The 54,602-nt window shown below is 37.3% G+C and overlaps 1 protein-coding gene across 6 annotated transcripts; it reads right to left on the bottom strand.

Annotated features, from left to right (window-relative positions):
* Positions 1-1,504: 1,504 nt before the first annotated feature.
* LOC137945693 (uncharacterized) lies at positions 1,505-31,814 on the bottom strand. Of its 6 annotated transcripts, none has more exons than XM_068791670.1 (10): positions 31,408-31,638; positions 27,745-28,425; positions 27,579-27,656; positions 14,221-14,464; positions 11,554-11,715; positions 11,042-11,141; positions 10,471-10,609; positions 9,919-10,230; positions 9,469-9,676; positions 1,505-1,591 (listed from the first exon to the last, which is right to left on the bottom strand). In XM_068791670.1, the coding sequence occupies exons 1-9, from the start codon at positions 31,573-31,575 to the stop codon at positions 9,476-9,478; spliced, it is 2,085 nt and encodes a 694-aa protein (XP_068647771.1). In that variant the 5' UTR covers positions 31,576-31,638; the 3' UTR covers positions 1,505-1,591; positions 9,469-9,475. The 6 variants fall into 6 exon arrangements, with proteins under 6 accessions (XP_068647771.1, XP_068647773.1, XP_068647774.1 ...); XM_068791672.1 differs by lacking the exons at positions 1,505-1,591; positions 31,408-31,638 and adding exons at positions 31,207-31,294; positions 31,664-31,756 and having other exon boundaries at positions 9,306-9,676; XM_068791673.1 differs by lacking the exon at positions 1,505-1,591 and adding an exon at positions 31,207-31,294 and having other exon boundaries at positions 9,306-9,676; positions 31,408-31,426.
* Positions 31,815-54,602: the final 22,788 nt, after the last annotated feature.

Here is a 54,602-nt window from a genome sequence, read left to right as displayed (position 1 = left end):
AAATAAATTATTTTATATGGCTTTAAAAGTATTAACCCACATTACCCTCTATCAAAGTCTTTTATAATAAAGTATTCTGTTTATTTATTTATTTATGTAAGATAATGTAGATAATGTAGATATTTATTTATAAATTAAAAAATAACCATATTTGTTTAGGCATTTTATTTATTTATTTCTTATAATTAATTAAACTAATAATTTTATTTTTTGTAATTATATTATTAATTTGTACCACACTAAAAACTATTTTATGTTATTATTAAAATATTATATTTACTTATTTATTATATTCATTACTGTTAATACTATCTTAAATTAGTGATTTAAGAGTGATAATAAAGATATTGTTAAAGTAAAAATTTGATCTAGTATCCTGACATTATAAAACTATACATTTTTGTTTAAGTATTTTATTTATTATAATTAAATAAACTAATAATTTTATTTTTTTATAATTATTATTAACTTATACTTATGTTATTAATAAAATACTATATTTATTTATTTTGTTATATTCATTACTATTAATACTATATGCAATTAGTGATTAAAGAGTGATAATTAAGATATTGATAAAGTAAGAATTTGATAAAGTAAGATATTGACTCAAATTATTATTACTCGATCAACGTATTATTTGGTGGACAACTTTCGGATAGACTCTCTGATGATTATTTCATGTGACCTTATTAAAGATTTCATTATTTGGTACGTGTTATTTGGGCCCATGCCCACTTTAGCTGTTGCTATTATATCTTTTTGACAGAGACATTATTATTAAAGGACTTCTTGGTTGCTGATTGTTGTCAGCATTGGTTATTCTGATGGAAAAAACACATGGTGGCCCCAACATATTATCTTCTAGTGATCCCCATTACCCTCTTATTATTTGTTAAAATCACTTCTAAGCAATGCCTATAGACCCACTACTTACAGAGGATAGGAGTGAACCCAACATCTAACGTGAGTCAAGTCTATTATTCACCCGAGAGTTTTTTTTTTTTGTGCTTCGCTGAGAAAGTGGGTAGACTTTGTGCCCCATAGTTTGGTTTTTTTTTCTGCATTTGAAATTGAGAGGGAAAATTCACACACTACGAACACCTGATGTTTTGTCATCGATGTTCCCTTATCGGAATTCACCAGCCAAAAACTAGTGCCTGGGAAATTCTACTAATAATTGCTCTTGTAAAATTTAGGACTCCTTCATAATGATCTCGAGCCAAAGAGGGAGAGGAGAAGGAGGAGGGGAAGGAGCAGAAGGAGGAGAAGAAGAGAAGAAGAGAGAAATGAGAGAGAGTTTATAGATCAACTTCCAAGAGAAGGGAGAGGAGAGTTTGGACGAATTTGAGAAGAAAGAAGAGAACTTTATGCTCTACTTCTTAGCCAAGGGCCTCTATTTATAGTTTTTTTACAATGCCCTTAGGGCTACATCATTATTAAAGAAGAGACATAAATATATAAGTAATTACATCTTCAAGCCATCTTTATAAGAAGTCTTCTTATTTACCAACATGCCACCTCTTGGATGTGTGAGCTTTCTTCCTTGGACGTGTGGGCTTGAGCCCACCTTCTAACACTCTCCCTCAAGCTGGAGGAGAAAAGACATCATAAATACCTAGCTTGCCACATTTAAAAGATAGGATATTAGACGTAACTAGTTTATTAAGAATAATCGCTACTTGCTCTTGTGATGAAACATGTTTGAGGGAGATTATACTCGCTTGAAATTTCTCCAGTATAAAGTTGCAGTCCACCTCAATAACTGTTTGGTTATCATAATATTGACCCATAAAACCTCCTTTATAAAATTTTAATTCGGTAAGAAGGGATCTGATCCATAATAGTGCATTGACTATTTGAGCCATAGCCCCATATTCTGCCTCTACGCTAGATCTCAAAACCACATTTTACTGCTTGCATTTCCATGTAACCAGGTTCCCTCCAACAAGAGTATAATATCCAGAAGTGGACTTCCTGTCATCAAGTGATTTTGTCCAATCTGTGTCTAAGAAACCTTCTATGTTGAGGGGGCCATTTTATGTGGACTTCCTGTCATCAGGTGATTTTGTCCAATCCGTGTTTGAGAAACCTTCTATGTTGAGGGGGCCATTTTTCTTATACAACAATCCTCTTCCTGGGGCTCCTTTTAAGTATCGTGAATATTGAAGGGGGAGAACAAGATGAAGACTATGAGCAAGATGTGAACAAGAACACAATGAATCAAAGCAAGACAATCAAAATTTCTTTTTTAAGAACACAAGTTTCTTGACCAAGATTATTTGAAAAATGAAGTTACATACATCAGTTTGAGAGGGAGTGTTAAAAGACACCCATATGTGTAAGGGTAGCACGACTAGTAAATAAAGAGAACTTCTATAGAGATGACATAGAATTGTAATTATGCAAGCTAGTGCATGTCATCTTATATATTTTTTCTTTTGATTCATGTAGTCGTAAGGGCATTGTAGTCATTATAAGCACTTCTCCACAACTATAAATACAACTTCAAGGCATGAAGTAGAGCATGCAAGCCTCTTCCTCTTGGCTCAAATTCATCCATACACCTACCTCTCTCTCTCTCTCTCTCTCTCTCTCTCTCTCTCTCTCTCTCTCTCTTTTCCTATTCCTTCTCTGCCTTGGTTTCTTCTCTCCTCTCTCCCAAGAGCTAGAGTTCCTCTCTCCCAAGAGGTAGAGCTCCCTAGAATAATCATCTTCCACCACTAAGGTGAGATACTCTCCGTTTAGGCTTAAGGTTCGAGTAGGTCCAAATAAATCCATGTGGATTATTTGAAAAGGTCGAGAGGTTGAAACTATGTTCTTTGATTTGAAAGAGCTTTCGTGTTGCTCTCCAACTTGGCAAGCATTACAAGGTTTCTCTCCTACAAATTTTTGATCTGGTAATCCTCTCACTAGGATCTTCTTAGCTAATTTGATTAAGGAATCTATTCCTATGTGTCCTAGCCTCTAATGTCATAAGCAAGATTCATCAATTTTTCCATCCAAACAGATGGTATATCAACTATGTTCACAACATAGAGGTTTCTATTTCTATGTCCCTGCGGAACTAGTTCATCATTTTTTTTCTTTACTAAACATTTGTCCTTTTCAAATGAAACATTGTTACCTTTATCACAAAATTGACTAATGCTAAGTAAGTCATGCATCAACCCATCTACATAATAAACATTGGATACGAAAAAGGTTGAGGTACTGATTTTAGCAATTCCTTTGATCATACCTTTGCTATTATATCCAAATGTTACTTGGCCACTATGTATTTTAAGTTCTATAAACTTGTTCTTATCACTGGTCATGTGCCTGCATTACCCACTATCCAAAATCCATACATTTTTTGGTGCCTTGGCTTGAAGACAAACCTAAATTACAAGAAATTTAACCCTTAGAGATCCATTTTGTTAGAAGATGGGCTCAAGCCCACACTACCAATGAAGGCCCACGCATTTAAGTTAGTTAGAAGATGGACTTAAGCCCATAAGACCAAGGAAGACCCACACATCTAAGAGAAGTGGAAGATGGACTCAAGACCCACAGACCAAGGAAAAGACCCACATGCCCACAATTGATGGCATTATGGTAAATAAAGAGCCATCTCATAAAGGTGACACTGATATAATTAGTTTAATTTTTAGGGGCATAATTGTAATATTATAAATTTATTAATCTATAAATTAAGCATCAGTGGAAGGGTTAGGATACAAGTCCATAACCTTTTTTCCTCTCGGTTTCTCCCAATGAGTCCCTCTCACTTTTTCTCCATGAACTAAATCCATGGAATTCTAAAAATCAATATGGTATCAGATTATTGATTTTCAGGACTCGTAGTATGGTTTTTTTTCAGAATTTCTATCTTGCTGTCTTGGTTGACCTTTCAGAGTTGGCCAACCCTAAACCCATATTAACTTTTTTACTTCTTCCAATTACCAGTATTTTTTTTATATTAGATTCTAATAGCGACCTTCTTGAGACTTTCTTCTCACAACAACCATCATGTCGTTGGGCAAGATGTTGACCATCTTCAAATGGTGCGCCCATCACCATTGCTCTTAAAGGTTCTGCAACCTGTGTCCCTGGGGCTTTACTGTATTAATGCATAATAAAATGCAATCATTAAATAATATAATATCTAATTCAATTAATGAGTATATTAATATATTTTAATTATACATTAAATTACTTATTCGTGTAATAATAATGCATGTTTTACCTAATTTGGGGTTTAAGGATTATGTTTTAATTAAGTATATTGTTAGGGTTTAAGGATTATCTTGTTTTTTTATATTTTTTCTCATGTTGGGGCACTATCACTGGAAACTGTTTTCCAGTGCACATGAAGTCGTCTACACTAACACCAATTTCGAAGATGAATTTCATGTAGATGAATGAAATAAATTTGAATCAGGAGATGAAGATGAACTTCAAATTTCTATTTTGTTGACTAAAAATAGAGGTTTTGGTTGAAAGGTTTCAATCAAGTTTCTCTTCCCTTATCTAAATTCTTCCAAGCTCTCTTAGCCTAAAGGCTCTCTCCCTTTTCTCTCTTTCTCCCTTCTTTACCCAAATTCCTCTTCTTCTCTTCTTCTCTTCTTCTCTCCCTCACTAACTTTGCTCGAGGTTCTAATCATGGGGTCTTGAATACAATAGAAATATCTCAAGAACTCTAGCACTATAAGAGGACAATCACCAAATTTTTATTCTAAGTTACACTAGAACATTGGAGTTTAGCGCTTAAATGTTTTTCTAAACCATGTTTAACCAATGCATATAACTAATTTAATCATGCTTAAACACCCTACTTGGGCAACTTGGATCATATAGAATGTAGTGTGTTAGAGCTTATATAGCATGATCGAACATGTGGTCTAACATGATCAATCATACAATATGTTGCTAGTTGAGCCTATAAAGCATAACAGATCTTACCCTATTTCATGATCAATCATACAAAACATTGTAGTACTAGGTCTATCAAGTATGATCAATCAATCAAATTGGGTTGATAGATCTCAATTTTGCCCCCTCTTGAGAAGCCAACATCTTTTTACAACTTTGTTAGGATAAGATGAACACAAAGACGTTAGGTACTTCTAAAGAATAACTTGTGCAAGAGACTCACGATGAGAAACACTTCATTAAGGTGTAAATTTTCTAAATGAGCATTACTCACTCGAGCGAACCATAAGTAAACTAGGACACCAGATAGTATATCAAACTAACCTAGCAAGAATTATGATCAGTTCATGAAGACATATTATACATAGTAACACTTACAACACGTGAACCCACTAAAGCTACTTTATATCTAACCAATATTAATTAATCATACTCTACAAGAATATAGCTAAAATATAGACAAAAATATAGAAAACTGAATTGGCTTACTGTTGCCAAGGGTAGAACCCCTTCAATGAAGACAGACACCCTTCGATTGAGGACTGGTAGCCTAAGTGGACTTTAAATAGTTCGTCAAAATGCCTTTGGGTGCCTCACGCTAATAAAAAAGGTTTGTATTAGATGAAGATGATTACAAGGCTTTTGGAGCTCTCAATTTATAGATAGGAGAGAGTAACTAATTCTATAAATTCTCTTATGTGGGACTTTTTGACCTAGGTTGACCCACATCCATATTTTGATGATAATAAGATTAAGCCATAATTTTACTAACATTTGCAACCCAAACATTTCATATGCACTTCCTTCAAGGTCAAGTTCTATACAAAAAATTAACAAATTCAATACAAGACCTTGAGCTACATGATGTATCAAGTCATCTTGAAGAAACACTCACATGTGAAGATTGAATATTTGAATACTATAGTAAGTCTATAAAGCATGACCGATCATACCCTGTTGCATTATCGATCATATAGAACACTGCATTACTAGGTCTATCAAGCATTATCAATCAATCAAATTGGGTTGATTGATCTTAAATCACCCCCTCTTGAGAAGCCACCTGAGCCAACATTTTCTTACAACTTTTTTAGGATAAGATCATATTAGGTACTTCTAATGAATAACTTGTGGAAAAGACTCACTATTATAAACACTTCATTGAGGTGTAAATTCTCTAAATGAGCATTACTCGCTCAAGTGAACAATAAGTTACTTAACTAGGACACTGGATAGTATGTCAAACTAACCTTGCAGGAATTATAATAAGTTCATGAAGACATATTTTACTTAGTAACACTTACCACACGTGAACCCACTAAAGCTACTTTATATCTAACTAATATAATTAAATATAATCTACGATACTATAGCTAAAATATAGACTAAGTGATAGAAAAATGAATTGGCGTACTGTTGCCAAGGGTAGAGCCCCTTCGATGAAGATAGACACCCTTTGATCGAGGACTAGCAGCCTAAGTGACCTTTAAATAGTTGGTCAATATGCCTTGGGTGCGTCAGGCTAATGAAAGAGGTTTGTATTGATTGAAGATGATTACAAGGCTTTTGAAGCTCTCAATTTATAGATGGGAGAGAAACAAATTCTATAAATTCTCCTATGTAGGACTTGTTAACCTAGGTTGACTCTCATCCATATTTTGATAATAATAAGAATTAATCATAATTTTATTAATATTTGCAAGCTAAGCATTCCAGATGCACTTCCTTCAAGATCAAGGTCTATACAAAAAATCAACAAATTCAATACAAGACCTTCAACTACACGATGTATCAAGTCATATTGAAGAAGCAACTAATTTGAAGATAGAACACTTGAAGACTAGAGTCAAAAGTCATTTAAAAATATCTCAAGAAATCTAGCAATATATGAGTACGATCACATAATTTTGATTCAAAGGTATACTAGAGCATTGGAGCTTACCGAATAAATGTTTTTCAAAACCATATTTAACCTATGGTTAAAAATATGTTTTTTTTTGTGGCTAAAAATCTGTTTCTTGTAGTGGTTTACAACACTAATTACCTAATGCACTCTCTTTACACAGCTCAGACTATAATTTTTCTTAGTGGGTTCAGAAAAGCTAAGAAGCACCAAACCATGGATGCCAAAAACACAATCAGAATAGTGTTTCTTAATGTTAATACTAGGAAAACTCAACTTGGGCAGCAACCCTCCTTCCTAGTTAGAACATTGCTTTAAAACTCTATTTGGAACCCCTAGAAAATGAAATAAAAAGAAAAGAAAAGATCAAATTTTCCTTTTCACTAACCATTTTGGGAACAATAATGGTCAAATTTTCGTTTTCTTTTCTTTTCCACAAACCCTAAGGGAATCCACTTTTGCAAGTGGTGAAGACATTTTCCTATATCCAATTTAGTGTTTCCTAATGTTATCCTAGGAAAACTCAAACTTGGAAAGCACCCCACTTTCCTAATTAGAATATCACACTAAGAAAAGTTCTATTTTAAAGGGAATCCACTTTCTCAAGTGGTGAAGACATGTTTTTAATGACGAAAGGGAAGAGACCTGTTTCTTTCTTCTCCTCTAGCTAGTGCAGAGTGAGTGAGTTCCTTCTAAAAAGGTTGAACCCAAAATTCTTGCGGGATTCAAAAACAAAAGTAAAGAAAAGTGGACAATCCTGAATTCAGGCAGTAAGCTTGAGCCAATCTAGAAATCTTACCACGATATGATTATAACATCACATTCCATAGAGGAATTAGTTCTAGGAATTTTAAGATGGATACCAACATCATATCCACATCCAATACAATAGTTAAGAGAAGATTTAGGCAAATTTCCTTGCAAGATGAAAATCTGGAGGAAGGTGTAAACAACAAATCAAGTTCAATATCCGAATGCAGAAAAAGAAGAGAGTGGCAATCTTGCAAAAAGCTAGGCCATGCTAAAAATTGATAGTAAATTGAAGGAGAGAAGTCAAAGTCTACATAAAAAAGAAAAACAGAGAAATTTTAGAAAAAAAAAAACTACTAACAGAAATTGCTTTAAGAAGTGACAATAATCCAATGGACTTGTCCGGTTTAGTCTGCTTCAAATTTATTGAAGGATTGTACAAATAAACCAGGACCCCACCGGGTCCATATGGCAAACCCAAACCTGATCCAATTTATAAATAAACCTGGTTCAGGGGCTTCTTTTTCAAATAACACAGGTGGGATTTGAGTCAAGTAAATCAATCAAATTCTGACAAGGTTAAATTTTTGCATCCCATACCTCCTAATACTTGATCCAACCCCTTGTTAGTAAGGTAAAGGGCTTCATGCCAATCCAACCACAGCTCACTGATGGTAAACTACTCGGTGCTTACTAATGCTTTATTATCACTACCCTTTCTAAGAATACTAGAGATTTTATTCCTATTTGGAAATTCTTCCGCCGTAGTATTTCCGAAAACATATTTTTGACTGAAAATTTTACAACTGAAAAAAAAAAAAGATTTTCAAGTCAAGGTTATGGGAGAAAGCAAGAGACGCTGAGAACCATGACTTCAGAAAATCATTGGCTCTTTTCATCCTCAAATCAGGGATCTCCACTTATTGACACTTCCAATTACCAACATGGTCTGTCCCCCCATTTGGCAGTCTCTCACTGATCTCAGTCTTTCTAAAGAAAATCTATTGCTCGCTTGTATGCATTGATCAATAGACTCGAAACATCCAAGTAACCTGATGAAACAGTACAAGCATCACAACGCAGATTTGAGAGCCGACCAATCTCATCTCAAGAAAAAGGGAGACCAATCAGCCTCAACTTAAAAGAGTCTTATGTTGTAAAACGAAAGGAACACCAAGGATAAAGAAAAAATGTTGCTCACCTCATGGCATATAAACTTTACCAATCAATAAGGGTATAATCAATTCATCAATTCAATCAATATGAAATGTTCGTCATTCCAAATACTCTTATTCAAACTCCGATTTATAGCTCACTGTCCTTTCTCCCCTTACTGGGAAAGCCCCAGCAACTCTCTTTCTCTCTCTCCAATTGAATCTCCCTGATTCACCCGTTTTTGTTACTACAATCTCAGCATTAGTTTCAGTTGAGTTAAACTAGACCTCCCATGTCATGTGAAGAAATCAAAGTCTACCTGTCCTCTGACAAAAAAAAGCTTCTCAGTAGACGGCACAAAATTGCCATGGGAAAAAGTTCCTATCTTCTTCAACACCATGTAAATCAGTTCTCAACCCAGTCTATGGCGGTGGGAAGAATGACACCAACTTCTGGTAAATGGTCTCAATGCAACTATATTGAAGGAGACTTTATGTTATTCTCACCTAGGCCACCATGCTGAATGTACTATTGCTCTTTGGCAAATGCTAGTATTTCATATGGACAACCTAAGTGTGAAAGGCGTCATCAAAATCAACATGACCTCAATTTTTTATGATTTGACCAGCATATTGCTATCAGTGAGGGAGGGAAAGACAGAGAGAGGGTTGCCATTTTCGAAACATCGAATTTTATTCATCAACAATTTCAACAACATAAAGAGTTCCTCAAAGAAAGCAGCAAACCTCTTGGTTACTTCATGAACATTGCAATAGCCGAATTGATAGGAGTATCATGTGCTGGCAAGTCATGGTGGATTAAGGAATGAGGTCCACTCCAGCCAGATTTGGGATCACTGGGAAAAAGCATACCGCATAGGCGCAAAATTGCAGGGTTTTCATAGTGGAGAGGGCTGCTAATAATTTGGGCCTGATTATGCTGCTTTGATGATTCCTACAATCAAAAGACGACTTTTCAGTCAACAGTGAAGGGCAATGGAACTTGATATTCAAGGAACACGAGGTAAGACAATTTATATGTATGCACTTTCAATACCTGGACATTTCAAACAGCATAAACAGATGAAATTGCAACGACACACAAAGATAAAGAAAAAATAACAACACCAAATGGCAAAACAAGATTGAACATGAAAATGTATGCCAAGCATGCCAAAACTGAAGCATGATATATACCTCATGCTTCTGCGCACCCTCTTCGAGATCACACATAGCTGCTTCATTACATACAGGAATCTCATCTTTTATGTCTACACCCTGGGAATGTTGACCAACATGGCCAGAAGGTTTATCTTCCCATTCATCCTTTTGAGTCTCACCCTCGTTTTCATTCATCCCTTGCTTCTCCTGTAGGAAACTGTCCTGATGAGTCTCCAACTTATATTCATGTCCATGGTCCTCAGTATCAGTTTCCAAATCATGGTCGACTGGAGTTTCCAAATTTCTCAACACATTTTCACTGCATGGACTACGTGAAGTAGACATTTCCTGTGACAGGGAATAAGGGGTAGAAGAAGAATATGTCACCAAAACAAACTTGTGAAAAGAGACACCGCCCTCACCCAAACATATAGAACTATAAAAAAAAACTCAGATGTGTCCCATTAGGCATGTTACAGCATTGTGTCATCCAACTCTTCTAAAAACATCGAAATAAAACAATTAATTCCAGCTTAGACAGGCACATCAGAATATCAAACCTTGGGAAATCAAAAAGGCATACTCTACCTCCAGCTTAAATTCTGGAGATGGTTTCACATCTCCTTTTTCAGTGATCTGATTTTGCACCATTTGAGCAAATCTCTCACGTTTGCGACGCCTTACAACACAGACAGCACATAGGCAATCACTTTTATGGAGGTCAATTCTGCATAAATGAGAGTTCAAAATAAATTTTTTGAAAGAGAACACAGAAAAATAAAATAGACAAAGGAGTTCAACAGTAGAAAAAACTGCTAAAAACTCTTCCAATTCACCCACCCCCCGAAACATTTTTAAAGGCATGATAAACATATCAAGGGGAAAAGGATCAAAATTTGCAGGAAATCATAACATGTTTGAAGTCAGCATGTATTTCTTTTGTAGGCAGACAAACCAACTACCACAAGAGAGGAACATGTAACTGATCCGAATTTTAAGTTTTAAACTGGTAAGGATACCACCTGTTGACAAAACCTTGGTCCTCCCCCCTTATCAAAGTGAAAGAATCTGGACCACAATAGCCCAATGCTCTTTCAAATAACCCATGAAGATCAGAAGTGCAAAAAGTATATATATACACAGAAAACTATGTACATACCCATGACGTCCCCTTTTTTTCTGTTTTAGGTAGACACCTTTCGGAAGTGGCTTTTCCTGACTGGAAGATGCAAGACCCTTCATCTGGATGTTTCCAGCACCTGATTAAAATTATATTCATTAAAATATCTTCATTTGCCATTCAAATTTTTTTACAATGATCTTCATAACTATAGATTTTGATTAGGATAAACAAACACCAACTAAAAGTGGATCAAGGTGTTGCCTCAATGGCCATATGTGGTGGTTTCTAGTGTGAGGTCTTAGGTTTCAAGTCTCACCAGAGTATGGTGTTCAACCAACATTCAGAAAAGATATAAACCATCAACTCTTCCAGACAACACAGAACAGCAAATACCCCAAAAATCTTGACAAGAAAAAACCTGGATTTCAGCTGGTTAGCAACCTAAGCAGCAAGCATAAGAAGGCATAAAGTTTCTATACTTGCTAAACATGAGTTCAAATGCTATGTCAGTAACAAGATCCTACTAATAAAACTTCATTTTTCCTTACCGTTTGGCCTTCCACTTAGACTTGGACTTCCGCCAATTTCCAGCTCGGATTTCTTTGTATTTGTCTTTCTTCCAAATGGTTCCACAAAAGCATTGCCCCTTCCATGATCATCGTCATGATGCAGACTCTCCAATGTTCCAGAATCATGGTCTGAAGTTGCATCTTTAATTCAAGCAACCCACTCATGTTAATAGCAATTCAAATCTTATGGAACACAACATTCATCAAACAACCATTGAGATCATTCCATACAATGCATATCAGTGATGAGTTTGTTGAAAACAAAAGCAAGCATGAGGAGTGCCCAAGTCAGGATTTTACAAAACTTATTTGACAGAGAAACAAGTCAAGGAGAGTTTGAGAAAAAAAAGAAACTGGAAATGAGTGTCCATCAAAAAAATAAATAAACAAAATAAAATAAAATAAGTCCTCAAAAGAGAGAGATCCTTAAAGGAGCACTTGTCTGGTGTACTATGGACCATTGACCACCAAAAATGGAACAGTTTCGTTTGAGTATACAGGACCTATTTTATGGGGACTTTCGAATAATGAATTATGGGGACAATCTTTGAGATTTTATTTTTTTTAAATTGCAGATCTTCAAAGAAATGACCCTTTGGAATGATAGAGCAAACTACTTGAATGACCATCTTGAAGATATTTGTACTAATAAATCTGAAAAGGAATTAGGAATGCAGAAAAGGAAGCTAAACTTTTGCAGAATGACAGCCATTACAACAACAGTGCATGGGCAATGCATAAATAAGTGATCAAGAGACTCATCAATTTGAAACCAAAATTTCCAACTTGTTCCTGGACTAGCTGACCTTTATGATGTAGCAGATCTATTGTGAGGATTTTAACCTTTGACACACACCACATAAAATACTTGATTTTAGGCTGGGCTGGATACCTCCAAACCAATGCTGAAGGATGGCTTTGCACATAATAGGAGCAAAAAAATGTGCATGAAACAATGATACAGTGTACCTTCCAGTACTACGAAACTTGCAGATGATTGAATAAAATAGCTAGCAACCTAAATACTTCATCTATATCATTATGCGTTAAGTTCCTCCCAGAATGCAAGTCCCATGACCCATTTTTAAAAGAATTCTCACCCAAAATCTGCAGGTCATGAACTAATATAAACAAAAGGGGGAAAACATCAGGTAAAGAGACCTTTCCAATCCCCTCATCTTCCCCAAATTTAACTTGATTGCCCAGCCTAACATGAAATTAAATACCTTGAGCAAAGCCATGTGAGAAAATATAGAATAAGAGGGATTGAGAGAGGAAGAAGAGAAGAGCGAAAGTGAGAGGAGATGGCAGCAAGAGCGAGTTCAATGTCTCATGATTAGGGTTCTGGTTGACCCTATTCTTCTTTTATAGCTTAAAACATGTATAAGGACAATAATGCCCCTACTCGCTCAAACTCACTTACACCCTTATAACTCCTACATCACACCTAATTACATGAAACTTGACCTACATAAACTATCAAACATACTGAATAAGATAAGAACTATTCCTATGAGGTGAAGACCGTGAGAAATTACTAAACTACCCTTCTACACTTTTCAACATTCCCCCTCAAGCTGTAGCATAAATATACATGAGCTCCAGCTTGTTACAAAAGTTTCCAAATTCTTTTTTTGCTAATGCATTGGTGAAAATATCAGCAATTTGATCATTGGACCGAATACAAGGAGTGGCCACTTCTTTCTTCATAACAAAGTGACAATCCACTTCTATGTGCTTCACTCTTTCATGAAAAACTGGGTTTCCAATAATGAAAATAGTTGCTTGATTGTCATTGTACATAGTCATAGACCCATTGCTTAGTAGATTCAATTCCATACAACTGATTCCACCCACATTAGTCCACTGATTGTATGAGTCATAGCTATATACTCAGCTTAGACACTAAAGGGGGCCACCATTTTTTGTTTCTTCTCAAATTTATTAGGTTTCCACCTAAGAACACACAATAGCCAATAGCTGATTTTTTGTCCAATTTAGACCCAGCATAGTCGACATCTGGGTACACTATCTTAAGATGATCATTCGTCTTAAAAAACAGCCCTTTTCTGGGAGAACCTTTTATATATCTTAGTATTCTTTGAGCCGCTTCAAGATAATGATTTAGATCTTTTCTTATTTTTATTATTTTTAGGCATTATTTTAAATACAATGAAGCAAATAATATCCTCGTAAATGATGTGACTTTTCTAAAGAAGAAAAAGTTAGATACAGCCATGGTTGGTGGACTAGAGCTCAACGTATAGAAGAATAAAGAGAGATTTAGAGTTCAATAAGAGGAGCTCGAGTTATGTGTTGAGCCCTCTACAATCCATTTTATTTATATTGACAAGTTTAGTACACAAGGACCTAAAACACCCTCATAGATGATAGAGAATAAAGAGCTGTAAAACACTAAGTAATTACAGGCTATGCCACTTCATAAACTTAATTCTTCTTCAACAGTAGAAATATCCAATTTCAGACCAAAAGCAAGCATCCTACTATAATGTCTGAGGAGAACCAGTTTTGATCAGGTCAGGCTGGTAGGTGAATAGCCAACTCAGTACCCAGACTATTTATGGAACTTGGCATCAACATGCTTTAAAGACTGAATGTTCAGATCTCAAGTCATAAAGCACTCACCATTACTCCTCTTTGTAGTGTCGCTATGCAACCCAGCTGCGATCCAGTGCTTTGCAAAGTTTTTCTTCACACGTTTCATAAGGTCCAAAATATAGTCACCTTTATTATTATAGCGGTGACAATTGTCCCAAATAATCTGAACATCTTTATAAACATCATCGGAGTTCCTATACTTGTTGCCATGTTCAATATTATGGCATATTGTCCCAAAGTCCATCGGAGTCTCTATGATATCAAAATAGTCCTGGCAGCAGAAAACAGAATCAAATGCATTACGAAAAGAAGAAAAAGAACATACAACAAGTAATATACAAATAACAATGGCCACACTAAAGTTCAAGACAAGTAGATGACTAAAAACAAGAAACTATTAATTGAAAAGGCTTTCTAATTAGAGCTTTTAATCAAAATAGAAATTTTTTATTTGAGTTATGCTTCCACAAAATCAGCAAGCTGCTTATCCAATAAAACTTCTAATTTCAGAATGGTTGAAATAGGAAAATGCAGTTTGGAAAGACTTTCAATTCTTGAAACTTGAGTTTAAATATTTTTTCTTTCTTCATTCGTGATAAAATTATTTGGATGCCTGCGAATGGAAAGTTTTCGGTCTCATCTGCATTCCATCACATCAAGGGCTGGACTGAAGGTTTGGTTGAGCACGAGGTGTCAATAGCTTGGCCACCTATCCGCTCCCAACAAGATCCGATTCTTCCTTTGGAGCGCCTGCTGAAATAAGATCCTCACTTTTAACAATCTCCATAGGAGGGGAAACCATCTACTCCTCCATTGCACTTCAAAGGAGGCAGGCCCCATGCTTAGAGATACAATTCACAATCTAACTGCCTCATCACATCAGTTTGCTTGTTTTTTTTTTTTTTTTTTTTTTGAGAATGGATGATTATATTAACGAAGGAACCAAAATCAAAATACAAAATCAAAGGAGCAGACCCCTAACAACAAGAAATTGGAGGGTTACTCCTTGTTTAGCAAGTACATCAGTTATCGAATTGGCAGATCTCGGAATGTGAGTCCAAATACAACTAAAGTGAGAAACAATATCCATAATCTCTAGGAAATTGGAGGGTTACTCCTTGTTTAGCAAGTACATCAGTTATCGAATTGGCAGATCTCGGAATGTGAGTCCAAATACAACTAAAGTGAGAAACAATATCCATAATCTCTAGGAAAACATCCCAATGGCGCCAGGAGGGCGAAGGCACAATCACACCAATAGATTACCACCTTGGAATCTCCTTTACGGTGAAGAGGCCCCCCACACTTGTTGCTAAAGACACGAAGCCCGTTAAGGAGACCATGTAGCTCAGCCGTCGTCGAATCCAAAATCCCCGAGGGGAGGAAAATAACTGATTACCAGAGGAATCAGAGGTAACTCCCCCAAAGCCGGCAATCCAGGGATTACGAAGAGCCATCAAAATTAAGCTTGAGGAGTTTGAGTCTAGGCGGTCTATTTCTTGACAATAGGGGGCTTTGATCGAGCATGTAATCGAGTCAAATAGTTCCAATTATCCTGAATAGTAGAGCCCATGAATGGGGAAGAAACCTTCTTAGTAAGCAGCCAAGAGGAAATGTGCCCAGAGATATGATCAGCAACTCTCACTGGGATATCATTCTGGTTGTTTTTATTGTTTAAAAGCTAATGTATCAACCTAATCCATTACTCGTTTTCTTCCACGTATATACTCTACCCAAGGAAAGCAGCACTGTCAATAAATTAGAAAGAAGTATAGGAAGTATAGCTTACACAGCATACACTCCATTTGGTGCAGGTCAACGAGACCCTCCAACAGTAAAGCTTACTCATTTCCTCCTTGCTATTGGCCCCACCAGTGGCATTCTTGTTATTTGGAATCCTAGTTTGGTTGAAATTCTTGATTCTCACCAAGTTGAGCAGCTGATCGCTATCAAAATCAAATCTAAAAAAGACAGCTTCATCTGGTTCGTAGCTTCGGTTTACAATCCTCACAGACATGCTCACAGAGCAGATTTCTTGGTGGAGCTCAATTCCACTGTCACTTGATAGACTATGCCTTGGCTTATTGGTGGAGATTTCAATATTACCAGATAAAATAAGGAGAAAACCTCTAATGCAAGTCAGTCCCCTCCTGCTATGAGAGCTTTTTCCGATTAATTGACAACCAAAGTTTAATTGATCTCCCTCTTTCTGGTGCCTATTATCAGGACTAAAGGGCAAAGGATCCCAATCTTATCCAAGCTTGACAGGTTTTTAGCGTCTCAAGAGTGGGTAGACCACTTCTCATCAAGTTCAGACAGAATTCTGCCAAGGCCTATTTCCGATCACTCTCCTCCTCTAATCGAAAGCAACCCTGATTCATTGGGTCCTCACCCCTTGCGGTCTGAATCGGTATGGCTAGAAGACAGATTTCCCTGCGGCACTTCTTTGGTGGTCTGAATTGAATTGTATGGGAAGTGCAGGCAGGGGTTTATGGAAAAATTAAAAGGCCTTAAAGCAAAGATCAGAAACTGAGTGCAGAAGAAATTTCTGAAAAAATCCTAACAAGCAAGCCAAGTTGCTCGAGTGTATTAGATCCTTGATCAAGCAGAAGAATCAAGGGCTCTCTCTGATCTGTCTTCTGTCCAGAGATGCTCCGAAGGAAAAATATGATCACTTTGTGTTCCAAGGAAGGTTATACTGGAAGCAGCATGCAAAGTATAAATGGCTGAGAAATTGACACCAACACTAAATTCTTCCACACAATGGCTTCAGCTTATAGGAGGCAAAACAAAAATTCCGCTGTGATGGTTCAAGGGCTTCTTAGCTCAAAAAGAGAGGAAATGACCAAAGAATTCCCAACTTCTTTTTAAAAATTTCTACAAAGATGAGGCTATCAGCAGGCCAAAACATCCAACTCAAATTTATCTCAGCCAGCACACAAAGTGATCTAGAAGGCCCTTTTCAATTGAGGAAGTTGAAAAGGCCCTTAAAACCATGCCAGTTGAAAATCCCCGGGGTCCTAATGGCTTCAGTTCTGAGTTCTACCTCAATAGCTGGAATTTCATAAATGAAGACATAATGACCATGTTTGCAGACTTTTATGGAAACGGCATTCCCTCTAAGGGGATGGGACCTACTTCATTGCTCTCTCCCAAAGAAAGAAGGGGCAGAAAGCCCAACTGATTACAGACCTATCACTCTAAAACTCCAGCCCTGTAAACTGATTGCAAGAGTGCTCTCAAAAAGGTTAAAGAAAGCTCTCGCACATATCATCAATGAATTCCTAAGTGCCTTCATTGGAGGTAGGCAGATCCTTGACCCATCTTTCATAGCTCATGAGCTTGTTGATGAATACAAACAAGAGGAAAAGAGGATGTCACCCTCAAAATCCACACAGGAAAGAGCTTTGATCAGGTTAATTGAGCACTTCTCAATTTCTTACTTGGTAAGATGGGGTTGGGACAACGGTGGAGGAGATGGATCAAAAGTAACATATCTTCACTTATCTTCACAAACCTTAATAATCATACTGTCATGGGATTCTTCAAGGATCTCAAGGCTTAAGGCATGGGGATGCTCTATCCCCTTTGCTTTTCAACATAGTTAGTGAAGCTTTGAACTCCTGTCAAGCAGCCCAGTGAAATAATAGTATTTCTTGTTTCAGCTTTAACAATAGCTCCCTCAAAATGCCCCTATTGCAATTCAGTGATGACACCATCTGTTTGTTGTGATGATTCAATGGAGCAAATTCTCAGCTTCAAAGTTCTCTTATTCCTCTATGAGTCGGTATGAGGGCAGAAAGTAAACTGGGCCAAATCAGGATTGTATGGTGTGAATGTTCACCAAGATTGGCTTGAAAGGTTGGCACATATTCTTGGGTGCAAGATGCTGGAATTCACTTCTACCTACTTTGGCCTGCCTTTCTTCCATAGTCAGTCAAATGCAGTCTTGTGGAACCCATTCTAGTAAGAATTGCAAAGTGACTGGCCTCTTAGAAAGGTAGGTTGCTGTCTCTTGGGGGCAGTGCTAACCTCACAAAATTTACTTTCGCTGGGATCCCTGCTTATTTTTTATCCCTTATCCCATGTGCGGCAAGTGTAATTGACAAAATTGAAGCAATCACCATAAATTCCTGTAATGGGGATCTTTGGAGAAATTCAGTTTCCCTCTAGTAAAATGGGAGGAAGTCTGAGAAGAAGAAAGACGGGGGCCTGGGCATCAAGAAGCCAAAAGCCATGCACGAGGCTTTCCACTCTTTAAGTGGTTGTGGAGATTTGCAAGCCAGAAGAACTCTCTATGGAGACAGCTTCTTAACTGTAAGGGTTTAGTCCTGATTGCTGGTTCCCTACAGACTCCCCTTCATACAAATCATCAAACATTTGAAAAGCAATTATCAAGTGCAAGCATCTGTTCCTGAGGCATATTACATTCCATGTTAGATATTGCTCCAATATCCATTTCTGGTCTGATATGTTGGGATCCAATGCTCTTCAAAACTATTTCTCCCCCTCTCCAACCTGGCCAAGAACAAAGAAATATACAATTCAAGCATTCAGAAGTATTTCCCACGGCAACATAATTGGGACCTCCATTTTAGGAGAGCTCTAAACAATGAAGAAACTAGTGATGTCTCTCCGCTGCTTAAATTGCTGGAGGCAGCCAACTCCAGGTGGAAGGCGATGACAAGCCAATATGTTCATTAATGACAGATGGTTAGTTCTCTGCTTCCTCTCTCTACAACCAGCTCCTGGGTCCCTCAGACTGCCAAGAGGAAAATAAAATTTCCCTTGTCTGGGGGCTAATTGGTCCTCCTAAAGCTCTTCACTTCCTGTGGACTGCAACTTATAAGAAAATCCTCACCTATGACAAGCTTCAAAAAAGGGGGTGCTCAATAATTGACTCGCTTTGCAAGCTGTGTGAGCAAGTTGAGAAATCAGTAGACCAGCTCGTACTCCACTCTCTGGAAATAGTTATTTCAGCAGTTCCTTGGTTTGATCAGAAATGAAAGAAATAACAGAATCTTCAACAACAAGCAGAGCTCCATTGGCAGTATTATTGAATCTATCTTTCAGACCTCTGTCATCTGGATTAAGACATTCAAAGGTCTACCTCCCCTCCCTCTTTCAATTATCAGAGACCACTGGAGATGCTTTCTTCATTCAGCCCCATACTCTGCAAGCAGGCTGGACCCCTTCTCTCAGCCTCTTAAAGCTCAATTTTGACAGGTGTTCTCTAGGCAACCCCAGGCTTGCAGGTACTGGGGGAGTAATAAAAAACCAGGATCGCTCTCTGTAGCTATCCTTCTTAGGTTCCACTTCCCCCATGTGATTATGCTGAAGCAAAGATTTGTGCTTTGCCGAGTCGATATTTGGAAGCCTCCCCCCACCGGTTATTACAAGTTCAACTTTGATGGTAGCGCTTTTGGGAATTCGGGGTTGGCTGGCTTTGGGGGGGGGGGGGGGGGGGGGGGGGGGGGAGATTTCTGATCTTGGAGGAATAGCTATAATGTCAAACTCTGGTCCTCTCGGCGTTGCAGACTCGACCACTGCTGAGCTCTCTTGCCTCCTCCATGGGCTTCGCATCTACCAAGATCGCTTCAGAGGTCCACTTATCGTGGAGAGTGACTCCAAAGTCGTCATTGGCTAGTGCTCAACCACCTCCTTCCCCCCGTGGCGTCACTGGCTGCTTTTTCTTGATAATATGGACATTGTTTCCACTACCTCTTGTACTTGGTCCCATGTTCTTAGATCAGCCAATTCGGCTGCTGATTTGTGTGTTAAATTGGGTCGCTCCCTACAATCTCTTGTTGTTAGGGGAGACCTCCCTTGATGTATTCTTTTGCTTTTCTTCATAATAAAATTATCACCGTGTAAAAAAAAAAGATTTGTACTTTGCTCCAAGGCATCAAGCTCTTCCATCAATATTTCTCTAGCCCGATGCTCATAGAAGGGGACTCAACAAATGTTATTAGCTCAATGGCGAGAACTCCCCACTCCTCGGCATTTTCTATATGTTTTCGAGGAAATTAAATATTTTTGTAACTCCCTTGATGTGTCCTGGCAAAACATTCTGCGCTGCCAATAGTGTAGTTGACGGAACTCCACTAGATTCTATTTCTTATTGTCAACACGAGTTGGGATACAGAGCATATACTCAGTAGAACGGAGGGGTTCCACAATGCAAAGGAGTGATGGAGCTATCACAAAGACAGGCGACGAGAGGATGGAAAACTTTCCGGGCTCTCTCGCCGCCAAGGGGAGAGCGATGATGGTGCTCTCCACCAGTTTACAACAACGAAGGATAGCTAACCTCCCATTTGCTCAAACGAACTCCATACGGTTTCTTTTGTGGGGGTACAACGGCAGCACAGTAGGGGCACAACGGCCGACGAAAGGAATGCGACGGAGGAGAATGGATTGGGGAAGAAAGCTCAGAATCGAAGGGCAAATGGAAGGAGAGGCAGATGTCTTCGAAGATTCCCTAAATTTCGGAAGCACGGAAATAGCATTGGAGCCAATGTCAGATAAGTATGGGACTTGTATTCGAATCACGATTAGAAATGGGACGAGAAGATCTTTTATCTCGATTCCGTTGACTGCTGTCTCAGAATTTCTCCGATGCTTCAACGATGTTACAAGACGCTGGAGTGATTTCTTTCTCCTTCTTGGTGTTCAAAAAAAATGGATTACAAGAGTGTAAGATTATCCAGAATAGAGGAAGCCTCATCATGGCCCGGATTTACCTCCCAAAGAGTATCGGTCCCTCCTTCAGCTAGGTGGCTCTGCACAGTAACATCAGGCACTACTGCGTCGACCCCAAAACACTCTCCCACAGCCCCTCTTAGAAAATGTGACCAACATCATCCCCCCCCCCCTTCTTTTACTCCTTCACTACGAGCCGAAACTATTTGATGTCGACCATCATTGTGGAGGTTCTATCCGATGAGCGGGAAGGAGAAGACGTTGCCTTGTGACTCCACGATCATCTCCCAATCGAATACTGGCCTAAAGCCTCTTTGCTCAGTCCCTAAATGGCTTCTCTATCTTCACTCTCGTGAGGATGCAGAGGCCGCACTCTTTGTCCTTACTCTGGAACACGATTGGATTGTCTCGATCTCAGAATTGACTGATACCCCTCTCTGCGGTCCCCTTTGGCAATAGATCTTGATTTGGGCTTTGCCGACAAACTTATGATCGAACGGTGCTCTCAGCCGAATCGCGCACTCTTTTGGAAGGCCAATCAAATGGGTTTGAGGACATGACTGCTCATTTTTCGGGAGATTCTAGAAATTGCCTCACTCTTCTCTTGTATTTGGTCTCACATTCCGAGATCTACAAATTCAGCAGTAGATGTGCTTGCCAAGCAGGGAGCAACCCTTCAATCTCTTGTTGTTAGGGATTTGCTCCCTCATCTTTTGTAATTTTCTCTGTTAATATATACATCATTTTCAAAAAGAAAAAAAGAAAAAAAGAGAACTCGACAGGAAGAAGAAGGCTTGGTATGGCCATGGCCTTTGTCGTACCGACCTCTCTGTGGACGGATCCCCTTTTCCTAAAGCTGGTTTTTGGGACGGATTTCATCTAGATTAGAGTATCTTTCGGGGGAGCTGAGTACGGAGGGTTCATCGGAGAGACCTCACCGACGGGGAAGCTCTTCCTCCTAGACCTCTAGCTCACTTTGGACCAAGTTATTTCTCAGCCAAGTCAACTCGCCAACCCATCATCTCCAGGACTGCGTCGGACTTGTCAACTTCCCTACCAAACTCGTTTTCATATTCGAATTTCTTGAACCTGACAAGCTTTGCACGCTTAGTCTTCACAACAGCTTTTCCAACTACTAAGGGCATCCTCTTTTCCAAGTCATTTCCCGAAATACCACCCACATCAGAAAAAGTCTATGAACCTACCGCCTACCCTTTTGTCAGACCCCTCTTTTCAACCACATTCCTCATGCAACACCCACACCCACTCATCCCCATTTCAAAAATCCTTCGCACGGCTCCCAACTTCGTCTACCACACAAACTGAACCCTCCCTATTTCTACACGGAGGCCTCAATAAGGGGGAAAGGTCTCTTCCCCTTTCTGCAACTGCTTTTCCAGCTACTGGACCTTGCACCCGAGGCCGTCCTCTCTACCAGCCCATATGCTGAAGCTACACTTTTTCCAAAGAACCCAGCATGGCCCCCATTGTCGCCAACATGCACGATGGTGGTTTTGGAAACGGGGAAGGGTCTCATTCCCCTATTTTGGTTTCTGCATCTCTCAACACCTGGCAGGCACAACCCTCAAAAAATCTCTACGCACTCTCTCCGAAATCAAGCCACGGCCAAACCCAGTTCCCCAAACAAGCTCGGATTTTCCCATCTCACGGAAGAAATGGTTTCTCCGCCAGCCTCCCCACCCCAATCATTGATTGAGGCTGAAAGATATGAACACTCCGATTCGGAGTCCACAACTGAAGCCATGCCCTTTTCTCATAATGTTTTGCCCCCTAATCTAGCCACCTACCAACGAAGAAGACGCTGCCAGAATAGTCAAACACTGCACGACGAATCCAGTACTGATGCCCCACAGCCACCCGAGGCAAACCTTAGTCGAATCCCCATCCCTCCCAGAAATGAAAGGCCGTCCCGCCTTGTGGAGGAGCTTCAAGCCGAGCGACACAGATACAATGATGAAAGATGGCAAAATATAATGAACATAGCACATCTCATGGGAGTAATTTACTGCGGTCAGCTGCCAGAGGACAGCAACGCTCTGGGAGTCTAGAAACGGGGTAACAAATGATCTTAATCTCATGGAAGTTAGAGGAGTTGGTTTTGATCAGAAGCGAGGGGTAATCTCCCGTTTCCTCTCTCAACTTAAACCTATTGTGCTACAAGAGACACTGTGTCAGGAGATGATTGATCATCTTGCAAGGGAGTTATGGTGTTGTTCATCAATGAATGAGTGGTTGTTGACGCCATCGCCACTCCAATGGCATCCACTCCACTGGTTTTGATGCTCTCGATGTTAAGGAGGGTTGATTTTCCTTGGGCATTTGCCTTCGGGATCGCGCTTCTGGTAGGCTCTGATGCTTGGATGAAGTATATGGTCCCATGAGATATCAGGAGAGATGCCAATTTTGGAATGAGCTCTCGGAGCTTGATCAAATGTGGGCTTCACACTGGCTATATGTGGGGGATTTTAATGCTATTCGCTTTTGTAACGAGAAGAAGCCTCCGGCTTCCAGCATCACCTCCTCCATGTGGGGTTTTGCGTACTTCATCGGTGGTTGTGGTTTGGAAGAGATCCCCTATCAAGAAAGACCTTTACTTGATCAAATAGTCAGCAACATCCGATCTCATCTAAGCTGGACAGTTTTCTTGCTTACCCGGACTGGTTGCAATTATATGAAAATGTTTCCAGAAGGGTGCTTAATAAGGTGGGGTCTAATCATAGGTCCCATTTTGCTCTCAACTTCTTTTGGTAGATGGGGACCCTCCCCTTTCCGTTTTGAGAATTCGTGGCTCCTCAATCAAAATTTTGATCCTCTTATAAATGGATGGTGGTTAGATTGCCAAACCAAAGGTAGATCAGAGTGGGTCTTTCCTCTAAAGCTCTAGTTTCTTAAAGGAAAACTCAAGAAGTGGGCCTCGAGCCGTCGTGCCTCACTAGGTGCCGAGAAGGCCTCTCTTCACTCACGGATCGCCGATTTGGATTCGACTGAAGAGCAAAGATATCTACCCCCCTCGGAATTTTCTTCTCGCATTTCTCTCACTACCGACTTGAATTTAATTTCACAACAAGAAAGAATTCGGTGGAAACAAATAGCAAGATTCAAATGGATGAAAGAAGGAGATACAAATACACAGTGTTTCCATGCCCTCACCTTGTCGAGGAGGAGATCCAACCCAATTACCTCTTCTTTTTTTTGAAAAAGATGTATTAATAAAACAGAAGAAAATTACAAAGTTTGAGGGAGCATTTCCCTTACAACCAGCAATTACCTCTTTATGTATCAATAATGAGGTAACGTCATGTTGGTTCAATTACTAAAGTGATGATTCAGATTTTCACAAACCTGTATTCAGAGGAATGCTACAATAGATCTAAAATTCAGCACTTTCACTTCACTCGCTTCTCTCCAACAGTTGCGTCCCTCTTGGAGTCTCCTTTCTCCACTGGTGAAGTCGAGTAGGCGGTTTTAGGCATGGCAAATGATAAGGCCTTGAGTCCTGATGGTTTCAATGGGGATTTCTTCAAAAGGTTTTGGCCAAGTATTAAGGAGGATATTACGGCCATGGTCCATGGCTTCTATGAGAAGGGCATCACATTTCGTATTATTGGGGCTTCTTTTATCACGTTGGTTCCAAAATAGAGCTATGTCGAGAAACCAGAGGATTTTTGGCCTATCAATCTCATCACCAATACATACAAGATTATTGCCAGAATTCTGGCACATCGGCTCAAGGCTTTCCTTCCGATTGTCATCTACCGAGGGCAAGGCGTTTTCCTCAAGGAGAGGAATATTCTTGACTCCACTATGGCAGCTCATGAACTCATCGGCCACTTTAGCTGCTCCAATGATCCAAGAATTGCCCTCAAGCTTGATTTGAAAAAGGCTTTTGACCAAGTTAACTGGCTCTTATTGGACGAGCTGATGGATCGCATGAGTTTTGGCGAGAAATGAAAATTTTGGATCAGGAGTTGTGTGGACTCAGCCACCTATTTGCTCGTCTTCAATGGCACGGTATGTGGCTACTTCAAAGGAACAAGAGGGCTTAGACAGGGAGACCCTCTATCCCTGGTCCTTTTTAACATCGTGGCAGAGTTCCTATCCTCTATTTTCTATTCACTCATGGAGCTTGGTTGGCTGACCCCTACTAGCCACTTACCGGCTTTTAATTTTCCCATCCTCTAGTATGCGGACAACACTAACATCTTTGGGATTGGCAACATGGAAAGAGCTAGAAGGATCAAACCGGTGTTGGGCCTTTTTGAACTGGCATCTGGGCAGAAAGTTAATTGGGGAAAAACTTCTTTGATGGGTTCCAACATTGACTTCGAGCTGCTCTCTGATATAGCGAGTCTATTTGGATGTTCGGCCTCCAACATTACAACCACATACCTCGGGCTTCCTCGATTTAACAGGTGCTTCAATAGGGGCCTTTGGACTTCGGTGGTTGAAAAGCTTGAAGTTCGCCTCGCCATTTGGAAAGGTCGGTTTCTCAACAAGGCAAGTAGTCTTACCCTCCTAAAATCTTGTATTGTCGGCATTCCGAATTACTTCCTCTCCTTCTTGCCCTACCCCGCCTCCATTTGTAAAGCCATGGACAAAATCAAAAGAAGGTTCCTTTGGAGGGGCTAATGCGATACTTTTAAATACCATCTAGTCAGTTGGGATGAAGTTTGTATCCCCAAGTATTTAGGGGGGTTTGAATATCTGAAAATCTAAGGACATGAACCAAGCTTTGCTTTTGAAATGGTGGTTGCCAAACTCGGTTACTTCTCACCTTGGTGGATTTTGGAAGGTAACAAAAGATGCCTATCGCCGATTGGGAGATCCCTCTACCTTCTTCTTTTGACCTTCTCCTCAACCATCAAATTCTATGTGGGTAATGGGCGGTCTTAAAAATTTTGGGGAGACTAATGAGCAGGGAATGAACCTTTTTAGAGTTCTTTTGGCAATTTTTCGCCTATCTTTGCGTCAAGAAATTTCGGTGGCAAAGGCTTTTCAAGGTAGTGGTTGGAACCTCCATCCCTAGAGGGGTATGTCTGACACTGAGGCTTTGGATGTGTGTCGGCAGCTGGACCTTTTCAGTTGTGTTCTCTTACACAAGATAAGCTAATTTGGTGTCCTGATAAGAGTGGTGTCTTCTCTATGGTCTTTGCTTACTACTACATAAGAGGGTGACACCCCCACCGGGTTGAACACGAGGTAAATTTTATGTGGCACCTATGCACCCCACCCAAAATAAAATTCTTTATGTGGAGTGCATGCCTCAATAAGATCCTCACGATGGATATCCTTAAACGGAGAGGCCACCCCTATTGATCTCCTTTGTCCTTTTTGCAATTCGGAGGAGGAATCAACTAGCCATATCCTCCTGCAATGTTCTTTCTCGTGGCTCGTGCGGACCCCTCCATACTTTTCAAGGTTGGAATAAAGTTTTGTTTGCCTACGAATCTAATTACTACCAGTAGAATGCTTCTTGGTATTGCTCTTCCTGGGAAAGGAAAGTTGATTGTCTCTGTCTGTACTGCCTTAATTCTGTGGGGTCATTGGAATGAACAAAATCGCAAATGCTTCAATGCTAAGTTTGAATCCTCGGAGAGAGTTTTTGATTGTATCTCGGGGCACATCTTCTCTTGGCTGCTTACCAAATTTTGTATTTAGTTTTGGTTCCTTTGTTAATATATTCTTCCTTTCTCAAAAAAAAAAAAAAGTGCATTTGACAAGCTGGCTAAGGAAGGAGTGCCTCTCCCTTCTCTTGTTGTGGGGAACTCCTCTCCTCTTGATCCCCAAGGGTGATCCTTTCTGTATTATCTCATTTTTTAAGCTCTTAGCAATAAAGTCATTCACAATCCCCCCCCCTCCCCCCCCCCCCCCCCCCACCCACCAAAAAAAAAAAAAAAAAAAAAACTGGAGCAATTGTCTGTATCATGAGCAGAAATACTTAACTTACCGGCCTGATTCTCAATGTGATACCACTTTAATCAACGAGCTTTCATTGGTAAATGTTACAGACTCAACTTGATTCATTATTCCTTCCTACCATAAGCTCAACCTCAAAACCTTTTTTTGTTTTCTTTTCCTTAATTTTGATTACACATGCACATTACACCCAATAGCCTAGGTGAGACTTGAATCCAAGAGCTGACAATATAAACTCCCAATGTGGTCATTGCACCAAAGGCCCAATCCACTGCTCTGCCCCAAAATATCTAGCTACTTACCTATGAAAGCCAAAAGTGCTCTTCATGAATTGTCCAACTGAATCAGCTAATTAATAAGAAACTAAATGCTTTTCTAAAGCTAACTATTCCGTTGAAAATATTCAAACTTCCAAAAAGTCAAAGATTTTTAATATACTTTCTCTAATACCCACCATAACTGTATCCACCTGTTTGATACATTTTTTTTATAACAATAAGAAAGGGAATTTCATTAAGAAAACTCCTGAAGGAGGGAAGGATACAAGTACAATACAAACAAAATGAAACAAAAAACAAAATCAGCTTCCCTGAGAGAAGAGCTGGGCCCAAGTCAAAGAGGACAAAAGAGTTTCCTACAGTGAGTTTGATGTATAGCTTCAATATATTGATCATGTCATGCACATTACAAAAGGCTGTGAATCTACCACCAATCAAAAGATAAATGCATAATATCAGAATGCTTACAGGTATTCTCAGTGCAACAGGATTCACGGGAACATTGAATGGCTCTGCAGCCTCCATTTTCATGATCTTTTTAATCACCTACAGAATACATGCAAGAAACTTACTTTGGCACAAATTAAGGGCATCAAGAAATAGAAATCAAATCTTGATGAATTTTACAACTTACAGTGAGAGCTGTATTCAGTTCTTTCTCATTGTACTGATAGTTGTGATGAGGTAATTTTGGTTCCTTCATGTGAGAATCTGTGTTTTCATTGTCAAATGGCATGTGCACCCTGTCATCCTGCACATGAGAACTCAATCCCCCGGAAGCTTTAATTTTCACTGTGGATAGTCTCCTCAAAGAGCTTCCTGAAGCAATAACAGGCCTTTCAGGTTGCAAATTAGATCCCATTTCCTTTTTCTCCACAACTTCCCCGTGTCTGTCGGTAGCCACCTGCTGGCTACTCTTATCAGTGTCACTTAGTGTTTGAGTATCTGAACATGTTCGCTGAGACTCCTTTGATGACTTCAGCTTAACTTTTACACGCCCATGTCCCGACTGCAGCACATTCTTGTCTCTATATCCTTGACAATCTGTATCATTGTTTGCTTTATCATGCCAATGTGAGGGTGTATCAGCCTCTAATGTAGTATCTAGTTGATCATCATAGTCTGAACCCAAATCATCTTCTGTATTTGAACTAATAAAGTTTGAGGCTGGATGGTTGGCTACAACAGTCAGTTTTTTCTTCTTTCCTTTTTTGTCGCCTGCTCTTGACCCCCGTCGGCGTTTCATGGCAGCTATTGTGTATCCAGGAAGCGAACTTACCTCTCCTGTTGCAGCTTTGGCATGTAGATTTGACACCTATAAGTTTAATTCCACTCAATTACTTCAGTTCTATCTTCACTCTGAAGTCAACCATAACCATGAAAATAACAATGAGAAAAGTTGTCTCTCATTATAACAAAAAATGGAAGCAAGAAAATAAAATCTGTTGAGAAACATTAGATTGGCCTCAACAAATTATGGCCATTTCATTAGAAGCCACTAATATTCTCCATCTTACATGTTTTAGCATGACCAACAAGATGTTGATGTTGTTTTCCACGTGCACACACACACACACACTTGTACCATGACCAAAAAGGTACTAACATATTTGCTTTGTGATTAAGAGGGCTTCCATCCTTTTCTCCTTTAATCAGTACTTAGAGCAGTTAGGGAGGTAGTTGGCCCCAACTTGGTCGATTAATTGAATGATGAGACCTCCTTTTGCTCTCTCTTGTTACCATAGATAACAAGTTTTGATAGATTTCATCTTTTCCATCCTCTCACCTATCAAATATTTTTTACATGAGACCTAGTACAGAAATGGTGGATACAATGTCCAAAATATCAAGAAAAATCTGCCAATGACGCCATGAGGGGAAAGATGAGGTGGAGCACCATCCAATTACAATCTTGGAGTCTCCCTCCACAATAAGGGGACCACTGAAAAACTCGCAAGTCGTGAAGGAGACCAGAGAGCTCAGTAGTGGTCAAGTCAGAAATTCCGAGAGGACCAATAAAATACTTGTTGATGGGTAAAAAAGTCCACCAGTCTATGATTTGGTCAATGAACAATCTTATGCTTCTTAGTTAGGAAGAGATCTCCCAAATTTGGCTAGTAATTTTGGGATGGACTGACATCCAACATCAACAACCATTTTGAAACATAAGAACCAAAAAACATAAAAGCACGAAAATTTAATATGACATGGAGCTACTGGCTTCTCGATGAATTTTGTGGTCAACTAAATCAACCTATCCCAGGTCATAACTGCATGGCACAATATTCATGCATTGCTAGAGAAATCTAAGCAGCACAATAGAACAGAATGCCTTAGAAAACTAATTTACAACTCTATAGAAAGATTTCTTTGCTGAAACTTAGAGCAAAAGAAAAAAATCAACATTCTATAATTTTTCTTTTCATTGTGCCTTCTTACTTGTTTTTGACAAGAAAGAAACCAGCCTGTGAATTAAAATTAAGGCGAGTGAAGTTTGTTGTAGTTAGGAGAAGCCAATGGAAAGAAAAACCTTGAGCTATCTGCATCTTCTCAACCTAGCAATCTTTCTCCTTTTTCTATTTGTGATACTCTCTTTCCCTAAAAGGTGATCATTCTACAAAAACTTCATCTTGTCATTTGATCACAAATTTATAAAAAGGTGCTTTCATTGAGCCTCCCTTGAACTAGGATCTATTGCAAATCCCAAGGAAGAACTTGTTTCTCTCAAAACTGTTTTGAAAGAACCATTGAAGAAATAAAAAACGTTTGAAAATCCAAAAAAATGAACCAAATGAATTACAGAAAGGCCCAAACCTTCTGATGCAATTCTCTCCAAACAGCAGCAACACTCTCTGATCTTTCATACCAATTTTTATGGTAGTTGTAGCAGAGAATGAATCCCACTTAACTATTCACCAGTCCATCACTGACCTACCAACAGCCTTGGTTTTAGAAATTATCCAGAAATTATCCAACTCATTGACCCCAAAGAACTTGGTAATATTTCTTGTGTGTCTATCGCTCTTAACATTGTTTATTGTTTGAAATACTTATTTTAAAATTGTTAAGATTGGACCTAGTCCTATCACAAAAATGACTAGCCACTTACGATGTGTATTGCCCAATATTATAAAACAACAAAATCTCAAATCATTTTTGGATGCAGAAATTTACCTTGCTAACATTCTTTTCACGCAAACAAGACAGAATAGACAGATTGGCCCGAGACATAGATCATATGAATTGGGTACAAACAAATGAACAAACAGGCTTGGGCTCAAACCTAAATCGATTAGTTCCATCCCATACGACTGGACACGTAGGAGGCCTATTGTCCACTTTTATAAACCAATAAAATCCCAAGTCATTCTCAAATGTGGGTTGCACCAACCCACCAAGGATAGGAGTTCTACCATGAGAGATGTGGTTTGCCTTCATGCCCATATTCTCAGTGAAGGATCTTGGAAGGAGATCTATATAGAGAAAGAATTCAAGAGTAAGACCCTCACGGGATGTTATAGTGTTAATGTTCTATATGCTCATACTGAAGTTGTTCATTCTGTACTTCTCCTTCCAACTGCCAAACTTATTTTTACAAGAAGTGCATAATTCTGCTGCTAGGATGTGAAACATGGAAGAAGTGTTTTAATCAGGTCTTCACACAGCTTCTCTCTGGCTGTGGCTGACGTGGAGTTTTGGGTTGCCGGTGGGACTGAAGGCTTCTCCCTGAGCTGGAGGGGCTCAGAAAGGCATTACACTGTTGCTTGAACTATCAGGTTCTGTGCACCACAATTCAAAATTTTGACTATGGGAGCATAAAGGCCCTGTTATGATATGGAACATTACAGCAATAGAACAATTGAACACGACATTATCTCCTACAGCGGTCCTTTTAAAATCAAAGCGTAATAAAATACAACCAGAATATGCTAGCGGTAATTTCCATAGTTGTTCAAAAGCTGTATCAGTGCTCCTTTATGGCAAAGCTTGTCGTGTCGTATCAGCTTTCATATCATTCCTCCTTGCTAGCAGACGCAGTATGAGAACGTAACACAGACAAGAAAAAGTGGTCATGGTCATGGACGTTTCCTAATACCTCGATTTAGTTGAGAAGGAAATCCCTTGGGAAGCCAGCTCTACCAACTGACTGCCGCATCACAAATAACTCCGTCAACACCAATAAACTTCAGGTTCAAATTGAAGTGCGTTAGAGTCCAAACAAGTGAAGCACAAGTAGATTCCTTCAAAAGCACAAACCTATATCGTGTTCAGCAACTCGATGCAACTTTGACCATACCTTCAATTTTTTGGAGTTCAAAACCCAATTTCCCAAAATCGTGATGATGGGCACGAAGAAACGGAGCAAGCATCTCTTCTTCAAGTAAAGGAAATTCGAAGAGAAACCCTCCCAACAACAAATCTGGATAAGTGTCTCGAAAAGAGACTTGAATAATGGTTTTAACATATTACAGATACAGTCCACGTTTCGGGAGGAAAATTTCCAATACAAAGAAGTAAAAGCTGAAGAGAGCACAGAGAAATTTAATATGTACCTCTGAACGGATCGGAAGAACGCTGAAGTAGATCGCCCTCGAATAAAATTTTGTTGCGCCGTTGAGAACCGCAACAGAGGTGCTTGTCCTATAACCGTCGAGACCCCAGATACCGATGGCTCGGCCCGGCCCCAAAGCTTTTGTTCTGGGATGGTGAGGAGGCTAAGGCTTCCATCTAGAATTCCCTCGCATGAGACCACTAGGCTGCAGCCTAAGTCTCAACTTAGACTAACATTTTTACGAGTTAATGTCATTTTAGAAGTTTCTTATGATAATTTGAAGATTATTTATTTATCTACAATAGAACATGTGTGTCAAATTGTTAGAATTTAGGGGTATTTTTGTCTTTTTATAAGTGTACATGTAGCCTCATTAGGTTATATGACTCTTATTAAGTGATATGGTGTAATTGGATCTATTTTATTTTAGTTAGTTGCTAGTTTAATTATTTTTTTATATAAAAGAGTTCTGGTGGGGCAGTTTAGTCATCTTATGTAAATTTTACTTAAGTCACTTAATATATAAGGTTAGGGGTTGACTTTTGACCCTTAACAAGGTGTTGCTTCTAATGCCACTCTTTCTCCTCTTTCCGTATTCCTTTTCTCCTTTCTAAACTTCCTTCTTGTATAACTTAACATAATATCAAAAGCAGTAGATCCAAAAGAGAATTCAAGTTCCATTTTTTACCTTTTTTGGTACATGTGAGTTCTTAAAGGAAATGATTTCTCTCTTTTTTATTCTAATTGGCATTCAAGGTCAGTTTTTTCTCGCTTTTTGTGCCATTTGGTTCAAGGTTGATTTTTTCAACAAGCCTATTGGTTTTTTATATGTTGTATAAACAATTAATTTTGTGTTGTGCCCTATTTTTGGGATCGTACCTGTGTTGTATTGTGTCAATTATGTGATGTGTCGAATTTTTGACTTTGTAATTGCTTGTGTTGGGTTTTCTAGTGTTGATTATGTGTTATGCCCAATTTTAGGGCTTGTAATTGCTTTATTGCTAGGGTTATATTGTTGATTATGTGTCTTGTCCAATTTCTAGGCTTGTGACTGTAGTTATTTTGGGTTGCTATGTTTGTGCAAACATTCAAAAGATGGTTGATTTACTAATTTCTTGGTGATCTTGTGTTAGTCACTGCAATTTAACTATTGTACTATGCTAGTGGGACGTGTTTAAGTATTTGGTGATTGGTTTTGAGTGTCGGTGCATTGAGATTTTTGCCTAAGGTTTCCTCACATATACTATTTAAATATTATTAGTTATCTATGCTATTGTTCTTGATTATTGGTTGTTAATGATTAATGTTTGTGAAAACTTGATTAATGGCTAAACAAGGTGAAGTTACCTTTGTTAGAGAAAAAAAAATGTCTAAGAGTAAGGATCTATGTTAATCCATATTACATCAGTCAAATTCAATAGTTCAAACTAGGTGTATTGGTCCAATTATGTTTGAATATACCTTGGGGCTAAAAAGAAGCTTAAATACCTTAAGGATAGACTAGGTTGCTTGTTTTTTTTGCATAGTTTAGGACTAGAATACGATGCCATTCAAACTCAATCATAGGCAAACACGAATATACCTACTTTTGTAAAGACTTTCTCTAGAGTTCTATGGTTGAAGGTGCGGTTACTACCAGTGACAAAATGTTTTAAATCGGCTGAGGCATTCACGATGAATTCTATCCCCAGACAAAATAGAATAGAAAGTTTAAGAGAACACGAGACCATAGGGATGACATTGAACAGAGCTAGTTCGCGAGCGGCTCAAACTCTGCTCGATTTATCTAGATCTCAAACCGAGTTCGAGATCCAAATCGGGCTCGTTTAAGTTAACGAGTCGAGCTCGAGGGAACCATGATTCCGTTCAGAAGCTCGCAAACTGACTCATTAACTTAACAAGGGCCCAAGCAATGAAGCGACTTCATCGGGTTTAATTTTTTGGAATTAGGATAGTCAAGATTTTACAACAGCGAGTTCGCGAGCGAGTGAATATCGGGATTTGAGGCTCGGGAAGATCGGAAGAAAATAGACTAATGGAGAGAAAAATTGGAGTGCAATCTGCTCCTTTAGGTAAGTTTTGGTATTTTATTCGATTTCATCTTCTTATTCTTTGTTGTTCCTCTCTGATTTCTTCCTCTTTGATTTCTTTCTCCAATCTTCTTTCTCGCCGACGGAAATGACGAAACAAAGATAAGTTCTTTTATTCTTTATCTTCTATTTTTTTTGGTCGTGAACCAAATAGTGATTTTTTTTCATTTTTATATGCTCTGGATATGTTATATTCCATTATTTTTCTTCAATCTCGTATTAAAACTGCTATGGATGAACGCCTCATGTTGTGTAAGGAGCTTCTTCCTACTCATTTCTTGAAGGTAATGGCTCTTATCGTTCAGTTCATTTTTTTGTTTTTCAGCTCTTACCATTTTGTTGATTTTTCTGTTTTTCCATTGTATTGTTTTTTTGTGTATACGCCCGTTTCATAGTACTTATCTAACTTGATTCAATCAATTCGTCGAGATGCCCAACCCGCTTACTAAGAGGGTGACGTATAGTTGTAAATGTTTGAATTTGGGTTTGCATATATTGGTCGTGGGGTCAGATAGTGTTTCATTTATTTTAGCCAATACTTGATTTTCTTTTCTGTTGTTCTTTTTTTTCTTCAATACAAGACTAACTATTTGGTATGATTGTTTTGCACATATAGAATGATTGTCAAGTAACTCAGTTATTAGTAATTGATGTAGCAGCAACAATGGGGCTAGTCAGGAGGGCACTCATAGGAGATAAACTTACCAATATGTAAACAATGTGCATGATGGGTTAAATGCACACTCCTTAACATAGTCTGATATTTAAACAATGTGCATGATGGGTTAAATGCACACTCCTTAACATAGTCTGATATTTAAACAATGTGCATGATGGGTTAAATGCACAATATTGATTGATTAAGTTTTCATTTTTCTCATCCCTACCACTAGCTACTCCTCTGTACTGACATTTGGTATCAGTTTCATGAACTTCCCATTGAGTCCCTGAGTTTGTATGTGTGTAAATGCAATGATAGGATGTGCACTGTAGCTAAAGTTTTTATTAGGTAATAATGAACCCTAGAGTACTCCACCATAAATACTCTTTTCATATTGGTATCTGAACTTAATTTATGCATTATGAGTTATCCCATTTCTGAAATTCTTTATGGTCTTAGTATTTAATTACTTTATTTTTTTAATGTCTTTTCTTGGAATGTCTTGGTCCCATGGAGAGGAGGTGTTGTGGCCACTGATTTAATAATTGCATTTTTTTGGGTAAGTACCCAGTTTGTCAATAAGTTGGTTTATTGGAAGAAAGGCAGGCAACTTGGTCGGATTTTTTTGTTTTGGTGGTGGTGTTTTAGCCTTGGAGATATCGTGGCGGAAGACAAAAGTTTTAATTTGCTTGAATTTGTTGGTTGAAGCTTCAAAGCTGAATTACCACTCACATTACCACTCACTTGAAGGTACTGTTGACTAACTTTTTAAATGGATCCTCATTTTAGTGATCAAAAATCAAGATTTAGGATAATGTGCACTTTGGAATTTAAAGTAAAAAGAATAACTAGAAGTTTTTAGTATTGATCGGTTTTTTTGTATCTATCCGGTTCAATTGGGGCTTAAGCCCAATTTGCATGGAACTACTAATGTTATTTGGTTTTATATTTTTTGTTTGATTTGCTTTTTTTTTATGTTTTTAATTTGTAATTTCTTTTGTAGAAATAAGAATGCCAACACCTTATGCTCAATTGACATAAGTAGTTAACACTAGTTCTAGTGTGCTCATAGATAATGACTCAACTGCACCAGAGTCATATCCCTCTAGAAGTACTAATGTAACATAAGTGAGCCTAGATGAAGGTACCACCCTAAATGAGGAAGAAGGTGACTCAATCCATAGTTCAAAAAGATAAAAAAGGTCTCATGTGTGGTTGGAATTCAAAGAAGTCTCACTTATAACTGGTGCAAAAAAGGCCTAATGTGTTCATTGTAAAACCAATTTGAGTATTATTAGTAGTGGAGTGACTATACATATGAGTCAACATTTGAAACTTTATCCTAGTAGAAAAGTGGCAATGAGAAAACAAAAACCCATACACTTTCAACTAGTGGGGTCTAATATTGATCAAAGCTCATCTGGACTTCCTTTTATGGATTTTGGAGGCAAATATGATCAAGTTAAAATGAGAGTACTCATTGCTCATTGGATTCTTATGTGTGAACATCCATTCATGATAGTAGAAGAGGATGAATTTAATTTTGTAATGAAGATGGCAAATGTGAATTATGAAAAAAAATCTTCTAAGACCATTAAGGAATGTATGGAGGTGTACAGGGCAGAGAAAAAGAAATTGAAAATTGTAGAAGTTCGGATCCCATGAGAAGGACTTTAGGTTAACGTGGAAGAAGAAGGAGAAAAGAGAGAGAGGAGAGAGGAAGGAGAAGGACGTGAGAGAGGAGAGTTTGGATTAAGGGAAGAAGAGAATGCGTCAAGGGAGAAGAGAGGGTCGCTGAACGATTTCTGAAAGAGAGGAGAAAGGCTTGAATGCCTTACCTCTTAGCCAAAGCTCTTATTTATAGTGTTACAATGCCTTACCTCATAGCCAAAACACTTATTTATAGTGTTACAATGACCTTAGGGCTACAACTCAATAGATCAAAAGGCATAATCAAACAACGTATTTACATCTTTATGCCATCCTTATGGAACTTATCATAAATTCCCACTTTTCCACTTCATTGACATGTGGGCTTCTAGCCTTAAGCTTGTGGGCTTGAGCACATCTTCCAACAGTCTCCCTCAAGCTGGAGGAGAAAATGCATCATAAATTTGCCACATATATAAGATAGAATTTTGGATGTAACCGGTTTGGTGAGGATATCAGCTACTTGCTCTTGAGATGAAACATATTTAAGAGAAATTATTCCTGCTTGAAACTTTTCCCGTATAAAATGACAATCTACCTCAATATGTTTAGTTCTTTCATGGAAGACTAGATTTGACGTAATGTGAATAGCTGCTTGATTATTACAATGTAGGCCCATGGAACTTCCTTTATAAAATCCCAATTCGGTAAGAAGAGTCTTTATCCATAAAAGTTCACTTACAGTGTTGGCCATAGCTCAGTATTCTACTTTAGCACTAGATCTTGCAACCATGTTTTGCTTTTTGCTTTTCCATGTGACCAAGTTCCCCCCAACAAGTTATTTTTTACGAGTTAATGTCATTTTATAAGTTTCTTATGACAATTTGAAGATTGTTTATTTATCTAAAATAGAACATGTGCGTCAAATTGTTAGAATTTAGGGGTATTTTTGTCTTTTTATATGTGTACATGTAACCTCATTAATTTATATGACTCTTATTAAGTGATATGGTGTAATTGGATCTATTTTATTGTAGTTATTTGCTAGTTTAATTAGATTTTTATATAAAAGAGTTCTGGCAGAACAATTTAGTCTTCTTATGTAAATTTTACTTAAGTCACTTAATATATAAGGTTAGGGGTTGACTTTTGACCCTTAACAAGGTGTTGCTTCTAATGCAACTCTTTCTCCTCTTTCCGTATTCCTTTTCTCCTTTCTAAACTTCCGTCTTGTATAATTTAACATAATATCAAAGCAGTAGATCCAAAAGAGAATTCAAGTTCCATGTTTTACCTTTTTTGGTACATATGAGTTCTTAAAGGAAATGATTTCTCTCTTTTTTTATTCTAATCAGCATTCAAGGTCAGCTTTTTTCGCTTTTTGTGCCATTTGGTTCAAGGTCGGTTTTTTGGCCAAGCCTATTGGTTCAAGGTTTGATATGTTGTACAAGAAATTAATTTTATGTTGTGCCCAACTTTTGGGTCGTAACTACCTGTGTTGTATTGCTAGTGTCAATTATGTGATGTGTCCAATTTTTGGGTTTGTAATTGCCTTATTGCTAGGGTTATATTGTTGATTATGTGTTTTGCCCAATTTCTAGGCCTATGATTGTAGTTGTTTTGGGTTGCTATTTTTGTGCAAACATTCTAAAGATAGATGATTTACTAATTTCTTGGTGATCTTGTGTTAGGTAGTGCATTTTTACTATTGTACTATGCTAGTAGGACATGTTTAAGTATTTGGTGATTGGTTTTGAGTGTCGGTGCACTGAGATTTTTGCCTAGGGTTACATATTGCTCGCATATACTATTTAAAAATTATTAGTTATCTATGCTATTGTTCTTGATTATTGGTTGTTAGTGATTAATGTTTGTGAAAACTTGATTAATGGCTAAATGAGGTGAACTTACCTTTGTTAGAGAATAAAAAATGTCTAAGAGTATGGATCTCTGTTAATCCATATTACATCAATCAAATTCAATAGTTCAAACTAGGTGTGTTGGTCCAATTATGTTTGGATATACCTTGGGGCTAAAAGGAAGCTTAAATACCTTAAGGATAGACTAGGTTGCTTGTTTTTTGCATAGTTTAGGACTAGAATATGATGCCATTCAAACTCAATCATAGCAAACACTAATATACCTACTTTTTAAAAGACTTTCTCTAGAGTTCTATGGTTGAAGGAGTGGTTACTACCAGTGACAAAGGTTTTAAATCAGCTAATGCATCCAGAATGAATTCTATCCCCACACAAAATAGAATAGAAAGTGGAAGAGAACACGAGACCGGAGGGGTGGTTTCAAACCGAGCTGGTTTGTGAGTGGCTCGAACTCGGCTCGGGTTCATTTAAGTTAACGAGCTGAGCTCGAGCGAACCATGGTTCAGTTCAAAAGCTCGTTAACTTAACGAGGGCCCGAGTGACGGAGCGACTTCATCGGGTTTCATTTTTTGGAATCGGGATTCGGCAACAACGAATTTGCAAGTGAGTGTAAATGGGGATTTGGAGCTCGAAAAGATTGGAAGAAAATCGACCGCTGGTGAGAAAATCGGAGTGCAATCTTCTCCTTTAGGTAAGTTTTGGTATTTTATTCAATTTCATCTTCTTATTCTTTGTTGTTCCTCTCCAATTTCTTCTTCTTTGATTTCTTCCTCTCTGATCTTCTTCCTCTTTGATTTCTTCCTCCGAACTTCCTTCTCGCCCACGGAAGTGACAAAACAGAGGTAAGTTCTTTTATTCTTTATCTTTTAGTTTTTTTTTTGTTGTCGATGGTACAATGATTTTTTTTCATTTTTATCTGCTCTGGATATGTTGTATTCCATTATTTTTCTTCAATCTCACATTAAAACTGCTATGGATGAATGCTTCATGTTGTGTCAGGATATTCTTCCTACTCATTTCCCAGAGGTAATGACTCTTACTGTTCTGTTCATTTTTTTGTTTTCTAGCTCTTACTGTTTTGTTAATTTTTTTTGTTTTTCCATTGTATTGTTTTGTTTGTGTATACACCTGTTTCACAATACTTATCTAACTTGATTCAATCAATTTGTCGAGATGCCCAACTCTGCTTACTAAGAGGGCGACGTATAGCTGTAAATGTTTGAATTTGGGCTTGCATATATTGGTCGTGGGGTCAGATAGTGTTTCATTTATTTTTGCCAATACTTGATTTTGTTTTTTGTTGTTCTCTTTTTTCTTCAATACAAGACTAACTGTTTGGTATGACTGTTTTGCACATATAGAATGTTTTTCAAGTAACTCAGTTATTAGTAATTGATGTAGCAGCAACAATGGGGCCAGTTAGGAGGGCATTCATAGGAGATGAACTTACCGATATGTAAATAGTGTGCATGATGGGTTAACTGCACAATATTGATTGATTAAGTTTTCATTTTTCTCATCCTTGCCACTAGTTGCTTCTCTGTGCTCACATTTGGTATCAGTTTCATGAACTTCCCATTAAGCCCTTGAGTCTGTATGTGTGTAAATGCAATGATAGGATGTGCACTGTAGCTAAAATTTTTATCAGGTAATAATAAACCCTAGAATACTCTACCATAAATACTCTTTTTAGATTGGTTTCTGAACTTAATTTATGCATTATGAGTTATCCCATTTCTGAAATTCTTTATGGTCTTAGCATTTAATTGCTTTATTTTTTGAATGTCTTGGTCCCCATGGAGAGGAGGTGTAGTGGCCATTGATTTATTAATTGTATTTTATTTTGGTAAGTACCCAGTTTGTCAATAAGTTGGTTTATTGAAAGAAAGGCAAGCAACTTGATCAGATTTTTTTGTTTTGGTGGAAGTGTTTTAGCCTTGGAGATATCGTGGCTGAAGGCAGAAGTTCTAGTTTGCTTGAATTCACTGGTTGAAGCTTCGAAGCTGAATTACCAGTCACATTACCACTCAATTGAAGGTACTGCTAACTAACTTTTTAAAAGGATCCTCATTTTAGTGATCAAGAATCAAGATTTAGGATAATGTGCACTTTGGAATTTAAAGTAGAAAAAATAACTGGCAGTTTTCAATACCGATCATTTTTTTGTATCTATCCGGTTCCATTGGGGCTTAAACCCAATTTACATGGAACTACTAATGTTATTTGGATTTATATTTTTTGTTTGGTTTGTTTTTTTATTTATGATTTTAATTTGTAATTTATTTTGTAGAAATAAGAATGTCAACACCTTATGCTCGATTGACATGAATAGTTAACACTAGTTCTACTGTGGCCATAGATAGTGACTCAACTTCACCGGAGTCAGATCCTCTTGAAGTACTAATGTTACATAAGTAAGCTTAGATGAAGGTACACAAAATGAGGAAGAAGGTGACTCAATCCATAGTTCAAAAGACAAAAAGGTCTCATGTGTGGTTGGAATTGAAAGAAGTCTCACTTATAACTGGTACAAAAAAGACTCAATGTGTTCATTGTAAAACCAATTTGAGTATTATTAGTAGTGGTATAACCACTCATATGATTCGACATTTGAAACATTGTCCTAGTAGAAAAGTGGCAATGTGAAAACAAAAAACCATAAACTTTCAACTAGTGGGGTCTAATGTTGATTAGAGTTCATCTAGACTTCCTTTTATGGATTTTGGAGGCAAATATTGTCAAGCTAAAATGAAAGTACTCATTGCTCATTGGATTCTTATGCATGAACATCCATTCATGATAGTTGAAGAGGATAGATTTAATTTTGTAATGAAGATGGCAAATGTGAATTATGAAAAAAAATCTCGTAAGACCATTAAGAAAGAGTGTATGGAGGTGTACAAGGTAGAGAAAAAGAAATTGAAAATTTTGTTAAAAGATATTAACAAGATTAGTCTTACCATGGATCTTTGGAAGTCCCAAAATCAAAAGATTGAATACATGGTTATTACTGGGCATTTTATTGTCAGTAATTGGAAGCTACAAAAATGAGTTTCGAATTTTGTGCATGTTTCTCGTCCTCCTCGTGGTGTTGACATAGCAGATGCTATTTAAAAGTGTTTGAAATATTGAGAAATAAAAAATAAAGTATTTAATATCTCAGTTGATAATGCTACATATAATGATATTTTTCTGAGTATTGAAAGATGATTTTTCAAGAAAAAATAAATTGGTTTGTAGTGAATTTTTTTTTCATGTGCGTTGTTGTGTTCATATTCTGAACTTATTAGTCCAAGATGGTCTTGTTTAGATTAAGGATATCATTGAGAATGTGCGTGAGAGTGTCAAATTCATAAATTTGTTTGAGGCTTGACTTCACACTTTTTCTGAAATTGTACAACAACTACAACTAGGTGAAAGAGGTAGGTTAATGATTGTCCAACTCATTGGAACTCCACTTATGACATGTTTCCTTCTGTATTAAAATTCAGAGACAATTTTCCTAGATTTCAAAATAGAGAACCAACTTATTATTGTTTGCCAAGTCTTGATGAATGAGAAAAGGTAGAAATGGTGTGTGGGATTCTAGAAGTTTTTAATGTAGTCACTAATATAATTTATGAGATTGACTACCCTACTTTTAATTTGTACCATAGTGAGGTATATAGGGTAAAAGAAGTCTTATTTTTTCACTAGGACAATGGTTCGTAGAATGAAAGAGAAATTTGAGAAGTATTGGGGTGAATGCAGTTTGTTGATGGTTGTTGCTTCACTTTTGGATCCAAGGGTCAAATTAAGGTTTATCGAAATGTGTTTTCCAGAGATATATTATGAGGAGGAGGCTAGGATGAATATTAACTTAGTTTGATGGACATTATATGAGATTTATGATGAATATGTACTCATATATAATGTGGAGATTATTAATGAAGGAATTGCTTCAAGTATTAGCTCTATGGGTGTTTCTGCAAATTGTAGGTCACACTCTTCTTCAAGTTCAGGTTGGTCAAAGTTAATGACTTATGTGAAACAAGTGGAAGTAGTGAATTCACCAAGGTTAGAATGTGAAAAATATCTTGAAGAAGGTGTGTATATTTGTGAGGAAACATCACAATATGATTTTGATGTTTTAGAATGGTGGGAAATGGATAATTTAAAATTTCGGGTATTATCTAAGATGGCAAAAGACATCCTTATAATTTTCATATCCACAGTAACTTCAGAGTCTACTTTTAGTGTTGGTGGTAGAGTAATAGACCCATATCGTTCTTGATTTGAGATAGTGATTGGGTTCGGGCTCTTCACGGTGCTAAGAAAAATCAAAAGCTGAACTATTTTTGAATAATTATTTATTTTGATATTTTTAGTATATTTTTATTTATTTATTAGATTTTTTTTTATGATTACAACCTAAGAAAAATATTGTGGAGATAATGCTACCAGTTGATTTTTTATCTTTTTCTCATCTTGGGTAATTTTAATATATTTCAATACATTAAGTAATTTGTAGTGGAAGAGTTTTTTTTATCAGACAATAATAAGTTTATAATTTTATTTTTGTCATAGGTGAAGATTTTGCTCATGCGAACGGGGACTTTGTATATTGTTTCCTTAACACATAGAGAAAGAGCTAGAGTTTATAAATTTATACTAGATGTATAGTTTTTATTTGGGTGATTGCAAATTGAAATTGATATTTCAATGATGTTTTGTGTTTGACTATTGAATAAAGTTTATGAATAATTATGCAGCTTTTATGAATAATTTTATGCATAGTGTGTAGATAAATTTATGCAGGGTTAATGTACAGAGGTTATGCCCAATTTTGGGTAGAGGTCATGCCCAATTTTGGGTAGAGGTCATGCCCAATTTTATGAAAAATGTATACATGATTTTATATACGCTTTATTTGACATGTATTTTATGCAAAGTTTTAAATGTAGGTTGGAGCTTGAACTTGGCTCGAGCTTGAGCTCGAACTCGGTTAAAATTATTAGGCTTGAGATTGATTACAATTTTAGGCTCGAGGCTGGGATCGGCTCGAACTCGAGTTCAAAATATTTAAATCAAGCCCAAATCGAACAAAGGCAGGTTCGGTCTTAGCTCGATTCTGTTGAATTTATAGAAAAGTGAAATACTTCTTTGATGTCAATAACTTGTTGTAATCAGAGTACATGAACCTCTATTTATAATAGAGGAAGGTAGTAGAGTCCGATTACAATAAAACTACCCTTGTCCCAATTACACCCAAATTCTAACACTTAAAGATAAGTCCTACCATAATTAAATAAATCAATATAGATAAAAAACAAACATAACTGAAACTAAAACTCTTCTTTGACATGACCATAAGATAAGATACTTTTGTGATTCCTTCTTGATCTTCCAACTGATGTGATAAGGATGCCAGCTCATGGTAATCATTGTGGGTCCTACTTCTTATGGGCTTGGACCCATCTTGTGGGCCTTCCTTGGTCGTGTGGCCCATCTTATAATAATCTTAGATATGTAGGCCTTCCTTTGTCGTGTGGGCTCGAGCTTATCTTCCAACACTCCCCCTCAAGCTAGGGGTGAGAGAACAACATGAACTCTCAGCTTGCTGCAAATGATGTATAAAATATTTTTGCATAAAATGACACATCTTCCAATATGCCTTCATCTTCCAAAATTCCCCCTCATGCTATTGCGTCCTTCCATGAGGCCCTGTGGCATAAGTGAGAGTAAAAATCACTCCTAACCGGTAAGCCATTGCTTCATACTCCAGTCCTAATGCTGGATGTAGGGAACACTCCGTCTTCTATCGATAGTGTGTCTATCAGCATTGCTCTGAAGTGTCCACCACCGTATCTCTCCACAGGACAATGACTCTCAAGTGGTAGGAGTCATAAAAGCCATTACAAGAGGGGGGGGGAGGAGAGAGAGTTGAGGGGTGGGGGGATAACATAAATGTAATAATAAGTTCCTCCGTCACGGACTTCCAACCACAAATAATTTTGATATTTTTGACGGGGATGAAGTTTTTTATGGTCCTGGGTTAAGTACCTATGCCTTCCGCTCCTATCAAGCCGGTCTTTTGGGTAGTATTGGTTATGTGCTTAATATTTGGTATTAGAGCAGGCGCTACATCACGTGTTCGATTCCCAGCGGACGCAGGAATTTAACGGGACCTGGACGCGATCACCATAAGGGATTATGGGGTCTTGACCCGGCACCCGTGTCTAAGTGTTAAGCTGCCTTGGTCATCGGCTCGTGAGGGTGGGTGTGATGCTATGGTCCTGGGTCTAGTACCTATGCCTTCCGCTCCTATCAGGCCGGTCTTTTGGATAGTATTGGCTAGGTGCTTAACAAAGTTCCTCTGTCATGGACTCCCAGCCACAAATAATTTTGATCTTTTTGACGAGGTAAAATAAATGATGACATGAGGCCACTTCTTCTTTAATAATAATGTCCCAAAAGAGACATAATAGCTGCAGTTGAATATCACACGACCATCTTCCAACACATATAACATGAACCAAAATAATAAACCTTGTAGAGGGACCCATGAAATAATCATAATTTGATATAAATATTTTTTCTTAGATGCAAAAGCTTCATCTTTTGTGTTCCCCCTTTCTTGAATATTTTGGTCACATAAAATTATCCACAACATAAGGAATAAATACCTCTTTCTTGTATTGCTTGTACTTCTCTTCCTCAAGCTGGGAAGTAATGGCAGTGATCCCAGCTTGAACCAAATATCATAGATGTAACAATAGGACAAAATAACATAGATGTATAAATAAGCCCTCAAACCAGGGAAAAGTGAGATATTTTCCTGATATATCAACTCAAAAAGTGACACGAAACAATCGTCTTAAATTCAGATTTTCAATGTAACATAATACCATCATGACCTTTGATTCTTCCAATGCGAATATTTCTTTAAATATAGATCATATTAACATAAAAGTTTCTCATTATGAAAGTATACTTAAATACCTTTCATTCAAGTATAACTTCTCTTCATAAAATATAATTATCAGAAGATAAATAATCTGATAGATTTCGGTTTCTGTCATATGGCTGAACTAAGTACTGTTTCTCCTTTTTTTCCAGAATGACCATCAACTCTTCCAAGAACAATATCTACTTATAAAAAAATCATACTGAGAATTAGTTGAATAATTAAGAAAATATACTTAATTATCTTTCTTTTGATATATAATTCTCCATATAAAGTCTCTTTCTTGATAGCATAAAATACCTCGGAAGTTGTGTTTTCAGCTGCCATTAGAACCTCTTTTTCAATCTGACCTTTGCTGTTTCAAATATCGATTTCTCTTTGTAGATAACTCAGATAAAAAATTGGTTGAGTAGGTAAAAGAATAGACTTACAGATATTTCTTTTGATATATATTTCTCCATATAAAGTCTAGTTCTTGATAGCAAAAAATACCTCAGAATCTGAAGATTGCTACTGCTACTCGAACCTTTTTGCAATCTGACCTTCACTCATTCAAATATCGACATCTCTCTGTAAATAACTCCGATTGGAACAAATCATTTTTCTTTGGAAAGTAGACTCAAATATATTTCTGTAAATATATAATTTTCAATATTTAAAACTTATTATAGAGGTAAAATCCTCAAAGAAAACTATGGGTATAGGGACTGAAAAAAATAACTATGAACCTAGACTTAGGGTTTAGGGTTTAGAGAAAAGGATCACATTACCTCCGTGAGTTGGCCAAGTCAACTCACAGAACCTGCTCTGATACCATGTTGAATTTATGGAAAAGTGAAATACTTCATTGACATCAATCACTTGTTGTAATCAGAGTACATGAACCTCTATTTATAATAGAGGAAGGTAGTAGAGTCCAATTACAATAAAACTACCCTTGTCCCAATTACACCCAAACTCTAACACTTAAAGATAAATCCTACCATAATTAAATAACTCAATATAGATAAAAAAAAATATAACTCAAACTAAAACTCTTCTTTGACATGACCATAAGATAAACTACTTTTGTGAGTCTTTCTTAATCTTCCAACTGATGTGATAAGGATGCCAACTCATGGTAATCATTGTGGGTCCTACTTCTTATAGGCTTGGACCCATATTTTGGGCCTTCCTTGGTCGTGTGACTCATCTTATCATAATCTTAGATATGTGGGCCTTCCTTGGTCGTGTGGGCTTGAGTTTTTCTTCCAACAGATTCGATGCCACCCCTAGATGGGGGTAGAAGTGGTAGATGATGAGATGGGGTCGGTCATGATAGAGGTTGAGAAGATTGAAGGTGCATCAATTATGGAAGAATAAACCACCCATCAAACAGAAGTTGGGGAAAATTTGGAAAACTAGTGTGATAGATGTTCTTGAAAGTAGTGGTGGAAATGGTGAGTTTTCTACATCTATTTAGACTCAAATTCAACAATTAGTTAAAAAATTAGAAGATATCCTCTTCTTCTAGTGTTTTGGTCCTTGATCCTCCTTCCATTGCCTGCACCACCCTAGACACTCCAAGTATGCCCACCTTATAGGTGTCTGCTTCTCCTAGTTGGATCATTGACTCGGGTGCATTAGCACAAAATTATGTATCTTCCCATTTTCCATCTTTGGTTGCATCTTCTCCTCATAAATTGATTATGTTATCGGATGGGGTGTGGTTCATGCCACACCGAGTCTAGTCTTTGCCTTCTATCTTATATTTTTCCAACTTTCCCATCAATCTATTATTTGTAAGTCAATGGACAAAGACCTTAAATTGCATTATGACGTTTTCTCCCTGTAGTTGTACACAAAGAAGATTATTGATGGGGGGGGGGGGAGGCGGGGAAGAATGTGATACATTGTACTACCTAGAAGGGTCACATATGATTAATGCACTTCATGTGATTTTTTTCCATATTGGTGGCACCTTTAATTGGGATATCCATCTCTAGCAAAGATACACTCTCTCATTCCTCCTCCTTTTGGGTTGTCATTTGATTGTGAGCCTTGTTAGGGCATTGTTTCCATCCAATAGTCATAAAAGTTGTCATGTCTTTGAGTTGGGCTCATTCTCAAGTATGGAGCCTATATATGGTCCTTAGTGCCTTTGGTTTTAAGTGTTTTTTTTTTGTTTTATTGATGATTATAGTTGTGTCACATGGGTGTATCTCCTAAAGAAAATTTTGAAGTGTATGATATATTTATGAAATTTACAAAGAAATAAAGAATTTGTTTGGTGCTTCTCTCAAAATTTTATGTACCTATTATGGACTAGAGTTTATCAATAAGATTTTTTCTAGTTTTATTTCTAAGTGGCATTTTGCATCAAACATCTTGTCCCTATACCCCACAAAAAGTTGGGGTCATTGAACATAAAAATAGTCATTTGGTAGAAGTTGTTAGGACTTTATGTTTCAAATGAATGATAGGAATTAGACGCCCTAATTCTAAACTAACGGGAACAATAATAATAAACATGGAAGAAGGAAAAACCAAGCACGAAAAAGCACAACAAGATTTATACAGGTTTGCCTCAAGGTGAGACTACGTCTTGTCTTCCGCCGCTGCAATAATCCACTATGAAGATGAAATCATTTCTAAGAGAAATCACACACTTATCGGTATTTCTCTCTAACCTCTTGGTCTGCAACTCAAGATGCTCCTAGGATTTAGATCATAAAACCCTAATAGCGGCGCCTCCCAATTTAAAGAGAAAGCTAGGGCAACCGTATTACAAGAGTGAAATTCCCAAAGTACCCTTAATGAAACAATAGTCAATATATCGTGGATCGGTCGGGGGCGGAACCTCCGGGAGGGAGGCTTCCCGCCGCCTTCCAACCCCCATGAAAACCTTACTGCGAAGGTTGATCCAGGATCAACTCAGCGTAAGACATTAATTAGGCTCCACAACTTAACAATGATGGTTCCTACACCTTTTATGGGAGACAATACTCATTGCATACTCTTGATTAACTGCATTTCCTTATCCATTTTGATTGGTAGTGTTCCTATTCAGATTCTTAAACCTAAGGTAACAATGTTTGATACTTGTCCTCAGGTTTTTGGATAAACATGTTTCGTCCATATGGTTGGCTCTTTGATTGTCAAACTTTCCCTCATATCCATCAATTGTGTCTTTTGGGGGTATCCACAAAATAAAAAAGTGTAAGAGGCCATACAACCAAAAAGTAATATATTTCTATTGATTTCACCTTTTTTGAAGATGTCCCTTGTTTTATGTCTACTGCATAGTCCATCTTACCTTCCTATGTCAGCTTAAGTATGCCTCTTCCTATTTCAATGATAGATGCTCTAAGAGATGTATCCCTACTGCAAGTAGAGAAGCGTACTAAAGATCTTTCACAAGTGTATCAACACAAGAAACATACTTCTCTCTTGCCTCAGAGAAGCCTTCACATGCTACATTACAAAATGGTTAACCCTCGCTTCTTCCTTCATCGTCTCCTTCGACATTTGATGGTTCTTATCAAGATGAATTAGATCTTTCACAACTGTACAAAATGGTTAACCCTCACTTCTTCCTTCATCGTCTCCTTCGACATTTGATGGTTCTTATCAAGATGAATTAGATCTTTCACAAGTGTATCAACACAAGAAGCATACTTCTCTCTGACCCTCAGAGGAGCCTTCACATGCTATAGTACAAAATGCTCAACCCTCACTTCTTCCTTCATTGTCTCCTTCGACATCTGATGGTTCTGATCAATATGAATGAGACCTTCCTATTGCTTTAAAGAAGGGAGTCTGTGCATGCACTAGACATCACATCTCCAAGTATATCTTCTTTTAAAGTCTCTCATCTTTGTATTTAATTTTTTTCTATTTGTGTTGCGTCTCTATTTCTCACACTAAGCTGGCGAGAAGCAAATATTGATGGGGTGGAATAGCTTTGTTTACTTTAATTCTAATTTTTCTACTCCTTTTTAATTAAACTAATGTTTGTTTATACTTTTATACTATTAATTTGAAATTTTGATTTTATAATCATAGTTTCGACATAAGTAATAATTTAAACAACATACACCATAGATATTTATAGGAGGTCTTCTATGAACTGCTAATCCACACCTAAGGTGTTTTGCATCTCAAATTTAATTCACTATGTTATGGTTGCCAAACAACACTTATAACAAACTGCCTCAAAGGCTGAATACAATACTTTCCACACAAGGATATATGTTGCTCAATTGACCGCAACAACTAGTTTACAATGCACATCTTTACATATTTTTATAGTCACAAATTAGGTATAAAACGTAAGAGCCCATAAAGGAATTTTCGTGTAAGTAACTAGGCTAAACAAGCCTAGACTCACATAAGGATTTATAATAGCTCACTAGTCGCACCAACATAGACCTACACATGGATTTTTAACATGACTTACTTATACAAGGTCTTACAACTCACATAGCAATACACCCAACTTCTCAACATGTACTCCTTAGCCACAAAAGTGTTTTTCAATCAAATTGAGATGAGGATGGTCTTGCCTACACAAGGCTTGACCAATACTAGCAAGATTTGTTTATTGTACATACAAAAGCATCTTCAATAGGCAAGTTTTAAAGTTCTTGAATAGATATATAGGTACACAAACTATGTATCTACTCCATATAATACCAATTTAAACAGTCCTTGATGACTTAATTTCGAAAATACAAGCTCAAAGTTGATTGGTTGAAGTCATGGGAAAACACAGTTCATGAATAGATATATAGGTACAAAAAACTAAGTATCTACTCCATATAATACCAATTTAAACAGTCCTTGATGAATTACTTTCGAAAATACAAGCACAAAGTAGATTGGTTGAAGCCAAGGGACAACATGTAAAGTAGCTTAATAGATGTTACAAGGTAGGTTCCACCAAACTTGCATGATCTTGTGGGACCCACCATGAGGATGAGGGATGACTTGATGAGTCATCACACAAGCTGGCATGAGTTGGATGAGTTTAAGATCAAGTAGGACTACCAAAAGCTGGTTGTCTTATCTCATAAGTTGGAAGATTAAGTGGGACACAAAAGTTGGTTGGAAGATCAAGGACTCCTAAGGAGAGTCATGAGCAGGTTAGAAGGTCTACTGGGACCCACAAGATAGCTAGAAGTTGGCCTCTTATCCTAAAGGTCATGTCCTCATAAGAAGGAGTTAGTATTTGAGTTATGTTAGACTTCTTGTTTACTTTGAGTTATCTTATCATGATAGGCTTATCTTTAAGAGTTAGAGAATGAGTGTAATTAGGAGAATGAAGTGTAATTATACATGGACTCTACCACATCCTCTAATAAAAATAGAGGACCTTGTACATGGATTATAATTAAGAAAGGATTTTAAGTTTTTCTCTTTGATGTGAAGAACTCTTCTCTTGCTTAACCTCTCTCTTTTCTATTTCTGTTTCCTCTCTTCTCCTCCTTACCCGAGAGCACTCTCTCTCATCTTTCTTTTTTCTCCCTCTTTCTTCTTGCTCATGATTTTAGAAAAGGGATCCTAAATTCAACATGGTATCAGAGCATTCAATTTAGGATCCATACGTCAAAAGGAATGCTCTAAAATGGTATGATCAAAACCACTCATAGAAGGCTCCTTGTGAAGGAAGATAAAAAAAGCGTGCGATAAGTTCCTTCATTATTGTTATTATTTCATGTTATTGGTCCGAATTTAGGAGATGATTGAAGATGATTATGTGAATGTTTTCTTTTTCATCTTATAGATATGAATGTCTCTCGGTCTAGGAGAAGCTATCAAAACAGTTTTGTCAGTTTGGAATGTTTTTTTTCGAAACTAGTTCACGAGGAGATTATTGATATTTTTTTTTTGTTGCATGGGAACAAGAGTCCCTTGATATAGAAGATTGATATTGAGTAATATTATGAGTGGTTATTCAGAAAAAAAATATGAATAATGATCATTTAGCATCAATGATAAATCTCTCCATTAATCGAGTTAGTTAAAGAACACTAGGTTTTTTCTTGATTAATTGGAGTTTTTTTTTAAAATTCCTATTATGGCTGAAGACAACATGAGTGACAAGAATGATATACTTAGAATTACTACAATTACCCTTATGAGGGGTATCAAATTATATGAGTTGGTCCACATCGGTTCGCCGATTTCTTATAACAAAAGACCTTGGTCACCTCACCAACTGTGGACCACTTATTGATGTAGAGGTAGAGGATATTTTTTATAACAAGTGGTTGAGAAATGATACTTTGGTTATTAATTGGCTTATAAACAACATGGAAGAACATGTCTCCAACAATGTTATTCATTTTGATACTGGTAAACAAATTTGGGAGACATGTGCTAAGCTGTATTCTAGCTTTGACAACTTACACATGCCATATGATGTTCTCCAAAGAATGTTTAACACTAAACAAGGAGAAAATATCCATGAATATTTGGCTAGTTTTAGAGGCCTTCTTCAAGAATTGAAAATAGCTCAACCTACCTCCATGGATGTCTATGTCCAAGATAAAAAAAGAAGCTTTAATCACTGCCATATGCCTTCCAAACATTAAGCCGTATCTCGAAGTTGCTAAAAGTCAACTCCTTAGCACTTCCGATATTCCCACTTTTGATGATGTATGTGTTACATTACTTTGTATTCCAGACACTTTTTCCTCTACTACTACAGTGCCATCCGCTATGTACTCCGAGCATAGGGGATCATCATTTGACTGTGGTAGAAATTCTAGAGGATGGTTAAGACAGAATAGATGGGAAAGAATGCACTAAGTGTGGGAAAACTAGCTACACTATAGATACGTGCTATTCAAACAAGGAATGCACCTTTTGCAGAAGATATGGCCACATTGTAGAGATATGTTAAAAGAAGACTCATCAAGTTTTATTAAGTGCTACAAAGGAGGAAAAACCTACCAAATCTATAGAAAAGAAACCCTTAATGATGATGAGTATGAGTTATTTCAGAAAATGAAAACACTATTGGGTTCTTGTTTAAGTGCATCCTCAACTACTGTTACCACCAATGTTTTTGGTATGCTATTTGCCTCTTCTTCATCCTGGATAATTGACTCAGGGGCCTCCGAGCATCTCAAGGTAACAACAATTTACTACACTCAGTGTCTCCTTGTCTTTCACAAAAAATGTTACCATACCTGATGGTTCTCAAACAAAAGTTCTAGGGAAAGGATCCACTTCCATTACACTATCACTTTCGCTCACAAATATTCTATTTGTTCCTACTTTTACCTTGAACCTTTTATCTATTAGTCAGCTCACAAAAATTTTTAATTGCTCTATCACCTTCTCACCTACTTCTTATGTTTTTCAGAATCTTGTAACGAAGCAAGTGATTGGTGGAGGCCATGAACAAGGGGGGCTCTACTACCTAGGTGTGCCTCAAATAAATACTGTTTTAACCAGTGAAACTGAGACAAGTCTATGGCATAACCGGTTGGGACATCCATCCGCACAATCTCTTCTTCATCTTTTTCCTACTCTTAAAGCAAGCTCATAATTAAATTTTGAAGTCTGTCAACTGAGCAAACACTAGAGAACTACGTACTCACCACGTCCAGAACTTAAAAGTGTTACCCCTTTTTCATTGATTCATATAGATGTATGAGGACCCTTGAGTGTCTCAAATATTTCCAAAGTCAAGTATTTTATTACATTTATTGATGACTTTACTCGTACCATTTGGGTATTTCTTTTTAAAGAACGTTCTATAATACCATCCATATTTAAGTCTTTTCATGCTATGGTACTCACTCAGTTTGGTCATAAAATAAAAGTACTCCGGTCTAATAATGTCAAAGAATATACTTCTAGAGATCTTGATTCCTTTTGTCAAGAAAATGGAATTATCCATTAGAGTTAGTGTGCCTACAACACTCATTAAAATGGTGTAGCAAAATGGAAGAACCGTCATATTCTCGAGGTAGCCCGCAGTCTACTATATGCCATGAAAGTTCCATACTTTTATTGGCCTCATGCCATTCTCACTGCATGTTTTCTTAGAAATAAGTTACCTTCTTCTGTTCTAGGTAACAAGTCCCCATACTAGAAATTATTTCCAGACCCTTTTGCACTTCCCTTGAATGTCTTCGGGTGTCAATGTTTTGTTCTTGTTACTTCCCCACAACACAGTAAACTCGATCCAAAAGTGTTGAAAGATAGGCTCAAACCCACACGACCAAGGAAGGCTCACATATCTAAGAGTATTATAAGATGGACCACACGACCAAGGAAAGCCCAGAAGATGGGCCCAAGCACATAAGAAGTAAGACCCACCATGATTACCACAAGCTGACATCCTTATCACATAACTTGGAAGATCAAGAAGGACTCACAAAGGCATCTTTATCTTGTGGCCACATCCTAGAAGAATTCTATTTTGAGTTATGTTTATCTTTTATCTATATTGAGTTATTTAATTATGCTAGGACTTATCTTTAAGTGTTAAAGTTTGGGTGTAATTAGGACAAAGGTAGTTTTACTGTAATTGGACTATACTACCTTCTTCTATTATAAATAGAAGTTCATGTACTCTGATTATAATAAGTTAATGAAGTCAATGAAGTATTTCTCTTTTCCATAAATTCAATATGGTATTAGAGTAGGTTTTGTGAGTTGACTTGGTCAACCCACAAAGATAATGAAATCCTTTTCTCTAAACCCTAAACCCTAAGTCTAGGTTCAAAGTTTTTTTTTTCAATCCCTACACAAGTCGTTTGCTTTGAGTTTTTCACCTCTATATGAAGATTTTCATAGTCGTTTTCTTTGCATTTTTCACCTTTATACTAAGATTTTAATATTAAAATTTATATATTGACAAAAATTTATTTGAGTCTACTTTCCAAGGAAAAAATATTTTTTCCAATCGGAGTTATCTACAAAGAGAAATCGATATTTGAATGAGTGAACGTCAGATTGTGAAAGAGGTTTGAGCAACAACAGAAAGCTTCAACTTCCATGGTATTTTATGCTATCAAGAATGAGCCTTTATATGGATATATATATATCAAAATAAATATCTGTAAGTGTATTCTCTTACATATTCAACCAATTTTCAATCTGATTTATCTACAACGAGAAAGTGATATTTGAAGCAGCGAAGGTCATATTGAAAAAAAAGTTCTAGGAATAGCATAAAACTTCAACTTCCAAGGTATTTTATGCTATCAATACAAAGATTTTATATGGAGAATTATATATCAAATTAATATCTATAAGTCTATTTTCTAACCGATTCAACAAATTCTCGATATGAGTTTTTTATGAGTTTTTTTATTGATCTTGGAAGAGTCAATGGTCATGCTGGAAAAAAATGGAGAAACAGTGCTTATTTCGGCTAGATGACAGACACATAAATCTATCAGATTATTTATCTTCTAGTAATTATATTTTATGAGGAGAAGTTATACTTGGATGAAAGTTATTTAAGTCTAGTTTTATAAGAAAAAATTTAATGTCAATCTGATCTATATTTAAAGATATATTCGTATTGGAAGAATCAAAGGTCATGCTAGTATTTTGTTGTATAGAAAAATCCTAATTTATGCCCTTTGTTTTGCGTCACTGTTTGAGTTGCTATATCTAGAACATATCTCACTTCTCCCTGGTTTAAGGGCTTATTACTACATCTATATTATTTGGGCTTATTGATGCATCTATGATATTTGGCTCAAGTT

Source organism: Aristolochia californica, unplaced genomic scaffold (assembly GCF_029961685.1).
Source record: "Aristolochia californica isolate CCGP_79_NKW_82.1479 unplaced genomic scaffold, dmAriCali1.0.hap1 SCAF_12, whole genome shotgun sequence".
Lineage (NCBI taxonomy): Eukaryota > Viridiplantae > Streptophyta > Magnoliopsida > Piperales > Aristolochiaceae > Aristolochia > Aristolochia californica.
This window is presented reverse-complemented; position numbering and strand designations above follow the sequence as displayed.

Coding starts and splice junctions, on each gene's coding strand:
- LOC137945693 (XM_068791670.1), bottom strand. CDS start 31,575: ATGTTAAAACCATTATTCAAGTCTCTTTTCGAGACACTTATCCAGATT. Junction 27,657..27,744: donor AACTGAATACAGCTCTCACT/GTAAGTTGTAAA, acceptor TGTATTCTGTAG/GTGATTAAAAAGATCATGAA. Junction 11,142..11,553: donor TCTAAGTGGAAGGCCAAACG/GTAAGGAAAAAT, acceptor AATTTTAATCAG/GTGCTGGAAACATCCAGATG.